This window comes from Poecilia reticulata, chromosome 16 (assembly GCF_904066995.2).
Source record: "Poecilia reticulata chromosome 16, P_reticulata-male-v2, whole genome shotgun sequence".
Taxonomy (NCBI): Eukaryota; Metazoa; Chordata; class Actinopteri; order Cyprinodontiformes; family Poeciliidae; genus Poecilia; species Poecilia reticulata.
The window spans coordinates 15,427,517-15,490,470 of NC_088845.1; the positions used below are offsets into that span (position 1 = coordinate 15,427,517).

Sequence of the window (62,954 nt, forward strand, 5' to 3'; positions counted from 1 at the left end):
TGTTTATGGCTGACTGGTTTTAGACCGCTGAGTGTTGCATCACTGCCTGCATCTCGGCTAAGTGACCTCGTTGAATCCTTGCCCTGTTCATTCACCAATTTGAGAGGACACTGACGACAGACTGTGGTCAAATGTGGCTGAATTACTGCTTTATAAAGAAGGCAACCAAAGGGTAAAAAGCGTATTTGGTGTACGTTTCCAATCTCTCATCCAGGTGAAAATTTAGGTAAAACTGTCTCTCCCCAAATCTACAATAATCTGCTTTACTTTTTATATATATATTCAGGATGAAATGAGTGGTTCTTGTGGTCTTTTGACCATTTTTGACACACATGACAACTGCAGAACCATCAGAGTATTTGTGGCTTGGTGTCGGTTTTAAATATGGACCTTATATACACACACAGTTGCCCATTAAGAAAGACAAACAAACAAGCACCAGATTAAAAACTCTAGGAGTTGTAATATGATCACATTTTTTATTGTTTTTGTCCACAGTGAGTTGTCACTGCTTGTCGAGTATCCACCCCCGTGAACCAGCCAACACCACTCCAGAATAAAATGTTTTAATTCTAATTGGAGTAGAAATAGAAGCTTTTTCATTAGAGAACCACTGTGGTTTATGCTAGAAGTCTTGAGGTTCAAAGTGAAAATGACAGGTGAGAGTACGGTACCCTGTGGCGCTCCTGCACTGCTGACTGACCTGTCAGACACAAAACCCTTCAGTAATCCAAGCCGTAATCTGTAAGAGATGAGGACTTAAGTTTGAGACTCCAACTCCAAACAAATTTAATTTGCAAAAATAAAAGACTTCAGACTTATTTCAAGACATCACTGCAGAAACACAAAATCTTCCCAGATATTTTGGTTTAGTTTCCAGTGAAAATATATTGTTACACTTGAAATACTAAAGGTTACAAGTAACATATAAGGGCTTGTTGTAAGTGAATAATTTCTTTATATAACTTTATATAACTATATATTATATAACTACTACCTCCTTTGGCAGATTATTTCACTTATGACAATATATTTTCTCCATGTAACAAGTGAAATAATCTGCCAGTGGAACTAGGGTTTTTCCATCAATATTAAGGAATTATTTACTTAAAGCAAGCTCCTATATCTTACTGCCAAGTTACTTGTAAGTTAGATTTGTCTTATTTCTAGTGTACCAACATATTTTCACTATAAACTAGACAAAAATAATACTTGGTAAGACTTTATGTTTTTGCAGTGATTACATTAGTAAAGATGTTTATTAATAATGTTAAACTGCAGCATTGCCTTAAATGTGTAATTTGTTTTAAATCATTTTTTAATAGACTTTTCAGTGTTTCCACAGACCAACGGGTTTGTTTTTTTTAGAAAGCACAAATAAATCCAGTCTTCAGCTGCTCTGCAGTCCAGGGTCATTGTTGCCTGATTCTCCACTTACATGTCTAATTGGAGACAGATCAGGGCTGCTGGCAGACTGGTCCAGGTCTCCTTCTCATCTATGAAGCAGAATAAAGTCTGGCATTTTACCTCATGAGATAACCAGAGATATATCCCTCTGGTGGTAGCCCACACCGCATTAAAATTCCAGAATTGCACTTTCACGCAAACGCTATGGAAATCAGAGATATCAGGCTCCGACTTCAACTGATAATCACTTGGATGTTCGTTCTTGTCTTTGGCATGTTGGGTCTGACATCTGGTTTTCCTCAAAGAGAGCTGACATGTGGATCTATCTGTCCACCCGATCAACTAGCAGTGTGCAGTCAGGGGTGGGTTTAGATGTGGGCAGCATGGGCGGGCGCCCAGGGCGGCATAAGAAGGGGACGTTTATGGAGATGCTCACTCATGCAAGCTGAAGGAAAGATAAAATCACCTATGTTGGCAATAATCTTAACCAGTTATCAGGAGAGTGGTTGGTTTAGTGGAAGCAAATCTTCCTTTTCCTGACTGAAGGAAGAGGACACACCAGCATGAACACGAAACCTCAGGAGATCTGATTTCAACACATCCACAACACCTCCTTTATACCTGTGTGAGAACATTGTTTTCATGTAATAGCTGTGTGGAGGACATTGTTTCTTGCATTGAATTTAATATGTAATCACAATTTGACTCAAGAAACGGCACATTTTTGCAGCCAGACTACAATAAACCATGAGTTAAAGTCTCCACCTTCAAACAACAGATTTAATCTCTACGGATAATTTCCTTGTTCCTGACAAGTGGAGAGAAAAACACAAGTTATTTAGGAGCGGCCGCGGCTCAGGGGGACGGAGCAAGTTGACCTCTTTCCGAAAGGTTTGTGGTTTGATTCTTGGCGACAGGTCAGAGGGGTCAGAAAGCTCACTCGGTATTGGACGGAAAACGTCCAAAACGGTCAAAGGGAATAATTGAGAGCTTTAAGAAAGCTGTGAAAGACCCGGGCAGAAATGTGCAGAACTCCAACCTGCTGTGGCGTCGAGGGGCCCGTATCACCACACAACAGAAACGCGGGTTAACGCTGGACTGACAGAGAGGCCCCCGTCATCGCACCGCAAGCTGAATAATGCATATTCCCACACAAATTAGCATTTAATTGAATTAACAAACAATCCCAGGTGAAGTTTGGAATTTGGGGCCCGAAGCAGCTGACAGCCGTCTTTTAGAGGAGCTCTAGACACAATGTGAAGCTCGCTTTTGTGCTGGGCGTCTCTGAAGATTGGAGATGAGATGTGAGTGAAACACTTTTTGTTGAGGAATGCATTCGTTTTCCAACTTGTCAGTTTGACGGCTCAGTTTTTTGCTCATTGTTAATTTGCAAATTGTAAAGAGGCCTTGAGGAGATCAAACTGAGTGTACAAACTCTCTTTTACTCGCGGAGCCTCACATAAACACACAAGCCGGTGTAAACTGGAAGAAGAAAAGCTGTGCAGACTTTGGACTTGACAAAACACAGTGGACCAACACCAGCAGATAAAATGGCTCCACAAATCTCTCTCTCTTATATGGATTTTATTTCAAGATCCTCTTCCCTTTTTATTGTTCCTTTTGCTTCTTCCACCAGTTTTTCCTTCCACACAACTCTTCATTTATATGCTTGTGACTGTGGAGGCACTAATATATTTGTGCTAAAATCCTTTTTTGATAGACTGATGTTTGAATCTTCATTAGTTTTAAAAAACTGAAACAAACACTTGAAATAGAGAAATACGTTAACTTTTTAGATTATATTCTAGTTTATCGATGAGTCTTCATTAAAAAAACTGCTCATTTAAATCGATTTTACACAATATGATCTCAACTAACGGGAGCTTTTCTTCAGGATATGAATGCATAAAGAATACACTCGCACCCAAACGAATAAACCAGCTCTGAAACAACCAGGAATAATGATGAGCATCTTTTTTTAAATATGCTCTGAAGTCTCATCTTTCATGACTTAAACTGCCATCCTGTGCAGGTTAAAGTTACGCCAGAAAATCAAATCCCAAAGGTAAAGTAAGGTCAGCGTCAAAGGTCTTCTCCTCCTCTCACTCCTAAAATTCATCCAGTTTCTTCATGGCAAGCTGAACTCAAACATGCACTATAATCTATGAAAAGCCTTGAGTCTTTGCAAGAATGCTCACACTAGATGCATTAACTTTAATCAGTATGGATTATATTGAGGAAACAAGATGATCGTGTTTGATTTTAGTTAGAAAAGCCAAAATATTTCTCCTCGGGTGGCTTTTCTTACATGCTGGACATGTTTCAGTCCAACCCACAGGTCTCCTGGCAGCTTTTCTCTGACTGCTCCTAGAGTTCTGAAGATCTGACCAAAACAAGCAACGCTAAGATGTCTTCCACGTGGGCTAGAACAAAGTCTTAAGCAAAAAACCTGCTGCAGAAACATTTCTTGTCCTCGTTCCTCTTTGAAATAAAGATTTACAGTGATTTCACTGCGAAAAACACAAATCTTAGCAACTATTTTTTTGGTCTAGTTTCTAGTGGAAATGTCTTGAAGTAAGACAAAACTAACTTACAAGTAGCTTTTCAGAAAGATATAGGGCGAGTTTAAGTAAATAACTCCGTAATATTAATGAAAAAGTTCAAGTTCTACTAGAGATTACTTCACTTATAACATTAGGCATAATCTGACAATGGAAGTAGTAGTTTATCATCAATAATAAGGGTTTAAAAGCTCCTACATCTTGCTGAAAAGTGACTTGTAAGTTAGAACCAAAACTACTTGCTAAGCTTTGCTTTTTTTTTTAGCTGTGTTGCAGCTGCATGATGGATGATAATAGTAAATATTTGCAGATCTGGAGTGAGCACGACTTTATTCTTCTCGCTTACAAAAGTGACCCGAGAGTCAACACGGCCCTTGACCTCCTCCTGAAACCATAGACCCCCCCTCCCTCCCAGGAGCGTTTCAACAGGTTTGCAGAAACAATAAACCGAAAGCCTCTTTCACACAGAGGCTGCTCGTCGGAGTCCCGCTCCGATGCGAGCGGGACGGGGAGCGGGGTCATTGCGGTGCTGAGCATAGCAGACATACCTCGGACGAATCCGATGCCAGGAGGAGGACTGTACACCAGTGTGCTGAGCTGGGAGCCATCTGAGTGTCTCTGCGAGTGTGACTTTCCCGGCTCAGCGTGAGTTTGCAGAAACATCCATTGCTAATGTAAACCTAAGTGGAAAGCACGCAGAGCCAGAATGTTCCCCCCAGTGTAAAGATGGGAGTTGGTTCTGAGCTGGGCAGAGATACTGGGCCCAGATACGTTCCTGGAAAAGAGGGGCCGTGTGGGTGGCCTGAGGTTTTTGGTGTATCCAGTCAAAGAAGAAAGTCGATCTGACAGTTCTCCTGGGGCTGACTTACATTTACAACTAAATATCTCTGACTGATAGCTGCTCGACTCTGGAAACACTCAAAAAAAAAAATCCCCGTCCAAATCCTTCCAGTACTTCTGTGTGTGGCATCGAAGCAATGATGAATGAAGAGCATTTACCTCTAGGACACTTGTTAGGAAACATGCAGAACAAGCAAACATGGAGGCACAAATTCAAACCCAGGAACAACCGGCTGCATTCACACCAGCTCTGCTTGAACTCCTGTCCGCCTAAAATGAACCGGAAACCGCTCCAAAAGAGGACAGCGAAACTATACCGCAGGGCATTCTGGGTAAATACAAAAAACCAAAAGCGCAAGTCTGCCACTATTGGGAGAATTGACTCATCTTATTTTGCCTAAGACAAAAGGGAAATCCTAAACCGCTAAGCCACTCCATTTTATTTCACATTTCATGAAAAAGGAAGCCGCGCTCATGTCTTTTGAGGTTCTAGTGTAATTCCCTTCGGTGGTTCTTGGTGCAGCGCCACCACAGGCGAGGAGTGGAACAGGTTTATCAGAGGATTTGCTTTGTCTGATGCAGTGTGGCGTGAAAACGAACTAAACCAGCTGAAAATGTGACAAATACTGCAACTTTGGTCCCAGTCGAAGCGAGTCTAACGGATCATCAGGTGTGAAAACATCCTCACCCTTATTAGCTGTAGGCCTACTCGTATACACTGCAAAAAACGCAAAATATGACCATGTATGTTTTACAGAGTTTCTAGTGGGAATATCTTAGAAATAAGACAAAAATAAGTTACAAATAACTTTTCTGAAGGTTATATGGTCAACTCTCGCTTACCTGGCTTGCATTTGAAGACATTTATGAACCTAATGGAGTTTTTTTTTTCACTGTCTTGACTGAGACACTATCATTGGAAAAAAAGTAACTGTACACCCAAAATCTTAAGTATTTTTATTCTAGTTTCTAGTGCTAATATCTTAGAAATCTTGAAATAAGACAACTAAATGTATTTTTTTCCAAGATATAGGAGCTCATTTTATGTCAATAATTTGTTAATATTGATGGAAAAAGTGCTAGTTCCATTGACAGATTATTTCACTTGTTACAACTGAAAAAAACTGCACTTTAAAAAAAAAAATCCAAATGAAGGAATTATTAGCTTAAAACAAGCTCCTATATCTTGCCGAAAAGTTACTTTTGAAGTAATTTTTCCATATTTAAAGTTTTCTAAGACATTTACAGTAGAAACTTGACAAAAAATACTTGGTAAGATTTTGACTTTTTGCCCTATGTTGTAATGAGCCCATTACAACATAGATTGGTTAGAAATTCAGCAAGATGGAGTGTATTGCAGACCCCTACAGTCTGATCAGAGTGTGTGTGTGTGTCTGTGTGTGCGTGTGTGTGTGTGTGTGTGTGTGTGTGTGTGTGTGTGTGTGTGTGTGTGTGTGTGAAGAGGTCAGTGGGGGGTTGTGTGCTCTGTCTCTCTGTCCCTGTTTGACTCTCAGCTTTAAAAACCTCCTGTTATTGTTTTCAGTGGCTTCGCTCTCTAAGGCCACCCGGACAGTGATCAAATCTCTCTCTGCCTCCGCTCACACACTCTCCTTTTTTTTCTCTCTCTTTTTTGCCTTGTCCCTTGATTTGCACACAGTTATAAAATGCAAACAAACACACAACCAGGTTATTTATAACAGGGTGGGTGGGAGAGAGGAGCCCGGCCTTGGAGCTCCTATTTTGGGAAGTCCAACCTTCAATCACTCAGGCTGACAGCTTCTCTGTGATACCGGGGAGAACAATACAGAGCAGCCTGTTTATCTTCCTGACCGACCCACTGGGCTCTGCCTCCTGCCTGGGTCGCCATCACCCTGCCTCCCACCAGGAAGAAGGGACTTCCAGGACTGCAGCGATATCAAAGAAACCCCAAAGAGATTTTACAGGATTAAATTCTCCCTCCAGCCAAATGTTTGCAGCCTTGATCAGTCACCTTTGCAAAAAAAAAAAAAAAGACCCAAAATCTTTCAGCCACATTGTTCACATGAAAAAAAAAGAACATTCTCTATGCTGTTTTTATGCATGCTTAATAAATTGATTAAATTCATTAAAAGCAGATTTTGGTGTGGTTATTAATGGGAGAGTGCTCGGTATTGTATGCAACACGTTTCAACGTATGAAGATTTCAAATGATCAGTTATAATTTTGCCTTAATTAAAACAAAAACAAAAAAAGTCTCAATTTGTGTAAACCACATTTGCTGCAGGGGGATCATTTGTATTATTCTTGACATCAGTCCAGAGGCCACACTTTAGACATACCTGATCTTAAGCATCAAGGTGTTGGTGTCTAAAGAGAAAGGATTTAAAAACTTATTGCAAGAGTTTTCAGTAAACAAACAGCCAGTTTTGATTCATAAATCATAAAACTCTTTACTTTCTTCAACTGCAAATGTGCAATATTTCAAAGTTGAAACAAAAATCCACTCCTGAACCACAGCTTCAACAATCAATCAAGTCTTGATGTTTAAATTATTGTTTTTGTCAAAATCAATGCAAGAAGACCCCAGGAAAAAACACATCAAGATGATTAGTTTTCACGTTGGTTTTAAAGGAGCACATCCATCTGTCCAGCCTTGCCAAGTTCTTTTAATCCCGTCAATCTGTTCATCCATACTTCCTTAAATCCTTCCTTCTTTCTTATAGTCTTCAGTGTTTGCAGGTTCTGCATTTAAAGCCTGATAGCTGCAGAAATATCCACATTTAGAGTGACCGGTTGAATTTGGGTTCTAAGACCTGACGGAGAAATCTGGAAATCAGTTTGGAAACTAAATGAAAAAGTGTAGCGATCCTGCAGCTTAAACCACAGACTTTTACTAAAAAAAAAATTATTTTCTCATCTGGGTAATAAAATGGTAAAAAATAAATAAATCAACATTAGGTTTGGATGGAATATTAAACATTTAGTCAGATTCTCCTTAATAAAAAAAGACATCAAATGTGACGATTTGAAGCTTTCACAGGCTCTGTTTAAAATCTGCCGCTTTGTGAAAAAATTAAATAAAATAAGAAAAATAGCCATTTCTTTAATTCATTGTGAATAAAGTCGCTCCTCTGACCTTTACATGCGGCTAACATAATTTTCCCCCTTTTATTTCCAGCCTGACATCATGCAGTTTATGGTAAGCCCCTTCGGCTAAAAATAATTTTCTATGAACTCTGAGTGACTCCTCTAAATGAATGAAAGACTGCCTTGTATGTGTATATGCTTCACATACACATGACAGATTATATGGGTGGAGGACGGACACAGCAGAGAGGCGGGGGGAGAAAAAAGGCCGGCTGCAATTGTTTTCTCGAGTAAAGCTTTGAGGAGTTTTTACTGGAGTTAAATGGTCCGTGTCATCACTACGCAACTACTGTGCAATGTTGGCTGGCGGGTGAACTGACTGGCCCGTGTTTTATCATGACGATTTGGACAAACCACAGCAAACTGAGAGACTCGCAGCTGTTAAACATGACGACAAACTGCTGAGATCTGGAGCAAAAACTAACTTTTATTACTCTGCGTGCTGACTTTTTTGTAGAAAAATCACTGTTTTATGTTTGAAATGCCTGAAACTATTTTTCTGTCATACGTAACTGTTAGGATTGTCTTTGAGACTTCACCCCTCCAGCCGTTATCTTCCACTTAAACCGTGTTTGGGTCATGATAGAAGCAGCCGAAGCAGAGAAACCCACATTTCCAGTTTCCCAGTCACTTTGGGGCCTTCTCGCGTCACCGTCGGTCTGGGCTTTTACCAGGCTAGGAAAAAACCCAAGGCACAAAAACTCCAAAACCTTGGGTAGAACCTCATCTCCGGCCCAGAGAAGGAACTCTGCCCTTCTTACGGCTCTTTTGCAGAGATTCTCGTTGTTTCACTTTGGGCTGTGAACCTCTGGTGAAAGCTGGAGATCATGATCTGATGAAGCCAACGGAACCACATCATCAAGAGCAAAAACCCGATCCTGTGGCCACCAAAACGGATCCCCTCAACACCTTGGCTAAAATATGAAATGAATGAACAGAATCAGGAACAAAGAGCAACTCTGGGTCCAGCAAAAGGGAATTTCTTGCAAAAAAACCAAACAAAAAAGTAAAGATATAAGGTTCAATCAAAAATAATTCAGTAGGATTGACAAAAACAGCTTTAGAGTAAAAAAAAATACTCCATACTTTTAAGTATTTCATACATAAATAATAAAATACTTTAATGTTTTTCCCCTTTTAAACTGCGTCACTTTTTGAGAATCGTTGAGCTTCTGCTACAGTAGAGTAGCCCTGAGAGACATCAACATATTTTATGCAAAAAGATGGAAAACAAGACATTTCTGACTGACTACAGTCATCTTCAGTAAATTAGAATATCTTTAAAGAGAAACTTTCTCTAGATTAAATGTCCACAGACTGATGCTTTCAAGCCTTTATGTCAATCATAATTTTCTGCTCACTGCTAATGAAAACATGACCTTTATGATTGGATCATATCCATCATTTGGTCAAAAGTTTCTTCTCGAATCTCGACTCAAACCCTGTAAAATTATTAAAAACTCTATAGATGACTGCTTTTAAACTTTTCATTCAATGTTAATAGGAAACAATCATGTTTTTGATAAGCAGAAATAAGACGCCCAACATGTCTGGTTATTAAATATCAGGAAGTTTGCAAAGCAGCACTGCTGTTGACTTCAGCAGTGCATTATTGACATTATTTGAATGAGCCAGTCTTGGTGTAAGAATGAAAATGCCTTATTATTGTAGCACGAACAAATATTGTTTTGTAGGATTAAAAACATGTTGACCGACGATAACCACTTTTTATTGTTTTAATCTGATTTATTTAGAAACAAATACTTTTTTTAGTGATCATTTCCCTACATTTCCCTTTGCCTCAGTGTCACTGTTGTGACTCATGTCTTTTCCATCCTGTTGCCCTCTCTCAATTAAAACAGGAGGAAAAGCGTCCAATCCCTTTGACCTTTACCTTGACTTATCCGTTTCCACCAAACACACATAAAAACACGCAGGCCTGACACCACGTCCACCTTTTCCTATTTTAGTCAGATTGTTCTCTCTCTCTTCCTAACTCTCTTAAAGGTATGTCTGGTTTTCTGCTCTCATGATAAACTTACACAAGCGGAACGTTTGCATATTTAATGGCTTTTAGGGAACAAATTGCATCCGCAGCCGAGTGATGCAGATGTTGGACCGATAATCTTTAAATAGCCTTAAAACTCTACTCTGTACTTTTTTGGGCACAGATTTATCATCAAATTCCAGTAAAGGACAACGCTAAGAGCATAAACAGTAATGTTAATGTACTTTTATTAGGACTGATAGCGTTCACATTCATAAAAAAAAGAAGAGTAAAGTAACAAAACAGAGAAAGAAGCCATGATTTATTCCAGGAAATGAGCCGCTGTTAAAGCTCCTCTCGGTTGCTCCTGGTGTCTCGTAGACGTATGAGGGACCTCAGCACCTCCTCCGTTTGTCTGCTGCCCAACTGTTTGCCCCCTCTGCTCCTTACGTTCACTGCTCCACTCTCACGCTCCTTATCACCCACCACTTCAAAAAAACAAGGGAGGAAAAAAATAAAGCCGCTGAAATATGTTAACATTGATATAACGGAGGAAGAAGCAGGAGATGGAGCGTCGGGGGGGGGGGAAAACATTTATATAGGCAGCTCCAAGTTGCTGCTTTCATTATTCATCTTTACCAAATATGTAGTTGTACTGGGCCAGCTGAGCGGAGCGAATCTTCTTATTTAAGGTGGCTCCTGGATCGTCATTGAAATCCACCATGAAGCCGGAGTTGCAGAACGTCGTGACCACCTTCAGACAACCGAGAAGTTTTCTTCTAAAGATTTTATCTCTTAAAAGCTTCACATATTTACTGATTTATCACACAGAAATAAAAAAAGATTAGACAAAGAGGACTTTGTTGGCAGTTGTCCACCAAAGACTGACCTGTCTAGCGTATGACTCACTGTTGCCCCCTACAGGAATCACCATGATCTGAGACGGAGACAACCACAGCGGCCTAGTTTGGACACAGAGAAACGTGAGAAGATCTCAGATTAGAAGATCATTTTTTCATGTTTTTTTGTGCCTGAATCTTGTCATTCTAATATTTCTTTCATGTCTAATGTTTTTGTGACACTTTTTAAATGTTTTTAATTGGTTAATTTTTTTCAGTGAAGCACATTGAATTAAGTGTGATACAAATAAACTTACCTTACCTGCAACATAATGGTAATTTATCAATTTAATTTCAAAAATGAAACTCAGATAGATGCAAAGTATCCACAGGGTAAACTATTTATTACTTTTTCATTTGGATGATTACAACATAAAAATAACCAAAATTCAGTTTCTAGGAAAATCAAGATATTTCAAAACCAATTAGAAAAGGATTTAGGTGGTTTTCACAGCTGATAGTCCAGCAGACTCTGTTTGACTGGGACCAAAACTGCAACATTTGTTACATTCTCAACTGGTTCAGTTTCACTTTGCGTCAAACGAACCAAACCTTTAAAAAACTGTTTTCCCCCTCGCCTGTGGTGGCGCTGCACCAAGAACCACTGAAGGAAACAAAACAAAAACTTCTGAAGACGACGTGAGCGCAACTTCCCTCCTCACGAAATGTAAACAAAAACAGAGTAGCATCACAATTTAGCAGCTGTACAATTTGTCTTTGGCAAAAGGCCACCAGCCATTTCTGCCACTAATACTAGAGACAAACAATTGTTTTGGTTACCCACAATGCCCTACGCTATGGTCTTGCTTTTAAAGAGCTCTCTGGTGCGTCTGGCATTCATTTAAGCATTCGAACTGCACCAGAGTTCACTTCCACCAAACCGAGACCTGGCTTTGCAGGCGAACCAGAGTTTGCTTTATTGGTCGGCATCAGAGTTCGGTTGTGCATTTACACTCAAACGAACCAAACTGTCGAGGCAAACAACCTAGAGTTTGATAAAAGAGGATTAAACAGGGCTGGTGTGAATGAACCCCAAAATAAGAAACTGTTATGGCCAAGTCACATCTGTAGATTTAAGTCCTAATCATCAAAATAAAACAGAGACCGTGTTTTGTTATCGTGACCTCACCATTTGCCTCCAAAGTTTTCAGCCAGTATGGCGATCATTCTCTCCAGTGACCCCAGTACAGCCCTGTGGATCATCACTGGTCTGTGCAGCTGTCCGTCTCGTCTGAGGAACGTTAAACAATGATTAGGTCACAGTGCAAATCAACGGGGAGGGCAATTTTATTGATTTTTTTTAAAAAAGAGTCAATATCTGCTGAAGCAACCACAACAAATCTCTCAGCTTTTATGTTTTTACTCTTTTCTTCCTTGCAGAAAATCAAATAAATCGAGACAAATATCTGTGCTGCCGTTGGATTCCTCTTTGCTGGATGATTTGAAACACTTTGATAGAAGCAGATTAACATGAAGCAAAGCGAGATCAGAAGCAGTATCCTCTGAAATTTAATCAACACCCAATTATTCACAACTAAATTAGGCTCTTCTTAGCTTCGGTCATTTTAACCTGGACATCACAGGACTTTAAGCACAAAAATGCAAGTTTATAAAAATGACAAGTAGAAGGCAGAACCCTGGAGGTTTAAAGCAGCACAGATGTAGGAATGTTTTGGAAACCGAGGGCCAAAGGCAGCAGATCTGAACCGACTCACCCGACGTACTGAAGGTTAAATCTGATGGGCAGCTGGAAGTCGAGCTGGATGGTGGCACACTGGTGTTGTCGGCCAATCGCATCTTTAATCTGGATGTCGATCTGAGATGAAACAGAGCAGCGTTTCCTAGTGTCTGGACTTCGCTTCTGCTTTTCAACAAATCTGATTTTAGAGCTCTTAGGACACCAGCGGCAGCCCAAGCACATTTTTGTGGACTGAACTGGTTACAAACTGGTTTCTGGGAGAAGCTGCAGTACCCAATTGTGGCCAATGTGGCCCAGCTTCACAGCTGTGAGGAATGTGAGTTAGAAAAGCACAGGACACTGTGTGCATGTACCTCACACATGACCTGACCTTCCTCCTGCTCTTAGCCTGCTCATGTCTGCCTAAAGCCAACATCCTCCTGCGACTTGTTCATCAGATGCACAAAAATAAACAGTCCCAAAAGAAAACAGAGCACATTCCATTTTAACAATTTCTAAATTTATACATAAAACTCAGAAGCCAATAAAAAGAGAATCAATTTAGATTTTACTGCTGTGACTTGCATCATTTAGATCTCACATTTTCTCTGCACAACTCCAATCTGTGGAGTTGTAAAGGGAAAGGCAGCTCCACACTGAACAGAAAATGGTGAAAATGTATCAATAAAGCAGTAATACAAGGCTTAAGGCAAAAGTAATTTAAAATCTGTCACAGACAGTTAAAGTTAACAGAAAAGAACAACTATGTATATGTTTAAAAGCCCACAAAACTCTTACCCGCGAGATTTAGGGGTATACTTACAGATAAAAACATTCGTCTCTAAGTAATAGTTGGTTCTCAACTCAGTAAACCTGAAATTAACCCTAACTTGGAATAAAATGCTTAATTTCAGGTGCTGTGTATGCTTTCTGCGAAGTGGCATCTTCCATTTAGATTTTTTTTTTTCTCTAATTGAGTCTGGAAAGTTTTTGCATGTTTCATCGATGCACCTCTAAGTTGGAAAACTGCACAACCAGTTATACTTGTTAAATCTGTATTGGCTAAGACAGATCCTGATCAGTGGATCGATAGCTGTAGCTGCCGTCAGTAAATGTTTGCACCTTTCTCACCGCCCCTCCCTGCTGACCTTTGGTCCGTAGAAAGCTCCGTCTCCAGGGTTCAGCTCCCAACGTTCGGCAAACTGCTGCAGACTCTTCTCCAGCTGCTGCTCAGACAGAAACACACGAGACGACTGGAGATGAGGCGGCGCAGGAGAACATGCAGGCGATTAATTCACATTATTATCAGCATTTTGGGCTTTGAGTATGAACTGTGGGAGCACAAAAACTGATGTAAAGTTACAGTGAACAAAATTTCCTCTTTAAGACAGTAGAGGACACTCAGGTCAGCTATGAACTGGTTCTGCACTAGTTCTTGGTTTTTCCATGGATGAAAGCTCTTGCTCTTTTTTTGGGACCAACTTTGAGTTGGAGCAGAAGAAAGAAACACAGCAGCTGCAGGTGGGCTCATGCAGACCCGACAGCCAATCAAAACGTCTTGAGCAGGAAGTTTTATGCTTCCTTGAACAGATTGAGATAGATCTTTGGGCAACATAAAACATGTTCTCATTACATTTTAGCTCCTCTTGTCACTTTAAATCCAAATAAGCTGCTGCTGGCCACGCCCCCTAATTCAACATTTACACTCGCACATGAAAATGGCAGCAAACAGATGCGCAGTTATATGACTGTACATCTTTAAAAAGCAGAAATGGAGCCTCCTGCACAATCAACTAGAATTCATAAAGTGGTTTATGTATGGTCGGTTACAAAAAAACACTTGTCTGTTTTCAGCAGCCGTTGCACATAACATACAGCGGTAAAACCAGCTGACCAAATGTGCTGCAGCTCCGTTTGGGTTTCTAGATGACGACTGGGTTAAGCTGGGGTTGCTAGGTAACGGGGCGATGCCCATGGGTTATCTCTTAGCAATCGGGAAGTTTTTGAAACTGCTTATTTTCCAGACAGCAAAAAATATTAAAGTATTGTCAAAAACATCTCAGTCTTAGAAACAGCAAAGACACAAATGGAAGAAGAAAACCATGCAAATTATCTATGTGAATTATCTATAACAGGTCTCCTTTAAACTCTAAAGTCGGTTTTGTTGTGAGCTACCTAATTCAGAACCATAAAGTTGTTAGAACAGATCCAGTGGCAAGAACAAGTCAAGTTAGCACAGGTGTAACATGAGCTCTCCTTCCATCTTCCATTTCTTTGTTTGAGGAGTTTCAGGCGGTTGTCACCAAAGCTGAACTTACGTCTGCTGTTGTTCACCGAATTTATAAACAACCATTTCCAACAAGGGTTTTAAACCCACTGCCTATTCTCTTTCATGTAATCAAACACTGCTAGTAAATCCTTCTCCAAGCGCTGTGTTTGGCTTCTTCCAGCACTTTTAGAATCACATTGCATTAATAAGTGAAGTTGTTAATATTAGGGTATCTGTTTGCATGAAAACTGTGATTAATGATGTGATCTGTGTGGTGAACTGAATGCTTGAACCGTAATCCTGAGGAGAAATTAAAAACTAGCTGCATAAAACATTAAAAATAAAACAAGGACATGGCTCAGAGTTAAGAACTGGTGAAGCACTTGAACCAGTTTGGTGGAAACACCCTATCAGGGTCTTCTTTAGGGCTACGTTGTGATCAGCAGTGTGTGAAAGTGTGTGCTTGCCTGTTCGGCGTGGTCCCACTGTTCAGGCTCCCCCAGGCACGGAGTGGGACGTGTGGACAGCAAGCAGTGGAAGGAAAACCCAAACACTTGATAGACGCTCCGAACAAAGTCCAAACAAGCCACAATCTCCTGTTCCAGCTGCGGAGAAAGAGTGAAACGGCGGGGTGAGAGAGGGGGCGACAAGAGGACAAGGAAGTATGCAACAATCAACAGAGCTGAGGTAAGACAGAGGAGTTCAAAGGGTTAAATTCCTGCCCAGGTAGGAAGAGTGAATCTAAGATTGAATTAGCATTTCAGAGGCCAGTGATTATCATGTGATCTCTGAATTACCGGGGCGCAACCAGAGACCTGGAGAGCGGATATGATGGGAGAGATCCAGGTCTGGATGCAGCAGATCAGGATGACTGTACAGCTGCAGCGACACACATGTGGAGGTATCATGTTTGAACGGGACAAAGGGTCACATTCATCCAGCTGGAGGCCTCCTGGAATGCCTCAGGAGTTATTTGTACAGCCCATCTAATTACCGTGCAACATGTATCTCCTTTACAGTTTCGATTTAATTGAAGCACCTCCAGAGATATAATGTGACTTAAATAGATTAAAAAAAAAACATGTTCTACCTGCTCCGGTGTGCAAAAAATGTGTGCGTCGTCCTGGCAGAACCTCCGGACGCGAGTCAGCCCTCCCAGAGCTCCAGACAGCTCATTACGATGCAGAGCCCCGAAGTCGGCCCAGCGCAGAGGAAGCTCCCGCCACGAGCGAACCCGATGCTCAAACATGAGACTAGACGAAACAGAGCAGAGTCGGTTACCATGGAGTCGTCCAAATGTAGAAATAAGTCTGATATACACAGCTTTTACTGTCCCGCAAAGCAGAAATTCAGGTGTAAAAGCAGCAACTGATGTAAAGGCTCACAAAAAAGTTTTTAAAGTGTTAAAAGCAATATAAAAAATAAGATTAACATCAACGAAAATAACACTATATATTAGGAAATGACACTAAAGCAATATATATTGCAATACACTCGTGTTCAATAAACAGATAATACTTTAATAGAATGCTCAATAATTCCACTGATCTCCAATCCAGAAACACACAGCATTCTGGGAGATGTAGGCAGAGGAAAGCAACTCAACCTCTCACAGCAAGGTTAGTGGAATCAACTTACTCGCTCTTTGGTTACCTAGCAACTCACTCATTCTTTGGTTACTTAGCAACAACCCGCTTGAGTAAGCAGCAGTTTTAAGTTTTGCCACTGTGGCTCATAACTGCTAATAAATAAACAATAACGATGTGGATAAAACAGGAAATATCACATCACAAGTTTGGAAGTAAATCAGGTAAATAAAGCAAAAAAACTAATCAATAATTATCAATATCATTTGGTATGAAACACTAATATTGTGATCAAAATATCGTGTATCTGTGCAGAAAAACAGATGTGGAATAACAGCGGAAATGGTATTTAAAAGTGAGCAAACAGCAGCATGGATGTAAACACTTATGAATTTTGTTCGGAGCAGTGATGGTTCTAAAGTCCGAGAGCTGCTGGGAGGAAGGATCTGCGGTAGCGCTCTTTTGTGCATTTAGGATGCAGCAGTCTGCCGCTGAAGAAATGCTGTGTGTTATGCATGTGTGTGTTTTTGCTTTTACCAGTGTGCAGGGCAGTTCATGGGCTTCAGAGCGAAGGTCTGAGCGCCCTCCGAGGTTACGGTGAACATGTTCTCGCTGTAGTGCTCCCAGTGGCCCGAGCGCTCCCATAAAGCGGTGCTGTAAAGAGTCGGGGTCACGACCTCGGTGAAGCCTCGCCTTCGGTACTCGCTCTGTGAGGGGTCGGAGAGGGAAGGATATGTGCAACAATGAGCGAAGGAGCGGGTCAAGCTGTCACAACAGCGTCATTATTAAACCAAGACTAACATCCTGACCACGGACACACACTCATAAATCTTCAGGGTCATAAACTGAGCACATTAACGGGAGAATTCAGTTCGCAGAAGAAACAGTCATTACCAAGAGGAACGAATGAAAAACCTTCAGCTGCTGATTCTCATCCAACTTGTCTCTTATTTGGAGTTACAGCAATCACACTGAGGCATGTTTTGTATTTGGATTCAGCTAAACTGCATTAAAAGGTCATTTTTATTAGCAGTCTAAATATGGAGCTCAGCTACAGTATTGTGACTAAGTATTGCTGCAGCTTCAGATCTAATTTCTAATGTTTCTAGAAAAGAAATTAACGCTTCAATCCGTCTTGGAGATGGACAAACATTTTCTCAGACAATGTGCCAGAATATTGAGCCAGATGTTACAAATCTATGTATGTGTAAAAAGTTTTTATGTACAGAGATCTAGTCTTTTAAGACTTCTTTAGTTTATTAAACTTCAAGAAAACAGTAAACTTCCTGCATTTCTGGGTTTTCTTCAAGTTTCAAAAGGTTAAATTTAAGGTTTTAAAGACCTTTTTAAGACCATTATGTTTTAAATGTAAAATCTGCACAAATGACAAAAAAAAAAACAAGTTAACATGGTCATGTAATAACTTTAAATTTCTGACTTTTTTGTATTTTTGAAAAATTATTATTGCTTAACTTTGTGTTTATGCAAAATGCATACAATTTGTCCACTTGATGTATTTTAAGCCTGAAGTCTCAAAACTAAATTAAGAAATTTGTAATATTTTATCTCTACTTACTAAAAATCTACCAACTTGGATCTAGATTTTTTAAAGTCTAAAGATTAGATTATTACATTTGAAACTAAAGTCCTGGATTTTTAAAATAAATGATCTTGACAATTACAAAATTACAAACCTCAATTAAAAAAAGACATAGTCTACATTACTCCAAAAGCTTTAAATTAAAAATTAAGACAATCTGTTGATTCTGTATATTCATCATATTTGATTCCAGTCATTCATGTTAATTTGAAAAGTTGTTCAAAAATATTTAGCTTAAAAATATAATTTATTTAAAACATCACAGATGTGATGATTTTATTTACTGGCTGTTACTCCAGTAATTCCATATATGAAACTTATTTGTCGTCTGTCGACTCTAAATGTTAGGCATAAAATTAACTCCACCTGAAATAAACTACAATAAAGAACCAGCCTTTTTCTCCAACTATCTGAAGCATAAAATTATAAATGTTTGACTCTGCCAAACATAATGAGTCAATTTGGTTATAAAGGGGGTATAAGTAGTTTATAAAAAGTAGAGTACCTTAATAAAGTCAGTGAGTGTGTTGTAGATGTGGGCTCCTTTAGGCAGGAAGAAGCAGCTGCCAGGGCTCACGTCGTTGAAGAAGAACAACTCCTGGTCCTGAACGAAAACATAAAATCTATTTACCGATGAGAGGGTAAGGGGTAGGGTTGGGGTTACCATTAACCTAACCCTACCCTGATTTTACCACTTAGTTTCACTTCTGTAATGCATCTCTCATCTCACTGTTCCTATCCGCCGGTGGTCTCTCCTCCGCGCCTCTTCCTGCTCCCTCTCCCACTCCTCCCTGTCCTTCTCTCCTGGAAACGCAACACCTAGCAGACGCGTTAAGCCGCTAGGCTCCGTCTGGTTGGACAGCGTGATGGAGGACAGCTGGGATGAGAGAAAATAATGAGCGAACAAACAGATGGCAACAAAGGAAAGGAAAGTGACAGGTTGGCAAAAAAAAAAAAAGGAAGAATGTGATATTTATCTGATGGAAAGCATTGTGTTAGCGCTTGGAACAGGAATACGGCCTCTGGCAAACACAACATCCTGTCACCAATATTTCCAGCCTCATGCTGTTGTGGAATTCCAGTCTGCCCAGTGACAGACCGGTACAGAACCAGAGCCACAGATCAGAAGAATGAGGGAAAAATGTCTGATTTATTCGGGGGAAAAAGGCCACATGAGACTAGGATGGAGTATTCTGATTATAGTGTGATCAAAAATTCTCAATCATCTTGTTTGAAGCATAAAGAAAAGACCAGAGCTATAAAAGATAAAACAGTGTTTGGCTTTCTGGAGACTAGTTATCCATCCTGAAGCTAGAATTATAAAAAGGCAAACGCGTGAAATTACAGAGAAGCTGAGCAAAGAAAAATCAAGAAAACAAGCAGAAGACAAACAGCCACGTACCTGCAGCATCTTAAAGACTTTGAGGAAACCTGTGTGTGGGAGGAGAGGCCCGTCACACACCGCTAACCTGTCCCCACATCTGAATCACACACAGGATAACAGCAGGTCACATTTCTGTTGTCACGAAATAAACAACTAGAAAGCAAGTCGATATGAACACGTGCCTGTAGACTGTGACTGTGGGGCCATTAATCTGCTCCTCCACAAGCTGCATCCGCAGTTTACTGTCCTATAACACACACACACTGCACTATTACAAAACACAGATGCATAATAAGGCAAGTGTCAAAGTTATTAAACTCAGAAATAAACTATTAGAACTAAATATGGGGCTACAAGACTGAGTATCAGCAAGACAATAACAAGAGAGTGCTTAAAAAAATTGACTTTAAGAAATGAAATATTACTGCAGGCTTCCAAATTTTTCCCAGAGTTCTTAAGTCTTGATTAAATTCAGTTTTCTGGAGTATGAAAAGCATTCCTCCTTTTAGCTGCTCAGCACAGGAACTTATAACAGCAGAGCCAAACTAAACATAACGAGCCGTTTCAAAGTATTTAATTAAACTGGATTGATGCGGATGCTCCAACATGGTTGACCTCAAGCGATTCTCTTCTTGCTTTAGTTTGTAATCTGTGCAAAATGGTCTGGAGAAAGTCTCCACTTCCTGATGAAAGAAGTGCTGCATGGACGGAACTTACATCTGAGCTGAAACCTGATGTTCATTAAAGCACCAGGTTTGTATCAATTTAAACAAACCTGTGAATTCTCCGTCAAGCATTTTTGTCCGTTTCCGTTGCCTTTAGTGGCACCTGGTGATTTGAACTTTTTCTGTGATTGCACTGCAACAGATTTTCTTTAAACCAAACAATGAATGAACTACTATTACTGCTTTCTCTACTCCTTTAATTTGTAACCAGCAATTCATCGGATACCCAACAATTTCCACTGCAGATTCCCCTGACAAGGCAGAAACAGCAAAGGTAATTGCGTACCTACCTGCAAAAAACTATTAATCAGTAAGAGAGTTCCTACAGAGCAGCTTGAAGTGCTGCATCACTCAACTCCTCAAAACATGGAAAAAAGTGAATTTAAAAGTGAATTTAAGACGTATCTATATGTATTTTAGGCTCTGGTATGAAACAATCGATTAGTAATTTGGACTTCCCACGGTCTAAAAATTTAAATTATTAAGTTTTGTACTTTTTAAGATGCAGCAGAAATCCATTTTTGCAGGTTGTGTGCAGCTATTTAAAAGATTTACAGTGTTAGACGGCAGGACGATAAATTAAAACAAGGGAGGACCTAACTGTTTGTGCCTGATGTACAACATATTTAACTGCAGCATAAATGATAAGGTCCAACATAAGAACATTATGAGACATACAGCAATAATTACTGACCTGAAACAGTTCATGTAGCTCTGCTGTGTTCAGGTCCAGTCCGACTAAAGGACGTTTGAGGGCTGCAGCCTCCTTACATTTTGCTTCCACATCACTCAGTGACAAGGAACTGAGGAAGAAATTAACAAATTAAAACAGACTCATTCTGTTTTAGATTTTTTCAATACTTTATGACCTTGAGTACTAAAATATTAATCTAGGTCAGCTTCTCCATCTTTTTTCTCAAAGAAATCATGAAACACAATTGTGAAACTAAAGGAAAATAAAGGGTCATTTCAGTTTTTTGGCATCTAGATATAGTTGGATTTTATGAAATCTCTACATAGGACTTTGATACATATCCTTCATCTCAAAGTTTGCTAACATAAATAAATTCACTTCAGATGTGCAAAAACAAAAAACTGAAGTATCTGATTTTTAAGGGTTGTGAATTTATTGGTTAGTAACTAAGAAACTAAAATGAGCATTAAGTTTAATAGAAGGTCACGTTTTTTTTGGGACGTACAAAAAACCCCCTCAAAAAGTTTATCCTCTTCTTAGAAATCAACTGTTTTCCATAATAGTTTTACCTTCGAGATAATAGAATTACAGTCTAGAAATTAAAGCTTTTCCCCCCCATACATTTTATTTCTTCTACATTTAGTTTTCAAGACTACGCAAGAACGCTGAGTGTGTAATGACATATTCAACATTGCAGCAAATACAGATGAAATAGACATAATGCACAGGAAAAATGAAAGTAAAAATACCTTCCAACTTGGCGAGCTCAGCGACTAGAGCTGAAAAAAAAGCTCCTGTTAACGAAGGACAAGTCTCACCTGCTGCTTGGGACTTGGTCGCAAAAAAGTCCGAGCTCCGACGCTCCTTCTCTGCAGACCTCTGCACCAAACACCCCCTCCAACACACCACCAAGGACACACGCTCCTGTCCTCCATGCTGCCTGTAAATTAGAGTTTATTCGGCTCAAAGACCCAGAGGATTTAAAAAAAATAGAAGGTGTCCATGAAGTTTACATAAAAGTTGACATCTACAGCAATATCAGATTTTTTTCTTTACTTGTAAGGAGTTCAAAGTTCACAGAAAAAAATACTTCTTTGAAACCAAACCAGTCAGTAAAAAAGGGTAAGAAAAATTAATGAGCTATAGATTAAATATTGATCTCACAGATAATCAAGGAAACATCTATGTTTCCTTGATTTTCCCCATTTGATGTCAAATTTCAGGTTAAATTAAGAAAACAGACAAACAGAAAAACAAACACACCTAAGGCCAGAATTAAATTATGAGAATGAAGAAGTACGACAGTAATTTCAAATAATGAGAATAGAGTTATAATACTATGAGAATAAAGTCAGTGTCACAAGAATAAATTGGTACCGTATTTTCCGCACTATAAGGCGCACCTTCAATGAAATGGCCTATTTTAAAACTTTTTTCATATATAAGGCTCATAGAATAGACGCTTCAGTTTGGGTTGCCAATTTGTTCCATACTCTATTATTACACATCCACATTTGTAAAGAAGTGGTCCCCGAGTACTTTATATAGTAGTCTGCCCCAGTCGTTGTTTCACTCATGGTGTTGGTGTTGCGATATTGTGCCCAACTGCATTCTGGGCAACACAGACCAACCGACACCCTGCCGCCGCAGTCTCTGTCTTTCTTTTGGGAATACTGCACCTTTGTTCTACCAGTATAATGACTTTATTGTGGTAGTATTGACTCTACTCTTTGTCTGTCTCTAATACCGTCGTACATACCTGTCTCCCTTCAGCCGAGTCAAATCCCAGAAGCTGCAGTTCACAGTCTGCCTCTAGAGGTCGCCCCAGCTCCCACAGCGCCCCATTCACCTTGCACACCAGGGCTCCTTTCACCCTGAAATAAAACATGGATTTACACCTGCAATCATGCGATGCCTCAGAAACATTTCTGCCTATCTTGTGTATTTACCTCAGACTCTGTGCAACGTAACGCGGTGTGGTTACTCCAGCTGTTCCCTTTACCGTCTGTCCATTAGTGAGGCGGACGGAGAGAGGGCTTTCTCTAACTTCATGTCTCCTGTTCTCGTCTCTTTGTTCTCTGAGAGACTCGAAGACACGCAGGCGCTCAGACAGGGCTGGAGACAACTGGAGCTGCAGAGGAAAAATGGAAATATTAAAAAGGGTAAGCAGGCACATCGTGAAACATGACGAAAGTCAGGAAATGAGTAAGTCATTAAAATTAACAGCATTTCATCATTTCAGTTGTAAATCTTGTCCTAAAGCAATGTTTTTGTAACAGAAACCCATATTTTCACCTTCCTGAAGTAATGGCCTAAATCACTTTTTTTTTTTGGAAAAAGTGACTTTTTTGTGCTTAAAGCATATTTTGGAACAAAAGAGGTGGCGATTGTTTTGCCAAAACCACTTTTAGTAAAAAGCTATTTTTATCGTTATAGTAGGAAGGTGACGATATGTTAGAATTACTGTTCAACTCTAAGATGACTATTTTATAAGGGCCAATGGTTTGGAGAATAAGTTATGTTATTTCATTTGTTACTCCCTGCCAAACAAAATGAACATCCAGTCAAAATGATGACTCAAAACTGTGGTTCTCATACATCTGGTGGTCCTCAGGCTTCCTCTAGTGGCAACAATGTGAATTTAAAACTTTATGTCTAACCAATAAGGTAAGGCCATCGCAGGGATGCAACAATTTTTTTATTTCAAGGTTCTAGAATCAAAACTTTCATTACTTTAATAAATTTTTTTAAAATATACAAAAGAATGTTCTGAATATTTGGCAGATATTTCCAGAGAGGTTGGGTTTTAAACATTGGACATCCATCAAAAGTCAAAGGAATGAAAGTGGTGAAAAAAAGGAACAAAAGGGAAGAATGGTTAAAATAGGAGAGAAAAATATTCAACCTAAAGAGGAAGCGAGACAGAAAGAAAGAAAATAATAGAAGATAATTCATAAGGAAACAAATGGAGGACAGAAATAACCAGAAGATGGAATGAAATCACAGGAGAACAGAAGTAAGGAGGAAACATTGGGAATAATAAAAAGAAGAAGGAATGAACAAAGGAACAATAAAACGACAGAAAGCAATAACTGGAGGACAAAAGGAAAAAAAACTGTTGAACAGGAAGGAAGGAAGATAGGAACAAAGAAATAAATGAATGGAATAATGAACAAAGTGAGATGGATGGAAGTAAGAAATGTTTTTTAAATACAATAATCTTTTTTCCTGTATTGCCCTAAAGCAAAAAAAAAAAACACAAATCAATTTACACACTCATCCAGTCTGTGTAGGAACTCTGTACTCAAAAAGGTTTGTTGTTCAAGCAAACTACAAGATCCTGGAATATAAATTTTAAAAAAGATGTGCGGAGAAGAATATCCAGAACAATTTCAGAAACTGGAGAGAATGACAGTGAACCAGAGAAAACTCATGTTTTAAGCAAAATCATGTTTGCTTTCTCCAATGCTTTTAACACAACTCAGTCTGATTTGCTTCGTCAGAAACTCCAAAAGACAAGTGGAGACCTCAACAATCATATTGAAGGAGTATGTGTCTAGCCTGGTGATCAGCAGCACCACAGGGAACTGTACTCTCACCATTTAGATTCACTCTGCACACTTCAGACTTCCAGGACAAAACAGACTCCTGTCATCTGCAGAAATACTCGGATTACTCTGCAGTCGTCAGGTGCATCAGAAATGGACAAGAAGCAGAGTACAGAGATCTGGTGTCATGATGTGGAAACAATCAACTCATCTATGACATGAACAAAGATGGCTGTAGATCTCAAGAGAAACAGGGTTAGAGCAAACTCCATTTCCATCATGGGGGGAAAAAGTAGAAGTGGTTGAGGAATATAAATACCTCAATGTCCACCTGGACAACAGACTGAACTAGAAGAGAAGCATCTACAAGAAAGGGCTGAGCAAGCTATGTTTCTTGAGGAAGTTTAAGTTCTTTGGTGTTTGGAGCAAAATGCTGCAGATCTTCTGCAAATCTGTTCTAGACTCCTCTAGAACATCTGGAGAATATAGTACAAATGAGATTTCTTTATAAAACGAAGATTACTACAGACAACTCGGTGCATCCTCTTCATGCTTTACAACAACAGACTGTCTTCAGCCAGAGGCTTTCTCAGACGTGAAAAAGTAATACTGACTCCTACAGGAGATCCTTCCTGCCATCAGCATCTAGTATTCTTTGAAGAAATTTCAATAATATGAGTTGTAACATTTAATTTCCCTTTGGGATTACTAAGGTATTTTTGAACTGACTTTTGAAAACAGTACTGGTGGCTATTTCAGCAGAATCACCACCATTTGCATTAGTCCAGCTAGAAAACTTTAATTTAGTTGTTGTGGGACATTAAAGCCACACTCTTTGCAACAAATGCTCAACTCCATTCCACTGACAACGTTAATGTCTGTTCTTATGCTACAACTATTATCAATAGAAGTAACTGACAATGACAATTTGTTTTATTTGTAGATTAAATGAATGTCAATACATTGTCTGCCTGATACATTTGGCAGATATTTATCATTTGGTATTGAGTAAGTAAACCAAAGACAGACATATCTGCAAGACGAAAAGCATTTCTGTGGCTATGCTGACAGTAAACATGTAAAACAAGTGAGGTTGGGTCCGTTTATCATTTAAACACATTCAGGCAGACCTCAGAGGACAATCAGTCAGTCTCTGTGTGCTGATTTATTAATAGTAACCCTCCTTTAGACACCATTTGCACGGCAGAGAAGATCTGTAAGCACAATGGATCAGTCACATGAAACGTCCCAAGTCCCATAAAAAAAGCAACAGCTTTGGTTAGATCATTTAGGTTTACAAATGCAAAACTGTTATGCCAAAAAAAGTGTCAAAATTCAAATCCTAAAACAAAAACATTATCATCATAAACATAAAAATGTTGACCTTGAGAAATGATCTCAAGCATAGAATGCCAAGCTAAAAAATAAAGTGATGTATCATTGGAATAACTAGCACTGGCATAACATTATGACCAGTATGGGCGCCCTGACTTTGCAGATCCACATGCAAAACAGTGAAGAACTGTGTATTCTGCCACCTATCTATACAATCCAGCATTAACGTCTACAGCAATCTGAAAAAGAGCAACTCATCTGTTGCATTTTATCAGATGGTGGTTTAAAAACGTTCCTTTCTTGGGTTGCTTTTGATTAATATTGACCACTGCAGACATGATCACCCCAGAATAGCTACAGTTTTGGAGATGCTCTGACCTACTTTAGAAATCACAGACTAATCCTTATGAAGCCCAATATTCCTGCTGGTAACATTCAATCTGAGGTGAGAGTTATCTTGCTGCTTAATATTGTTAACTAATGAAAATCCTAATGCTAATTATTGGAAATGCAAATATTCTGCTGGGGACAATGTAGCTAAATTAGAACACCCTCAATCCCAGAAAAGTCAAAAGTATTATGCAAACATTTTGTAACTAATGACAATATTGACACATGGTACGGTTTTAATTTTGGGGTAGCTGAAAAAGGGGGAATATTTAAAAAAAATAGAGAAAAATTTGGTTGCATTAAACATATTCCTATTAAATTGCTCCTTTTCCCAAAGGACATTTATTTTAATATAATTATCAGCTAATGCAACCGTTTAGTCAATAATAAAAGGTTTAAATGCGTAATTACACTTGATAATAAATGTACAAAACAGAATTTGTCTACACACGTATTAAATGGATTTCAGCTTCAGCTCATGACATGACACACAGTAAACACACTGCCCTGTATGCTAACGTTAGCATCAGTTAGCTTCCAGTTGCTACCACAAGTTTCCGCACCTTGCTGTACCTCCTTCGTGCGTGGAGTGTCGACCTACTCACGAGCAGCTTAAGCAGCTGCGTCACCGCCATCCTGAACGCACCTGCCTAAAAGTTTATTTACAAACATGCCTCATCTGTCTTTCTCCCTATGCAAGCCGCCATAACACAGGAAACACGAAAGTAGGCAGAGCAGCGGTGACGTTCGTTGAGGTCAGACTCAGTGACGCAGATTCGGGAGCAGCGTGCGCGCTCGCGGCTAAAAGCCAGAGCGCGCTTACACTCAAGAGATGCGCCAAACGGACACAGAGAAAAAGGAAGGATGCAGAGGATGCAGGGCGCGATGCACTGAAAAACGAATAATTAGTGGCTCAAATTGAAGTTATTAGTAATTAATTTAAGTCAGAAACTTAAGATTTCGCAGTAGACATTCTGCTGCATTCGGGCGATAAACAAGGTGGAAAAGGGCAATGTTTGTGGCCTCTCTAGTTTTAAAATACATTTATCCATCTAGTTAACATCGATAGATTTTTTCATTTTCCCCTTAACGTTAGCATTCCTTCAGTAATCATACATTCGCAACATTTTAATCCTCCAGTTACAAAAATAATCACATTTAATATTTAATTTCGAGAATGTGCGAGCAGCGATCTTATTTACAGACGCACTCAAATGCAATGCTCTTCTAAACTGAAAAACTAATTTCAATGATTGTAGATGCTGTACTTTGAATTTAGCATTTTGATTGATCTCATTAAAACCTTACTGATCAAGATGAAGCTTCAAGATGGAGTACAACCAATCTGCCACACGAGGGCGCTGGGGCATTATAAGAGTAGAGTCGATCGTGATGTCACACTTTTCAGCATATTATAAATTTGAAATTATTTCGGTGTCTAACAATTCTCATCATTAATCCACTGACATACTACAGTCTAACTCAGTAGGGGTAATGTATGTGTTTAGCATCTTCATGAGCTTCCAGCTGGAAATTCAAAATAATTAAAAACCAATTCTTACAAAGGCCAAAAAAGGCAGATTAAAATATGGCACGTTTTAACTATAGGTAATTGCCAACAAATTTGGAGATGAAAAATTTCTTTACTGCTTAACATTAGGTTGATGGTGTTTTGTAAATGAGTAAAATTCCAACTGGGTCATGAAACATTGCAATAGGTAATGCAAGGTTTGTGACTAAATTGGCAAACTTTGGGGCAACTAAAGGTAAAAATAGTTTTGGATATCATATTTGTGTTTTTAAAGGCAGATGAGATAAAAGCAATAGGAGCTTATGAAAATAAAACAGTTGCTACACTTGTCCAGCAAAATGTGCTGACATTAAGTGAAACCATTACAACTGGACTTAAAATAGGGACAGATTTGCTGGATCTTAAGGCTATAATCTTCTATAAAAAAAAGTGCCTGTTTTCCTTGAGAGGTAGACTTGTATTCTCGTTAACAGCTGCTGCAGAATGTGTGCATGTTCATCACAAGAGAAAGGACTGGACACTCAAAGACCAGTGATATAGCATCATTGATGAGAACAGCAGTGAAACGTGTCAAATATATACAGACCATCAGCTTCGGTACATCTTCAGTCATTTTCAAACTCAACTTTTTAAATCAATATTTCTTGTGAAAGAAAAATACATTTACAAACACAAAAAAAGAAAAAAGTTCAACATGTTTGGTGTTTGCTTGCAGATGCCCAATAACTCCACGTAGTGTAATCACTGCAAACTAACGTCATCGCTAGCGTCGACTGCAGAGGCGACAACACAGGCAGATTTGTGAAAACTGTGATAACACTTACATTTTAAAACTCGATTATCACCAACGTCATGCAGAATGTGAAGCATTATTTAAACTTAATCTTCTAGCAGAGGAAACAACAGATTTGACAAAGGAGTTATGAGGGCTTGGAGGGAAACAATCTGCACCTTTCAGGTGAGCGAAAGAATGATCACATCTTGAAAACAATCGCTGGCCCCCTTTCGCACTAGCTGAGCTGAGAGGTGCAGAAATGCTCTGGGGGAAACAAAAAAAAACAGGAGCTTGAAGCAGGAAGATGAAATGAAAATGTTTAGATGCCGATTATTTCAAATATTTCTTCCTTCCCATCCCCAACTCCACTTTTATACTGATAACCAGAAAAATCCTTGCAAATGTATATTCTGGAGCATTGCAAAAAAATAAAAAATAAAAATGAAAGAGCAAAAAGCTTTAAAATACGTTCAGCTTTTGCTGCTGTAGCATAATCTTATACTGAAACATTAAGAATAACCCAGCCTTTATTTTTTTTTTAAGTTATTCTTTGAGACGTTTAAACAGTTGTTCTTTTAATTGATACTTTTGCCAAAATGCTGGTATACGTAATAATTTTTTATTAAACGTAACCGAAGCACTTTATTTGTTCTTAACATTTTTTTTTTTACTAAATCAGAGTGTATATGAATTCAATACCATACGTTTCTGTATTATGGGACATAATTAAGATGCAAGGGGTTCATTTGTTTTAGTAGCTGGACCTGGATCCATGTTTGTCTTGTACGGCAAGCCGGGTGGTACCAGCGATAACAGACAAGTAACCCCAAAGCTCACTGTAAGGAAACTTACAGTGAGCTTTGTAACACACCAGAATGAATATTTCATTCTGGTGTGTTGAACCTGGGACAGCATTGAAACATGCAGGATAGAGGATCGGGTAAGATCCCTCTCTCTGTAAACTCCATTGTTTTTAAATTGCTAACATAAATCTCTGTCTCATTAGAAAGTATTGACCGCATGGTTACAAGTATGTGTGCCCCTTTATTGTTTGCATATTTTGGTGTGAAAATAGTGTTAAATGTTATACTGAATAAATGTACTCAAATTAAATTTATATATATATATTTTGTTAAACTGACAGTATAGGATTAGGCTACAAAAAGATGCGTTCATTTAAAAATATTTTTAAATATCTTTTCTTGGGCTGCCCAAAACGTTGCATGCATCTGTATGCAGTTTATACAAAGCAATGCTTCCTGAAAAGCGGGAGGAAATGCAGCCCAACAGATAAAATGATTTAATTCAAAGAATAGGTTGCAACCAATTAAAAATACCCCCCTTTTCAATTTAAACTCTTGATTTTATTCAAGTAAAAACTAACGTCCCCATCCCTTTCTGCTACTCATAAATGAAACTTGAACAAAACACATGTTATGTCTGTGAAAGAAAATGCTAAATTATCCCAACACTTCTTCAGAGCAGTGATTTCAAAAGGAGAGGGCAAGAAAGTTATGCAAAACATTGCAGGAAAAAAAAATTCAAGGTTAAAGCTTATCCAAAGGCCTTGATCACAGTGAAGACGGGAAATAAAACAATCACTTGAGACATTTTTAGAAATAAAAGTTTGAAGAAAAAAAAAAAAGGTATATCAACTCAGTCACTCTTTATATTTACAAGCTTAGAAATGTACAGTAGGGAGGAATAGATAGATGCAAAAAGGTTTAGCAAGAGAAGAAGAATATTTACAGTAGATACTCTGGAAATCAGAACAAGCGTTAAATTCACCTGCGACAACAAACACCACTTCAAATGAAAAAAACTGTTTCAAATTTTCAGCGTACAGCTCTCACCACAACTATCGGTACTGCTGCTCAAGATGTGTAGAAAGCCTTGAAATGAGTTGCCATGGAGACGCCGTGACACTATTGCTGCAGTTTCCAAACAGCAAGCCATCTCCCTTACCATGCTCCTTACTGGGTATGCTGGCAAGACTGGCTTGGGTCCTTTTCCCCATTCCAGTTTTAAAAGTTACAATTATTTTTCTGACTGCAGGCAAAAGCTTACATGCCTTACATGGGATGTTTTCTTGTGTTCCCCATTTTGAAGATTGTCAAATCATAATTATAGCTCAAGGAAACTTGAAGTCATGTATTAAAAAGCAAAACATCAGTATATTTGCTGACATATTGGTAAATTTTCTTCAAATTTCAGTGAGATTTTGCAGCTGCAGTAGCATCACGGTTAAGATTTCTACACATCTTCATCAGAGGTGCTGCTAAGTGTGGAGGAAGCTGTAACATTCTTATATTTCTAAGAGATTAGTTTGGAATCGATGTGCTTTCATATCCGGGGAACATGTCTAAACATTTTAGAAAATGTGATAAATCCCAATGAAAGACTGAGAACTTTTTAAATGAAGCCAGATATATCGGGGTATTCATTTAGCTCAGCATAAAGAGTTAAAACAGTGCCAAGCAACAAGTCTGCATAAGACGAGTAAATGCTCTAGATAGCTTATTTTCTTCTATACATTGGGGAATAATTTTCTTAATCTTCAGAGAGATTTTATCCTCATCTTTATGCTAAGCTTCAAACCAAGTTGGCTGGTATGAGAGGTAATCTTTGTGTGTAAAGCTGAGCATAAGTGAGGTAATGCACAGACATCTTAAAATGCCAAGTTATTAATTTTAGGCTCCTCTTACGTCTTTCTTCTGACATCTCAGGTGAAGTAACCCCAGAATCACAGAGAAAGAAAAGTATTGTTTAATTTCTGCTTGAACTATCCGTTTTATTCTTGTGGTTATGCCATTCCAGGTAAAGCATCTAATGTGTGGAGAAATGGAAGAAAGCAGGTTATACAACACTCTGCACTACGTCACTGACAACCTCTGAGTACAGGGTGAAGTGAGCGGCCACTAAAGCCGACGCATCAAGACTTGATCAGCTATTTACACACGACCTAAGGTAGGTTTCCTTCAAGCTAAGTAACAGAGTAAAGATATCTGGGCTCATACCAGCAGGGCTAACACACACTGCACTGTTAGACGTGTGGCTTGCTCTTCTCATTCAGCTTGTCATAGTCGACTGCTTCAGTAGCGCGGGGGAAGGTAAGGCCTCTTCTGCGCATGGAAGGGACCGCCGCCGAATGGGGGTCCAGCTCGCTTCCCTCCATGAAACCCGCCCCTGGGGTGGTCTTGAGACAGGCTGCGGCCTCGCATCGGGGGTCTCTGCTGCATGGGAGTGGCGAGGATCGGGGGTCTGGACGTGGGCAAGTTGAGGAGGGGAACGGGGTTGGAGCCTGGGTTGTGGGGCGCAGCTGGAGGGCTGGGTGGGGGTTTGGAGAGAGAGGAGTCTCCTGCGGGGGAGTTAGGCGTGGAGGGAGAGGGCGTGGAGGATGTGGGGGAGGGGTGAGGTAAAACCAAAGGCTCCTTCACTCTGCCGAGTAAAGGTGGAGGAACGCCAGGCGCACCTGGACGGTGGAGAGGGGGGGTATGGCGAGGGATTAAAGGCTCTTTAACTGTGCCGGGACGGGGTAGTTTAGGGGGGTCGCCTAGCAACGATGACATGAGTGGTGGAGGGGTCACCTTCCTTCCTCTGGGCCCCATTCTGCCATGCTCTGCACCTTTGGGTCTTAGTGATGGAGGAAGAGGCAAGCTGTGGTCCAAAGGGACCAGCATCCCCCCCACCATAACGGAGTGGGGCAAAGAAGGGTGAGGCGGCGGAGGCGAGAGGCGGTGCATGGAAGGAGGTGGAGGCAGCCGAGGGATTGGGGGAACAGTGGCGAAAAAGGCGGCGGAAGGATGGAGATGAGGTTGGAGCATCGATGGAGGAGGAGTCTGCATGTTTTCAGGGTGGTACGGCATTGGGAACGGAGGCTGAGGAGGAGGGAGAGGAAGAGACGGAGGAGGGTGAAGGTGTGGGATGTGGTGTGGTGGAGGAGGAGGAAGAGGAAGAAGAAGCATGGATGGGTTCATGTCTTCAGCGCCTCCCTGGCCCATGCTGAGAGGAGGGGGTAGAACTTGGGGTGATGGAGGCTGACCCTCCAAGTATTCTTCCTCTTCGTACCACATCGAAGCCCCTGGCCGACTCCCAGCTCCTCCCCCTCGCCGAGAGCCTCGACCAATCACACGGATGCTCTCAACTGTCTTGATGCGCTCTCCGGCTGATGGTCGGTTTGAATACCCCAGAGTTTGGATCGGCGCTCCTTCGGTGTGGGGCGACACCAGTGTCTCGATGCGATGGTACTGACCTTCCTTTGCGTCTGCTAGCATCTCTTTCCCATTGTCCTTTTTTCCACTCAGACCCGCATCATCGGACCCGGTGCTCGCCTTCCGAGAGCCAGCAGAGGGTCTCCGCTCTGCCAAGGCTCTGCTGTTCCGACCCTTCAAGTCACCGCCAGGAGAAGACGACACCTGTTTTCTCATCAGGTCTTTGTCGTTTAACTTTGTGCCGCTCCTTTTTCCTGCACTGAATCTTGAGGAGGAGGAGCCAAGAAAGTCTCCGTTGTTGCTGCTTCCGGTTGGGGTGACTGCAGCATCCCAGGGATCATTGCGGTACGCTGTGGGTGAGAGGTTATGGCTTCCAGAGGAGCCCAGAGATTCTGGCATGCCTCCAGGAGTGTCCATGATTTCGTCCTGTGTCGGCGTGCCCGCTGCCTCGTCCCTCACCGGGGTGCCGTCGACGCCATCGGGACTTGCGTCGCCCAGCGCCAGGCTGAAGCCTGGATTACCCTGCAGGAAACTGTTGATCTTCGATTCTAGGCTGGGGGGAGAGGAAGAAGGAGCTGAGGTACGAGGAGGAGGTGGAGGAGGAGGTGGAGGAGAGAGCTGGCGCTCCTTCTCCCAGTCTCTGGCTCTTCCAGGTTCGTCTTGTTTGAGACTGTTCCCCAGAGGGGGCTTTGTCTTCGGGGTGGTTGGGGTTACCGGTGTTTTGACACTGGATGAGTCCGTGGAGGTTCGGTTGGAGGGAGCGGTGGAGGTATTAGTCACACTTTGAAGGAGAGATGACAAACCTGTTTTGAGATAATTAAAATACAAAAAAAGTGACATAAACTGTGCAGTAATATTCATGACCAATTAAAGAGAGAAGTGTGTGCAACCTGGTGTATTGGTTTTAGACAGAGCGTTTAGTATCCCTTCAGGGGTGATGTCAACACGTGACAGGATGCTGGCCAAAGCAGGACTTGGAGGCGTTCCTTTGGAGGCCGCTGACTGGGCGGTGGGGGTGGTGGGGGTCCCAGGAGACGGCCGAGGAGACTGAGTAGGTGCTGGAAGAACGGCAAGGACAGGAGAAAAATCAAAACCACAGTAAATATAAACCAAAGCGGGCAGTTTCCATTTATTTAATGGTCCGAGGGCTCATACATTTTTTCCCCCAGTTAAATTCAAGCACTTTTCAAGATAAATTTTCAAACTTTCCAGGGACAGTTTCAATTCAGGACAATATGATATAATTTTCTGTTATTAATGCATAGTGCAGCCAGACACTTGTCTTCAGACAGAAGAAAAAGAAAACACCAGGAACAAATCTGGTTCATTTGTTTTGTAAAATGTGATCAGCTGACATTGATTAAATAATGTCTAATCACATCTGGTATCCTTCAGAGAAGGATAGTAGAGAAGGCAGAAGGCTTCAGAGAAGCAACACGTTTTCAAACAAGAGGGAGTAGTTAGTAAAAATTATTTACTCTCCATATGAATGACTGTGTATATACATAAAACATTTATTTTTCAGAAATGCTGAAAATACTACCATCACAGATTTGTCTCCAAATTAGAAATCCTGTAAACTGGATGAACATGAGAATTAAAACATTCACCGTTTCTGATTGTTGATGTCCTGGTGAACTGCCGGCCAAGAAAGGTAAAATGTGATTATTCGCTATTTATGATAAAACTAAGAGCTGCCACTGCTTTAGTCTGTAAATCATAAGTTTTTCCTTTAACACACAACAGCAAAAAAAGCTTTAGACTTTCGCTTTAAAGCATAAATGTCGATAATCTTGTAAGTCCTGAATTATTTGCAGGATTAAAATAATCAGATAATCATTTCAAATCTAATAAAGTGGCCAGTGAGTGTGCATCTACAACTCTACTAGGATTTTTGTTGTGCATTTTTAGCTAAAAATAGCTAACTATTAGATTTTAACACATGATGGAGTTATAAGGAAGATGGTGAGAAGTGTTCTTGTAACCGGCCTGCAGCTCTGCATGTCCAGGCAGTCAGTTTGTAAGCTTAGCTAATTAAAAGCAGGAAAACCATCACTCCTAAAAACCTGCAAATTAAAAAAATATATGAAGAACATTTCTCAGTTATCAACCGTTAATTTTGTTTTTCTCCAATCATAAAGACCATGACCAACTCCAAACCCACCTGTGTTCTTCATGGCAGACGTGAGCGAGCTGAGAATGGAGCTGATCTTCCCCAGGTCCACCTTGGCCAGGTTCACTCCCAGGGGCGTGGTCTGCGTTGTTATAGCTTTAGCAGAGGTCGGAGTCACTGGGGTTGCTGTGGTAACAACAGATGGGCTGGGCTTGGGTGGTTTTGTTGGCGTGCTTTGAGGTTTTGACGCCGCGTCCGACTTCGTCTTGGAAACGGCCGCGGATGGCTGGTCTAACTTACCATCTGGGAGAGCAAAATAAAAATTAATTAAAATGTCCCAACTTAATACAATGCTGCAGCGTAGAGGAGCTTTATGCTTTGAAAAATTATTTATTTATTTATTTTTTTCAGGCTTTGTTTTCAACAACTTCTTCTATTTACTTATTGAGCTGAATCTTTTAAAAAAACTTGAGTTCTTGACTTCTGCATGGTAATTTGAGAGTTGTTTAATTGAGAATCGTGCACCTACGACAACTCACCCTGCGCAGCACCAGCGCATGCCTCCTCATCAGACATGTCCATGTCTTCCATGTCTCTGTTGTCGTTTTGGAGCTCTCCTTCGTCCATGGCCTTGCCATCCAGCTCCGGATCCACCTTGGCCCTGGCCGTCTCCATTTCCAGAAAAGGTGAGTCGGAGCCAGTGGGTGAAGGAGCATCTTCAGAGGGAGACGGGATGGGCGAGTCCTCAGGGCCGGAGAGAGACGCCTTGAGAGAATCCAGTTTCTTTTTGAGGCCGTTTACTCGGTTGGCAAAGGCATTGTACGCCTGAAGAGAAGTGGGGGATTCAACAAATAAATGGACAATAAATTAATAACAATATATATTGTGAGAGACACATGATCAATACCAATAGATAAAACATCTGATAGAATATTCAATATTTAAGATATTGAATATTAAACCTCTCATGGCCAGCTAAGCAAGGTGAGTAACATCAACCAACTCACTCACTCGCTCTCTGGTTACCTAGCAACAGCTATTTGAGTAACCTGTGGTTACCTAGCAACAACTTAAGTAACTTGCGCAGCAGCAGTTTAAAGTCTTGCCATTGTGCTTCATAACCGCTTAAAAATAAACAATGGAGTGAGGTGAAAACTGGATGGAGCAGAAAAGGTCTTGCTGCCAGTTTGCAGTATTTAAGATATTTAGCAAAAAAACTAATAATTATCAAAATCAACTGATATGAAATGCTTACACCATGATACGTTTGTCAGGCAAATTCTTCAATCCAAATTATATTAAACTTAATTTTGCTTCTCTAACTCTGTGTTAAAGCCGTTTAAGCTAATCATTCATGAACAAAGAGTCGCTTAAACATGTAGAATATTATGGAAACATTTTCTAATCTTGTTAAAAATACTTTTTTTCTTGTCTGAATGCAGTTGTCATACTTTCCAAAAGGTTAGCATGTAAATGTATCTGTCAAAATTCTAAAAAGAGCTTAAAAATACAAATACAAGCATCTTTATCATATTTTAAACACAAAACACACTTACATTTGCCACAATCTTGACCTCCTTGTATTGCATCTCATAGAAGATGTCTGCATTTCCCAATGCTTCCAGCAGGGGAGGTCCAGTTTTCAGCTCTTTCTCCAGGAAGCTGACAAACTCCTGCAGCTTCAGACTGCCATCTTCAAAGTCCTTAGCAAAATTGTTTCCTCCTGCTTTGTCTAAAGAGAGAGAAATTGGTAAAACAGAATAAAGTTATTTGAATTTTAAAAAATCTCAAATGCAATGAATTGGTGTATTTTTGTTAAGATTGAACTGCTGAAGAGGAATTAAGTGTTTTACAAATGAAAGGATGAAAAAAATATTGTTTTTTTTTTTTTTTGCACTAATGCAAAACTGAGTTTATGGCAAATTTCCTACAAAAACAGTCAGAAACTCTGGATTTAAGTTTAAGTCACCTCCCACCTTTGGGTGGCAGTATTTCTTTCTTACGCTACACCGCTACCCCAGCCTTGCCTGATGTCAAGTTACAGTCTAGGACCAATAGGGTGAGATACAAAAACTCAAATTTACCGTCACACATAATAAGCTCAAAAGACTGAGCAAAGTAGTATATCCCTCTGTTCTCCATGAAAGTGTATGGGGGTAATTATCGCAAAAATATAGCAAAGTTTCCTACAAATATTCCTTAAGTAGCACCACAAAATTAAATAAAGTAAAATAAATAAATAAATCCAAAATCCTGGAGGGACTGATAACCTATAATCAGAATAATTTTTTTGACAATCCTGTGCTCACAGACAAGGAATCTCCTCATTGATCCCTCTTTGCTCTCAATGAAAATGTGTTAAATATAAACATAGAAGAGGAGACATAAAAATATTTGTGAATGTGTGTATATGCAGTGTTTTTACAAAGGAGGAGGACATCGTTTAACAGGAACCTCCAGGTTTATCCATTTGAACGTTTTTCTGGTCAGGATGTTGGTACAATGGTTTCTTATTCTCAGGAAGTCGCCAACAGAAACGTTAAGAAGATAAACTAGAACTGTGCATTTTGTGCTTGGATGCATCTGTAGGTCTGTTTATTGTTTTGAATAAATAAAATTAATTTAAAAAGGCACATGAGCATCTCACAGATATTCTTAGCTGTAAATGTAAATGCCCAACTCGGAGCGAGTTCATTTCTCTGTGAAACTGATGAAAATCTGTTTTCATCAGCATTATTACTTATGATTAGTATATTATGATAAGTATATCCATAATTATTCATCCACTTGCTCTCATAGCAAAGCTTCATCATGTTCACAGGTAATGACAAATAATCATGTAGGTTTTCTACATGAAGGTGCACACTTGAAAAAACAACAACTTGTGTTTATTATGAGAGCACAAGATAACAGAACCACTTCTCTTTTTGCCAGTTTATCTGAATGTGTGTTTAGGTTCCTCTCCATTTCACTCACCGCACATCCATGAAGTGCAAACAGCTTCCAAAACGACAGCCTCGATCACACAGTGCATACGTTTTATACAACAGAAGACATGGTTCAAAAATACAATGACAGGTTAGGAAAACTTGGTGATCTAACCTCTCGCTCTGCCCCAGATAGTTTTGTTTTAGTCATTATTCAGACAGTTATTAGCATATGGAAGTATTGACATTATCAATCAAGATAGTTGCTGGCGTAGGAGGCCTGGTTTTCTAAAAAATGTGTACGGTTTGTGCTCCTCCTCTGAGTGTTATCAAACTCTAAGGTCATACGCCGAGAGTTGGCTGCAGTCTCACGGCTTCGTCCTCATCCCTCCGGCGAAGGCCATTCTTTCCACCCAAAAGTTCTCACTGGAGTACTTTTTCATTTTTCTATGATATTGTGTCCAATGTTTCCCACACTCGGGCCACCAGGCTTAGCATCGTTTATTTTAGTTTTTTTTTTTAAATCATTGCTTTTTTTTAAGACTTTGTAGTTGGTGTTTAGGGTTTAATCTTCCAGTCTTCCAATAACCCTCAACTATCAAGTGATATTTTCAAATATCTTGTCAATTTTAAACATTTTTGTTTTAAATTGGTGGCCTGGTGGCAGTCATCCAACCACCAGGAGGTTTTCTGAGGGAAACCCTGAGTGTCAAGCTTATGGTGTCTCATTATTTCCTTCTCATGTCTTCCATTATACAAAAATGATAGAGAGTGGCATACCGTCTGCTCTGCAAGATTTTACCTTACAGTTTTTGTTGAGTCACAAAACAAACCTAATTTCATATCTGTCTGGAATATATTTGACAGTTAAATACAATGAAATCAATCCTACTGATAAACTTTTAAATCATCTTCACATGTTGTTAATAAACTAATGTCTTCAAAGTTTTATGATGTCAACTTTCCAGGCTGAGGATGACACTAGAAAAAGGAGGTTTGTGTTTTTAGGGAAATTATCAGACTCGACCTTTCAGCCTTTTGAAGGCCTCGGTGCTGAGGACATCCACCCTGAGCGTCTCCAGCTGCTTCTCTCTGACCTGCTCTTCAGCAGCAGCTTGCTTGTGTCTCGACAGCTGCTCGATAAGGGAGTGGGGCTTGAAAAGAGCACGAGAGAGAGCAAAGATGAAAGGAGACAAGAGTTAATTTTGTTTTAGGCAAATTTTAGCAGCGCCATTTCAAAAGAGCAACAATGAAAGGAGGCTTACTGTAAACTCTGCAACAATCTTGGACTTCAGCGCAGCTTTATTGGGTGGAGTTTTAGTGCTGACGGCTTTGGTGGTGGTGCTGGTGGGAGCTGAAGAACAGAGACAACGTTAATGGAAAAAAATGCAACCATTTTAATTAACAGTGGTGCTGGAGCATTTGTGAACCTCTATGTTTATTTTTCTGCATAAATGTGATTCAGAGGCGACGGCAAGAAAAAAAAATTAAAAGACAAAACCTTTTCTGAGTAAAATGATCCAATTTATCCTCAACACCCCTTTGCAATAAATACTAACTCAAGTCTTTGTAAACTTTATATCTCATATCACTGGGGTTACGGATCACCAGCGTTAGAATAGCTAAAATCCACAAATACTTGGGATCTTCGCTAAAAACGCTAATCACTGTCCATTTTAATATTCTAAGCCCCAAATATACCCTTAATATGCATGTATACATTAATATTTGCAGCTAAAACCATCTTTTCACTACTGTAGAAGCCAAAAAACTACTGGATTTGATCGACATTAAAGATTTAAAATAAAAGCTGACCATTATTTGATGGAGTCTCCTTTTCTTTCTGCTTTTCTTTCTCTTTTTCCTTCTGCTTTTCTCGCTCTTTTTCCTTCTTGTGCAGGCTGGCTTTGAACTGTGCAATCACTTCCTCGGGATACACATTCCTCTCCTCCCAAATGGAAAAGATCCTTTCGACCGATTTGCGGACTTTTCCATCTCTAACAGAGAAAAACACACACATTGTCTCGGTAAACATCAGGGTTGATGCACTTTTTTTGGTCACAGATCAAACTACTAAAACAATACGCAGGTTTAGCTGTGACAAAGCGCCGAGTAAACACAATGAAGCTACTCACTTGATGAGGAGGGCAGCATTGGGAAGTACATCGGAGAACGCCGAACGAAACACAATGGCGTTCTTTCTTTTGCAGTTTTGGATTACATCATTGGCAAGGTAGAAAAGATTCAAGCGATGATTGTGGTCGGCTACAACAGAAATGAATAGAGAGGTTGAAAGAGAGAAGGACAAAAAATAGCTGCAGTTTTATCCAGCTATGTTTTATATTTATTATTTTTTAATTTTGTTTAGCTCTATGATGCATCCTCATCCATGGAACTACACAACTAATTGCTCATTTTCCCAGTCTGGTGTATTTTTCAGCTGCCTCTTCAACTCCCTTGGAAAAAAAGAGATTTTTAATCTCAGTGGGGTTTTATCCTGGTAAAATAAAGGTTAAATAACTAAAAATAAAAGAGAATCGCTATTTAGAAGCAAAGCATTCTTGGAATTCATGGTTTACCCCAGTTTTCAATGAACACACATGCATAGTTTAGAAAATATCCAAGACTGAAAAGAATTACAAAAATATAGGGAGGTAACATCGTCATCTTTAATGTAACAAATTTATTTGCTTTTAAACTACATTAAATCAATTCCAGATGCACAGTAAAATATTTGGTTGCTGCTTTTGTGACAAAAATTGCAGGAAATATATGTTTCAACATAAATACACATACAGTTCAGACAAGAAAACTCTGTTGGTTATTCAGCAACGCAGCGCACACATTTTAACAAATTATTTTACCCAACACCTCACACATTTTTTGCACGATTCACCCAACGTCCTTGCCATGCAGGTGCATGATGTGCTGTTTTTCGAGGTGGCCAAGTTTACCATGTCTAGTGGATTTATGCTTTTTTTTCTTTATCTTGTCTCTCTTTTTTTAAAACTGCTAAGTAAATTAATCCAACACCAAATAAAAATATCCAGTAACCCACCAAAGACTTATACTCATAACAATGCCCATTCATCTTCTAATTGGCAGAGATGGTGGACATCTTTGATCTCAACTCCTCAGATCACAGGTTACGTTCGCAAATTATTTATTTATTTTTGCATGGCTCTTCTTACTACTAATCAAAGGAAGTCGACAGTATTGTAACAAAATTATAAGACAAAGAAAGCTAAGGATTAAGGTATTGGATGCTTGCTTCAGACGTTTTCTACGTCTGGTTTCTTCTGGTGCAGAATTATGATGCATGCCTCACGTCACACACGAGACTTGACCATTCTGACTGCAGATGCTTTACAAACTATCGGACATGCATCAGGTTTTAGGGGGGAAAACTTCAGAATTGACTGCCATGATAAAATTGATTATGGAAAAACAAACACAATTTGAATGTGTCACATTTGTCTGGTGTGTGAGCAAAGCCAAACATGAACAAGACAAAGTGACAGAAAATCCAAGGATCCCCAGTGAGAACATGATAATTTCACAAGCGAGGGTTTGCAGAGTCAAAGTAGACTCCAGTCCCTGAACATCGTTTGATTTCAAGTAAAAAAAAACAAATCCATTTAAATCCACGGCTACACTGAAACACATGAACAATATTCTAAGACTCAGAGTCATGTTTATCTTGAAATTATGAAAATCCATCAATTTAAATTCTATACACACTGGAATTTAAGTGCTTTGAATAAGAAATTTATTACTTTTGGGATTTTGACATGTATTAGATGTACATGAGTTCTCTCCATGAATGTGATGTTTGTGAATAAATAATTAAAGGGGTCCGATTCCTCCGTGAATTTATCAGATTTACATAAAGCTGCACAAACAATCAACCGTCAATATCCATTTGTGCAACATGCTCCAATTGTAAAAGAGTGCAGGAATGCAATACCTGGAAACGAGTTGTACTTTAATGGCATGCGTATAATTACTGCAAGGAAATAAGACTTTTAGCCTGTTAAATGTACTTCCAATGGAAGAAAAAGAAAATATGGAACAACTGTAATCAATGGCAGCACAAAAATATTCAGCAACAGAGCAGCAATAACTTGTTTTGCTGATATTATGCAGCCCTAGCTGCTGTTGTGAAGATTTGCATCATTTAATGTTAAACTTTCAAACCGTGGACAGGTTAAACTTTTTCTAAAAGCTTAATCAAGGGGATTAAGTTAATTAATGCAGTCATGTGTACAGCAAAGATACTTCAACATCAAATTAGGATGTGCACCACAAGACCACATAATCTTAAATAATGCTCCATATCTTTCATGTGCACGTCCAGGTATAAAAACTGTAGTGACAAGCAAACTGAAAAGACTAGAGGTGTGCCGATCGATCGGTCACCGATCATAATCGGCCGATTTTCGTGAAAAAGTGCATGATCGGTGATCATTGGCTCTTGTTGCCGATACCGATCACCTGCATCTCATTTTGCAGCCTGCCTGTGCAGCTGGTCTCCTCTTTCCTTCACACTGCGCAAACGCGCAGCAACAAATCCTAAGCGATGTGGAACTATAACGCACTGAGTGAATGGGGAAGTTTGCGTGTTGCGGCGGAAAATTGAAGCACGTCAAAATGCATCAACACAACGAAGCTAATACGACATAAAAACAATGCCATACTTGACGGAGTTTGGCTACATCGAGGCTCAATGCAGTAAAAAAGACATATGGAGGATCAGATAGCAGGTAAAGCAGCGCACAGCTACAAACACTCACCCGGATTAGCATGACGGTCAGAAAGCTAAACAAATAACCTGCAAAATTATTTAAGTCTTCGAGCTGCGATGTAAGACGCTGGTTCTGCTCTCGCTGTTGAACCGCTGCTATGCGCTACAGGTAGTAATATTTGACAGACGGAGCGCCGCTTCTGCTCCACCTGGTAGTGACTCTCACACCAAACCTCTGCTTAAAGCTGTAGCATCTAACCTAAAAAAATACATTTTACATACGTATTCAAACTTTCGCTGTCCTAACATGAGACAGATAATCTCTGAAAAAATAATTGATCTCCTCCCTGCTCTGCATAATTACTCCGCTCAGTCAGAAACAGCCACTCAGAACTAGCAGTAATCAGCTAGCCGCCATGCTATCAGGAAGTTTTCATTCAGTAACTCTGGATTGTTTATTGTAATGGGACCTATATTTGTCTTTGAATGTTAAGTTTTATACTTGAATTTTTTTGGCAATGTTGAGAGGTTTTATTTTGGCTCTTTGCATTATTTAGCCTCTTCAGAGCCTTCATGTGTTATCAGTCTGTTAAAGATAGTATTACCAATAGCAGTACAATTTGCACAATGCCTGTTTCGTTTAGTTTTCTTCTTGGAAAAAGTTATTAAAAATAGGTTTTTGTCTAAATTAAGGTGAATTCATGGTTCCTTTTTCCACATAATGTAACCAGTAGTGTTTATGATAAAAAAAATTTTAAAAAATTATTATGTGATCGGTATCGGTGATCGGCCCTCATGGGTGATCGGTATTGGCAGAAAAAAACCTGATCTGCACCTCTCTAGAAAAGACCCAAAGAATCCAATGCAGCCGAATGACGCTGAAGCAGAAAAGCTCTTTTACTGTTGTGTTAAAGACGCCAAGACTGAATTTTATGCTCTACAACACAAAAAACGGGTCAAACCTCAACCACATCATTCTGCAGCCAACAAAATTTACTGAAAAGTATTTTACTGAAAAGTAAATTTTGAAAAGTATGGTCATATATTGTATGTATAAATGCATGTATATACATCATGCAATTTATGAAACCTTTAAGCGTTAGAACTGCTTTAAGTTTAAATAAATGTCAACACTGGAATATGGACTGAATTAATCAGCACCAATTACTGTTGATTACCTATTATACTTATTATACTTATTAATCTGTAAATTTTTTGTGAAAACAAACATGATCCTTAGCCATTTTTAAAACAGTTTAACAGTTTAAAACTTAAACAATTTTTATCAGCCACTTTAAATGGCAACGTTTATAAAATTCTTACCATTAGGGCTGAAACAATCAGTAAATTGTGACGAATCAATTATTGAAATAATTGTCAACTAATTTAGTAATTAACTGCAGGATATGATTTGCTGAAAGAACACAGTCAGAGCGTAAAAAAACAAAATAGTCCAGCTTGTGATTACATCTAATGAAGCAGGTTGAAGCATCATCATGATTAATTATCAGATATTAAGACAAATATTTAAAGATTGGCAAATTTTTTAGATCCATAATTGAGACCCGTGTTTAAGAATAAAGTTCCTGTGTTGCCTCATTGTACTGATAATGTCGACTCGTACACCTGGCTGAAAACACTTTGTTACAAAACCACTGAAGAAGTCAAGTCTCCTCTGTACTCAAATCAGGTATTATGCAGCACTTTGACCTTCCACAGAAAAAAGTAGTTGCTGTAAAGACACAATCTGAAGAACAGAAAACACTGCAACCACAAAACAATTAACCACCAAGGATCCTAAAACAAATTAACATAACGAAATTGTTTTATTTTTAACGTTTCATCCCCTCTGGTTCAAAATACTCAAAACTGATTAAAAATAAACCTGATAATTTCACATGAACAGATTCTTCAAAAACATAAAAATAAATTAATTAAACTTTTAGTTTCTATGCTTTTTGGGATCTTAGAATTTGAGAATATTTCATGTCAATATATACACTCCAGTCAACTTTGAATATTGTCGCAGATTCTGAAAAATAAAATTTGTTTAAGCTTTAATCTGTTTATGTGAACAAAAATTAAGTTTGTTTTACAAATTTTGCTAAAATCATGTCTGATTTCCCTTTATCCCAGTATCACACCACACTCCTACTCCTGATTTTTTCATTGAAGATTACTGTAAATATGCCCGGATGGTCTTTCAAAGGCCCCCACTTTAATCAAGCTTTTAGAAAATGTGCCTAAAAAACATTACAATGCCAATATTTTCAAGCAAAACATTTAAGAAATGAGGAAAATTGAGGTTTCCGCCACACAAACTGCCAATATTTAGTATCAAAATGTATCATCTTTACTTAAGATTCAAAAACTCAACCTGTTGTAAACTTGGATCAACTAATATCAAGAGTCAGACTCAATACAATGATCCTACAAGTTCACAAAGATACAGTTAATATAAATAACCTTTTCATATTTATATTAGGGCTGTATAATAATATCGATTTTTGCGCTATATATATATATCGATATTTTCTTTCCTAGAAAAAAATTGATATTCATCCTCAAGTATCGTAACATCCAACACTCACTGCTTGCTTCGCCGGGAGAGTGATTCGGTCATCAGGCTTAGAGTGATTCCTTCAGATGTTAAGTGTCAAGGTTAAAAAGGTATCAAACTATTCAGAACAGGGTACTTGGTGCATTTTATTTACTTTACAAATGCATGTAAGCTACAGTTTGTACTGTTTCAATTAAAAGAAACATGTTTTCTCACCACTTCTTTGATTCATTTTGTCCAGCTGTCGACTTTTAAGTCTGTGTCCATGTCCAACCAGAGCCAGGTAGTGTGTAGTTGGTGCTTTTAATCAGTTTTCAGTTAAATTAATTCAATTCAACTCTATAACAGCCACAAAATGTCACCAAAATCACTCTGTCCCTCTAAAATCTTTCAGAAAATCGCAAAGGTGTATTGAATTGTATCGTTTGCTAAATATCGCAATATGCATCGTATCGTGAGCAGAATATTGCGTACCGTATCATGAGATTATTGTATCACTACTGCCCTAATTAACATAATAAACATTTTTATCTGGGAAACTCCAGTCAGTCTTACAGAAAATATTAATATTTTGATGGTCATCTATTGTTATGCTTTTATCTGAATACTTGTGAACTTTTACCTGAGCTAAAACCCAACTCCAGCTGTCCTGGAGATGTTTTCTGCAGACTGTTTCTGCAGTTTATGGTTCTCTGTCCTCGGTATAAAAACGACATTTTGACTCTCTCAGAAATTTTACTCTCACCTAAACAGAGCTTGGATTCATTTTTCTCCTCCACAACTCCAAAATACCACGACAAAATCTTAAATACAACACTTCCATCCCTTGTTTTTACAAGCTTAAATTAAGCATAGTTAACACCACATATTTAAAAAATTACATTTTATTAACAATTTATTTAAAAATATACTGCTTAATATTTTAATATTTAACTGGTTATCTTCCCCAGAAAATTTTAAACAATTCATGTTTCTACTCAGATTCTTAGCCTTTACCATTTCCATCTAAAGCCGAGTTTACAATAAAATGCACAAATATTTAACATATTCAAAATAAAATGGAAAACTTCCAACAAAGGAGCAAAAGCACAGCAACTTCAAGCAAGATCACAAAGTTTTATAGTCACTAGTTCTAACTAATCAGATAGTTATTCAGTTCTGGATTTCTTCTAAACATTTTTGCCTCAAAATATTATCTACTGTGATATGGTTTTAAGAATATGATGAAATAAACATTTTCCGTTTTAAAAGCCTTAGTCAATGTTTTAGCCATCTTTATAGTCGCACTGTATTATTTAACTTCTCTTTTTAGCTTTGATTAAATCATTTTTGTGAATTTTATATTTGTTGCATTTTAGTTTACAAAGCATTTTGTGCAGCACGAGTTGCAGTAATAAGCCTGACATTTACTGTTCTTTGACAGACTGCATTTCTAAATTTAGGAGTTCGTTTCCATAAAAGACCTGGAAGACTGGCCTCAAAAGCATAAATAAATGTTAAAAATAAAGACCAAAAGTTGCTTTACCACCTGAAGACAGACTGCATGTTCAACACAAACAACAATCAAGGATACTTAAGAGAAAATATAAATATAAATCAAATGACATTGCCACCAACCTCTAGCTTTTGGACTAAATACAAGACTATTTCTGAGGGAATTAAAATCAACAGGCTTCAACAACTTGGGTTTTTCTGTCCCACATTTATTTTAGAAGCAACCTAAAGACTTAAGCTCAGTAATGATAAAGAAAAAGATCTGCAAAACCCAATACACTTGATTTGGCTTTTACTAACATCAGTACCACTAAGATTAAAACTCATATTCAAGAGTTTACAATTTATTACCAGCAAAAAAAATTTTCATCCAGCATGAAATAAACCAATTTCTTCAGTTTTACAGAATGACTCCCAACATCTAAAAAGAACACTGGCACCAAAATAATAAAACGTGGGAACCCAGTGTTATATACACACACGTCTTAAAAAAATAAAAAATAAAAAAGACAGGAAAACACATTCTGGACAGAACTGGGTCTGCGTCAGAGTGAGATTACAGCAGCAAAATTGTCTGGTGTTAAATATCACAAAAATTCCTACATTTTGTTCCAGGTAATTCAGAGAACAAAACCATGTAATCAATAAATATTATTGTTAAATCCCACTTTAACTCAGTCTCTGTTTTACTGAGCATAAACAAGAAATTTGACTTTGGTTTTCAAGCACTCGGCCTCTGAACACAAAGTAGAGATATAAAACTAGAGAAAATAAAATAATAAAGTAACAACATGCACATGTATTTGCAGCCATTTTGGATTTAGATTGTAGAAGTACAAAAAAAAGAGAGATTGCTGCAGCTCTGCAAATATATTTTGCTTCATAGTAGTCAACTCCTAAAGTTAAGTCAGATCAAACTTCTACTTATTTAGGTGAGAACGACCAAAATGATTTCTATCTGCTGAATGCCACAAAATAAAAGTCAAAGTCAGAGTTTTACATATTGAGAAAACAGAAAGAAAAGAAAGTGTTACAAAAATAGGTTACACAATATATCATCGCAATCAGTGCGATATTTGTATCGCAAAGGACAGTTTGGAGCAAAATATTTGTAAGCTAAAATGTTCCAACAAATGTTTTGAACTTGTAAATGTTATGCTGATGTAATATTTAACAAGTTACAGAGTCTCACTGTAGCAGATGCTCACACCAAACACAAATAACAGAAGAAAACGCTGTCAGAGTGCAAGAAGTACAGATAAGAAGAAAATAGACAAGCATCACACCACCTCATATAGCAATGTCAACATTTTCTGATACTGTGAAAAACCCTAGTGCATCTTTTTCTTTTTGCACATGTAAACTTCTGATTTCAGATTTAAATGCATATTTATGCACTTAAACATAAATGAGTTACATTATTCTAAAACCACGAACACCAAATTTTGCTGAAAAATTATTACTTCAGATCAGCTGGAGTGTTTTTTTTTTTTTTTAAATGAGGCACCAAACCTCAGTTTGTTGAATTTTCTTGGCTAGTTTGCTTAGAACATTTGAAGAATCAATAATTTTAAAAAATATGCAAGACGTGTCTCTTGAGGGACCGCTTTATACTTTTTAGTATCTGGAGGAACTCTTAGTGAAGTGAAGCAACAGTGCAGCTGTGCACAGGCAGAGACAGAGCAAACTGTACTTCTTGAAGAAGCTTAGATCCTTCAGTGTTTGCAGCAAAAGGCTGCAGATCTTCTAGAACTCTGCTGTGAAGAAGCTTCAGAGATGGACATAATCTGGCTCAACAACCTGATAAAGACGGCTGGTAAGGTTCTGAAGAACTGAAGATGATTATGCAATGAAGTACTTGCTCATAAAAATCAAGAAAATTATTAACTTTAAACATCTTCATGAGACTGTCTTCAGTCAGAGGCTGCTTCAGATTTGCTGTATTACAGACTGCTACAAGACCTTACACAGCCATTATTAAGTCATGCATTCATCAAATCAATCGCATTACAAGGCAGACGCACTTGCTCGACTAACGCGCTGTGCAACAGTTAAATATACTCTGCACACTATACCTGTAAACTAAAGAGCTACGATCTTGTCAATGTGCTAAAAACAAGTTCATTCAATTGTGCTCATAAAATAAACATATCATCAAAACACGCCACACGAACAGCTATTAAGGTGCAACCAAAACTGTCTAAAAAGTGACCCAGTTCAAGAAACCAGCTACGAGTGAATCAAGAGCAACACATCCCAACTTAATTTATTTTGCACAACCAGCCCGTGTTTCCCAGAGAGGCCCATCTGTAAACACTGCTATCAGCGACACGTTAGCTTTGCCACCATTAGCAGCTAATTTTAAGTAGGATCACCTGCGAATACTTCTGAAATTAATTGCTCGTTCAAAAGTAAAGAAACTGAGTAAGTAACAACTTTTGCGATACAACATAAAGCACTGCATAAATTAGCCAAATATCTTGGCGAGTTTTGCACACTACATGTAGAAATGCCAAAAATCAAGCTTTTGAATTAGCTTGAGGTATGCTAGCTAGCGGCGCAGCTACTCACATTTCTTGAGCCACTTCATCCAGTAGCGAACAATGAGGCTGTGGTGTTTCTTGTTTTCAATGCACCACGTCGAGAGGCTCTGTATCGACTCCATAGTATTGGAAACTCCTTGAAAGCGGCGGTCCAGTGAGGCTTCCAGAGAACCAGTGGAGCTGCGGGCTCCCTGCCCGCTTGCAGCGCCTGAACCGGCCGCCATCTTCCCCGATCTGTCTGCTGATGTTGGGGGCAGTGGCGGTGCTAGACCAAATTTACCAGAGGGGCAGAGGGAAGGTGGGGGCTGTGTTTTTTCCATGGGCGCTCCATCCATCCATCCATTTTCTTTACACCCTTGTCCCTTAGTGGGGTCGGGAGGGTTGCTGGTGCCTATCTCCAGCTAACGTTTCATGGGCGCTCAAAATAACAAAATAATAAAAAGCTGTATTTTTTGTGTGTAATATATTAAGTGAAGCACAGAGCTTAGGAGTCAATTGCTTTTCCAAGGGCTACAGGTTGCAGACCACTGATAAAAACTGGTACCATCTCAAAACATTCTACAAAACATTGTAGAATTTGCAACACCTTACTTTTTAATGCTGTACATAAGAAATTAATTTATCATCTCATCAGGACTAGAACTGCCCATAGTTGGGGGATGAAGCAAATTGGGGTAGAGGAGAAAACTTTAAAATGGGACTAGTAAATGCAAAGTTAGCATAGAGAGTTCTAGTTAGAAAACAATGTTTAATAATAATAATAATAATAAAACAAATAAGTGTTTGTATTTTGTTTATTTAAGGCAGGGACTGCACTGTTAGAGATAAGTGTAGCTACAACAGAGCCAAAAATGCATTCTTCAAACAAAACTTGCATAAATGCATTTAGACACCTGCCTTTCAGTGAAAAGTTTGTGAACCTTATGTGGTAAAGATATTTATCTAGTGTATTTTTTGAGAGTTAGCACAAAATTGTGCAAATTGTTTCTAATGGAGGGGGGGCGTCACTCAAATGTTTCCAATCAAACCGATTTTTACAGTGGGCATCTTGATTTCATCACAAAATTATCAGTCGTGATAAACGGATCTCACCACATTATGCCTGTGGAGAGTTATTACACCAAACTGCGCAATCTGTCTACAAAAACTACAATTTAGACAGAAAAGCCTAAGTCATCAAAGAAATCAACACTGATGCAGATCTATACACACACACACTTCTCTATACACATCTGGATCTGCTCCATTCTCTCTCTCTTAAAAAAAAAAACAACAAAAGTAACCACACTCGCACAGGTTTGTTGTTGCTCCTTTTCGATATTCAAGTCTCTTAATAAAGCCGATGTCTGTCCAGGCGCCAGCAGAGGGGGGGCGGCTGGCTGTGAGGGATCCGCAGGCTTATTGATGGTTGGAGTCACTGACGGAATCAAAGCGCTCCGCAGGTTTGCTTCAGTCGTCAGAGCCTTCCAACACACTCTGGCTCAGCGCTAAGTCCCAGTAGTGTTCTGTGCCGTGTTTCTTGAAGTGCTCTCGGGCCATGTTCTCAGTGGGGCACTGCTTGAACTTCATCTCACCGAAACTCCGCTCCTTAGCCGTTCCCTGTGGAGCCAGGAGAAACAGATACTTTCACGAGACCAACAAAAAATAATAATAATAATAAAAAATAAAACAATAAAGAAGCAATGTAATTGAACGTGAGGATGCTAGATGTAGAACACTGACCTCCCAAATCAGCCAACATTTGTTGTTTCTTCTTGTATCGTCATCGCCATCTGGATCTAATAAATAAAGGGCCGGGTGGAAAGAGTTAAATATTAAAATAAGGTATCACAGGTAGAACTTAAAAAAAACAAGCCTAAAACTAGTCTTACCGTCTCTTTTGCTGTTGTGTTCCTCCCATTTGATTCTGTGCATCATCAGTTTCTTAAACTTTTTCTGGGCTTTGGGGCCTAAAATGGAAAGAAAAAAAAAACATTTTAAGTGCAACATCAAAATCTAATAGTTTAAAGGCCAACAGATTATTTACACAATTATACAAGAAAATCATTGGATGGTTTACAAAGTAACGGAATAAGTTCAAACAGAAAGCAGAGTTTATGCTGTACTCTCGTTGTTTGGGTAAATCTAACTGTATTTAACTGTAAACATAAAAAAATATTTCCAGAAGGTAAAATGTTAAAACCACAAAATTCTAAATATTCACATTTTATGTGAAAGTTCAGCTTGAACATAAAAATATACAATGTTTTCAACATTTCTTACAAATAACTATTTAAAAATGTTAAATACTTTTTTTTTCATCCTGCCCCACTGTGTCAGTACTTCCTATGGAACCATTTACTCCAATTATAACTACAAATCTAGATGTGCAATCTCTCCTAGCTTTGCAGATCTAGAGACTGCCCATTCTGTGCAAAACGGCTAAAATTAAAATCTTTTTACAATAGAAAATGTTGGGCACACAGTATTTACCTTTAAAAAAATAATGCTTTTTTTTTGCTTTCTATTGGATGAGCCACATCCAACCAGAGACTATTACTCAAAAGAAAACTTTGCTGCTCCGACATCCGCTTTTAATTAATTTATTACACTTGGCTAAATACGGCAAGTTTTTTCAAAGAAAGAATTTTGTAATTTGGTGAGAAATTACAACATTTTGTTCCATTTTCATCCAATTGAAAATGGAAGACGTTTGCTAAATTTCTTATAAAAATATATTCATAATTATTAGGGTCAATTTTATAAAATAAAAAAAGGAAATGTCTCAACTTGATTTTAAAAGAATATATTTTACATATATGGCTAAAAATAAATACAAAAATGTCGTGAATTTAAACTAGTTACCCGTGAAACAAAAAAATAAATACAAATATTTTATGCATGTTGAAATAAATAAGAGTTGGGCAAAGAGCCAGCAACTAATATGTCAATTTCGTCAATGTCAATCTTCCTGATCCCCAAGCAGAATCAACCCATTTTGGCCAACCACATTGACATAAACCATTAAAATAAAACTTTAAATGCACTAGTTTTATAAATTTTATAAAAGCCCACCAACCCTTACTAGCATTTTGATTCTGTATCATTTCTTACCTCCCTCCACCACAACTATATTAACGTCTCTGTGCAGAACCACTGTGCCCGTCAGGTATAGCTGGTTTGCATTGGCCTCCACCTTAAATTTCTTTGCCGGATTTTGCAAGTTACGGATCCTAAATGAGAAAAATGCAATAATTATAAGAAGTATTCCCGTATATCTCGAGCGACTCATGTCCTGTTTGCTTACCTGTATACTGTAACGTGAACGCCATTAGTTAGATCTTCTTTTAACTTCTTCACCTTCTTTTCTTTTCTCTGCTCTGCTGTCAGCTTGCGAGCTGCATTGGCCTCCTCATGAGCTCTATAATTAGACGACAAATTAAAACTTGATTTATAAGAAAGTCCTTCAGTTTTAAATGTCAAAGAAATGCCAGGATATTAATAACGGTGCTACAAACTTTTGTCTCTTGGCCATCTGCGCTCTCACATGGGCTTCTACTTTTGTAGGATCCTGAACGGCCTCCGTCCCCAACACTCTCATCAGGTTGGAGATGCGTACTAAATCAAGAGAAACAAACATTAGTGACGATATTCTGCTTGGTCCAGCCCAGCAACTATTTCTGACCATATTTGTGTTTGTGTACCTTTTGGTTCTGGTGGAGGCATCAGTCCCAGACGGACCTTTTCCTGCACTTCTTTCTGTGCTTCCCTCCGTGTTTGTCTTCTCAGTTTCTTCTGCTCTCTCTTTGTTAGGTACACACCTAAAGTTACTGGCTTGTCTGTGTCAACTAGAAGAAAAACATAAATAAAATGTAAAAACTACTAATGATGGAACTGAACTGAATTATGTCCAATGAGAAGAGGAGTGTCGACTGAAACCTGATCTTATATTACTTGAAACAGTTGAATGGAGAGCTATTGTAGGGTATCAAGAAATTATCAAATACATTTAACCCACAGCTTACCTGGAGGACTAATTTGGGCAGGATGTTCTACTAGGTTTGTCACACAAAAAAGATCAATCTCTTCAAATTTTGATTCCGGATTTCTTTTCAACAGAGAAAGAAAAAGAAAGCATGATAAAGGTCAGTCACTTTTAAACATTATTATTTTTTCTGCAAATGTCATACAGAATTATTAAATAACTGAGCTTTAGCCAAACAGCCTTATTCATTTCCTTACATGGGCAAGTGGGTGCTTAATATATACGAGTCCCACCACTCAATATTAGGCACATCTCCTTCTCCAATCTCTTTCTTCGGAGCAATCAGTGCCAATTTGGTGGAAGCTTGGATTCCTGTTTTCTTTGCAGCCTGGGCGATCTCATTCTGCAGCCTCTCCAGCTGGGCCTGAGTGGGTTAGACAATCACACACACACACACACACACACACACACACACACACACACACACACACACACACACACACACACACACACACACACACACACACACACACACACACACACACACACACACACACACACACACACACACAAAAGAACAGCGAGCATGAAAACTGCCAAACCTTCAAACAGAAAATGCATCTACATTTGAAGAGCTTTCTTCTACCTTGGTTCTAACTCTCTGAGCAATCTTCTCAAAGCGACCCGGTTCGTGGAATTTGAAGCCCTTGCGAGTCCGCTGGGCTGGAGTTATGAGAACCCGCTGGTCAAAGTAGGACGTGGACTCTATGTCGTCCCCAGGCTTCTCCTTCAGCTGCTGGCGAAACTGCTCCCTCTTTACAGCTCGTATGTTGGCTGCACACAAAAAAATAAGTAAACCAGATTAATTAGCGTTATGAGTGGAAGATGAATAAATATATCAGAAAAAAAAATCTCCCCTGGACAGAAGAATTTTATTTCACTTCAGAGTTACCAGTGTGAACTTAAGAGAACAAAAATGAGCTTCAACCTATTTAGTTCACATAGTGCAAATGGCTCAAGCGGTTTAATTCAGATTTTTAATGTATATTTTCTTACTTTGATATTTGTATTTCTGGTTACTTCCATTATGTAGAACAAAGATTACATATATGGAAATGTTTTTAAATAATTTATCAATATTTAATTTCTTTATGCAACAGTGGCGTGTAAACTTTTGAGAGCTGCTGTATTTCAGACAATATTCAAAATATGGACAGTAAAATTATGTTGCTGCTTAATGGATTTTTATACTTCCAAATATTTACCATCTTGATTCCATTACAACAAAAATTTTAGGAAACAAACTAAATAAAGACTGCATATGTTTTCCTTCAATTAGAGTTAAATGTTGTTTTCTTAGAGAAAGACATTTTTAAGTAGAATTATATTTTTTAATGTTGATATTTTTGACATCTAGCAGTGTTAATGGTACATAAAAAAAGTATTTTCAGTTCCCTTTAGCAAAGACCAACACAAAGTGGCCACTATGGAACCAAATGGAGTTTCGGACTGAGTTTTTCGCTATTAATGAAAGACAAAAATAAAACCACTTGAACACAGTCAATGTTGTTTATAATTTTTTTAAATAAGTCTGTGCAGACGTTCGAGAATTAGGAAAAAAAGGTTTACATGATCTTGTTTTTTTTTTATGTTAGGAACTCCAGGGAATGACACATAAACTTTCTGCATTTGTTCAGGTATGTGCAGCGCAGTACATTTGGTACATGTCTGTACCAAACCAACAAAACTAATCAGTATGAAAACAGGTACTGTTGCACCCTAATCACACCTGTACTTACAGATAAAATTACACAGCAGCTCTTCCTTGGCTATGTTGACTAACAAATATCTACAGTGTCTCCCAGCAGAGAGTAATCCAAAAATATATAATCCATTTGAATTTTAAATATTTTTGGTTTTAAAGTTGAAGACAACCTGAAAGAAATGTGATACCTTTGAGTGTGGGCATACGATGTGTGAGTTCAATCTCTTTTCCTGTAGCGTCAACAGTTCTGCCCTTGTCATCCAGGATCAGAGGCGTTGGTTTGTTCACTTCTTTAATATCAACTTTCCTGTAATTTCACACGTATAAAAATACATTTTTAGCTGTAACCACGTTAACCCCAGATTTTTTTGTGTAAAAAAAATACAATTTTTCCAAGTTGTTACTAACGGTGGTGCGATTCCCATGGCGTGCAGATTAGCAAGAGCGACTAAGTTTGGAGGCCCCGTGTTCACAAAAGTGTTGAGGATACCAGGCTTCTGAGCTAACTGGGACTGGATCCGGGCCTGAAGCTCGGCTGCTTTGCGGGCTTTCTCTATTGCATCATTCATAAAGCTGGCAGCCTGAGAGGGGGCAATAGACGAGGCCCCACCAGTAGCAGCACCAAGAAGCCGTGATCCATCACCCTGTGATTGTGAGAAAAGACAACAAGTGATGTCAGAAAATGGGCCAATAGTTCAGTGTGATGAATGGCTGGGTATGTTAAAAATGTCAAATGTTTATGTGTTTTTGGTTTAGTCTCTGAGGGTTTCAATAAATGATTACTGTTGCAGGCGACGTAAAGCTCAGCTGTTTCTTCCTTTCTTCTATCTGCTTAGTGGCTGCTTCCATCATCTGCTTGATCTGTTTGAGAAGCCGAAGGTAGGACAGTTCTTAAAACTTGACTAACTAAAGACATACAGTACATGTGAGATGCACAATAATTTATTTTACCTGCATTTTGGTGAGCATGCCCGGGCTTTCGGATGGAGGTCCGGGTATCACCTCAGGCTCCTCCACCTCCTGAAAGCGTGGGACTCGCTTCCTCTTGACTGTTGTCCCATCTCCTGCATCTGGAGCAACTTGCACTGCTCCTGTGTCTGCCTCCTCTCCAAAAACCTCCTTAGTCCAAACAGCCAAATCACAAGCAAACACAATTTTTTTTCAGTTGTACTTTGTCACTAAGTGATACTGTATAGATTTAACGCAGTCTGTTTAAATCCTCGTGATAAGGTCAGAGCAGTGGTCTCTTGTTACCTTAAGTTCTCTCTTGCGGTGTTTTTCACTCGATCCTTTGCTGCCACGGCTGTTGCGGCTTTCCTCGAGAGCTTCAAACAGACGTTCTACAAAACCTCCTGCAGAATCATCGAGGATCGGACGCAGCTGGTCTGAGGGCAAACGAGTGTTTAAATAATTAACACACATTTAAGGGCCATTTAATAGTCACAGTAACATGTTATCGCAAACACTGTAATTATTTGAACCTACTGCTCTTATTTATGTCATGTTTAGGTTTGAGTGATAGCTTGACCTAAAGCTATACGTCAAGCTACAGTATGTAACTTTTAAATATTTTTTTACACATTTGTTAAAACTGCCACCGTGTCCGATGCCACCGACAGATAAAAAAAAAAAAAATCAAGCACTCCCACCGCCTCCCTGAGCTACTATCTGAAGAAATACAGCGCTCCCTGTAAAAAACAACCAGTCAGAGACAGGAGGAATGTCTTAGTGCTGTCAATCAAACTTGTGTATGCTGCCAGTTTATCTGCTGCCACTGGTGGCTATGCTAACTACCCTTAGCATTCATGTCAGTTTTTGTTGTGGTGAACCAACAAAAACTGACATGAATTTTTGTTGTCAATTAAAGTGCTGATTGACAGCACTAAGACCCTCCTCCTGGCTCTGATTGGTTGTTTCTAACAAAGCAGTGTATTTGTTCAGGTGACAGCAGACCCATAGGGAGAAGGCAGAGGGGGATTATCCGTCTCTTACCGTATTGTTACAACATAGTTACAGTTTTAATATGTAATAATGTTTTTTTTAATAAAAGTTACACAGTGCTGTTTTAAATATCCCGCAAATAGCAAAAAAAAAAAAAAAAAAACAACTGGAAAGAAAGGGAGAAGAAATCGCACAATTAAAAAAAAAAAAAAAACAGTGAGTATAACTGCACCAAAACATGACGGAGGAGCCCAGTGATAAACACCCACTGTATGTTAGTTACCTGTAGTCTTCTTCTTATCCAGCCCCTTGCCAACGCAGTGTAAAGCTGCGGTGACCACAGTGGGCTCTGAGAAGCCCAGCACCTTCTTCACGGTGCGCTCCACCCAGGGTCTCAGCTCCTCCACCTCCCGCTTTGGCAGAGACATCCTCCAATACTGCAAGACATAACAATTCGGAAATGTTTCAAAGCTGCCTTCAGCTCAATAGCCAGCTTTTACTTTGTAGCAAGCTTATATTTAATTGATTTTTTTTTTTTCTTAGGATCTGAATGTGCCTAACAGGACGTTGCATAAGCTCAAGCACTCTTTGAGAGTCGCACAAGTGTTACCTAAAAACAACACATATGTTGAGCAAAGTCTACGTCTTTCAGTTTCTTATTAAATATTATGGTTCAATACGTGGCTAGCTTTGCTAACACGGAGTAACAAAATAGCTAAGATCAATCACATCCAAAACTCCCCGGTAATATGCTAAGAAGCGTTAGCTCACTGCTGTATATGGGCCACCAACATAGATGTACTTTGCCTTAATAAAGCTTTCAAACCTCTTGAATTTGAAGATCAATCCCTGAGTACACGTTAGCTGTACAATTCCGGCAAAGACGAGCAGGTTTTAGACGCTGAAAAAAGCTCAAATCTTCAAGTTTTCCTCCAAAACTTTCTGTTTAGCCGCGCCGTTCACGCGACGTTTCTGTTAGAGGACCCGGAACAGGAAATTCAAACTTCTTCTTCTTTGATGTTTTGTGGCGGTTGGGAAACAATGAAATTGGTGCATTACCGCCACCGACTGGTATGGAGTGTGGAGCAGATTGTCACTGAAGGAGATTGATTATTTTCTAAGATAACGAAATATTATTTGATAATCTTTACTTTTCGAGTTATTTCTAATTAAACTAAATCTAGTTTTAGTTCAACTCAAGTTAAATTTTATTTTGAATCAATGTTTGTCTTTCTTCATCATAATTTTGACAATGTAATATAACATGTTGTACATCCAAACTTGTGCTTCCGTGCTACTTTCTACAATATCTTGGTTGCACCGCTTGTCCACTGTACGAGAAACTGTCGACTTGTTGTTAAGCGTGCAGTTTGCAAAAAATTTAAAAAGAGACACATATCGTACAAATGCCCAGTTGCGCATTTATAAAGGTAAACATTGTTATTTATCTTTTAAAATACAATTTTAACATGCAAAAAATCATTAAAAGTATGCAGAGAAATTAAATTGGAGTATAATTTTCTCCTATTATTTTATTTATTTATTTATGCATTAATTAAAGACTAAAACATCAAATGAAAAATAATTTTATCAGGTTTAACCAGAGCTTTGGTTAAACCTGATTGTACAAGTATTGGTCAAAGTTCGTCCTCTCTGTCTCTGCCTTGTCTCATTGGTATATTTTGAGTGAGCTCAAATGTTAGGTGAAAGAAATTAAACATTTATTTAATGACACTGACGGTTTTTCTGCTTTCAGAGGTTTTTTTGTTGTTGTTGCTGTGCGTTCTATTTGATGAGTTAGATTGAGTTTTATTAGCTAAAACTAGACATTTCCATAGTTGCAAGTGCAGTTAGTCTCAGGTTAAATACTGCCTGACTGGTGCACCCAGCAAACTGGTTTGAAAAACATGGGATTATCATGTGATCTCCCTTCACTGAGAACCCACCCCTTCCTTTTGGCTTTCTTTGCGTGATGTGGGTCAGCTCTCTGCACTTGTAGTAGCGTGAGTATGAATCAGTGGTGGTAAGCCTGAGGCTACACCCATCTACCCCCTCCTCCTACAACGGACCGTGTGGCAGTCCGGACAAAACTGCACAGAGACACAAACCATATTCAAGTTTGGCCTTGTTTTAGTTGTTGAGATGACAAATGTCTGTTTACACTGTAAAACTCCATGATCCTTACACACTTCTCTAAATGCTCCTTCATTGGGGCAACACCCTCCCGAGTTCACCGCATACCTGCTTACCTGCCTCGCCCATGCATCCACAAATAAACAACCAGACTATAGCATATTCTAAATTTAGCTATGCTTCCATATGGATCACACTTATCTACACAAGATCTCAGTTTTAACAGTGATTATCAGACCAGACACCAAGAAATGACACCAACACCATATAGCACAAATCTTGGGAGGATTACAAAACAAATCTGGAAGCACTGTCTTAAAAGGCAGTGGGGTCTCCATTAATTGGAAATGCGAGAAGCTTGGAACAATTAGGGCCATCCTTAAAATCTGGTTGCTTGTTAAAACTGAGTAGTTATGGGAGAAGGGTCTTGGTAAGAGAAGGGAACAAGAATCTGTTGATCGCAATAACTTGGAGGAGCCTTTTCTTTAGAGGCTGAAAAGGGTAACAAAAAAAGAAAACCTTTCAGAAAATCATAATCTTTCAGTAGCTGTTTGTCTACCTATTTACCTTCAACCTATTAAAACAACCACATACTTTGCAAAGCAATATTGTGATCAGTTGTAATCAAATGATTAGTGAGTCAGTAAATACGGCAAACCGACTCCCTCACCGCCACCCGTGATCCACCTGAGCCGTTCTGTGGCTCATCACATGTGCTGAACCCCCTTAAGCCCCTGACTCTCCTGCCAACTCTATTATGTAATGACCCCTCAGCACATAATATGACAATACCACAGATATTTCTGTGCAACAGGAAAACAAAAACACACAGGCTCCTTTCCAAACTGGCAAGCACAGCGCGACAACTGAACTGCAGCATCATGCAGTTCATGTGATGGGGACGGCGTAAATACATCCCGCTGGATAACACGGCAGTGATTTTCACATTTTTTGTGGTTCATTAATTATGAGACGATAAATGATTTTTATTGTAATTATCTGTTAAGCTTCCTCCCCTGTGAATAATTTTCTTTAATGCACATTAAAGAGCAGAGGTTCTTTATAATTATGGCAACTAAAAGACTTACAATAAAAAAAATACACCTCACCAAGTGTTACAGTTGTTGCTCTTCACAAACTAATTACAGTAAAAAGAAAATGGAACAAATTTCACAAAAAGAGACATCTACTACATGCAGGCAGACGGAGGCTTTCTGAAAAAGGACAGAAAACTGAACAAAGTGAAATATTTTAGAAGCTGATTCAATGTTTCAGTGTCACCAGAAGTGCACTGCTCTCTCAGGAGTTTGAGAAAGGGTTTTTGCAGACTGATATTCTGAGTTCTAACTCCTCGCAAAAGATTTGACGGAAAATGATAGGGAGAAGACAAAGGAAAGATTTAAAGTTTCCAAGCCAGCTGGCCACATCCCTTTTCCTCAAAGGGGAATAAAATGTTTACTGTCAGGGATCAGATGAGCTAATAGTTTTTTTCAGAACCAACTTCAATTTCTGCTCTGGTGTTCCCTCACTTCTGTCGGCCTCAAGCTCAAACTGCGGTTCTTTCTCAGTCAGTAAATACTCGGTAGGCTGCTTTTATGGGACGGTTTTATTAGAACAGTTCTGTTTGTTAGATTGCTTTGGTGACTGCTCACTTGAATCATTTCGGAACAATCCTGGATGCAAATGTAAACAAAACACTTAAAGAAAGTCAGTCAGTGCTTTGGAGGCGTGGAGAAAAAAAAGGACATAAACCTTACAGGGTCTTCTTCTGAAAATTTGGCAAACGTGGCAAAGAATATGTTGCGCAAAACAAACTTTTTATCACAGCTAATTTGGGTTTGGAAAACCTTTATTTTTATCTACGGCTTCCAGAGAAGGAACCATTTCAAAGTGCTGATCAGCCGATCACATGCAAAGTTTGGGAAACGTGTGGCCACGCAAATGAAAAAATGTAACATCCTCCAATATAATTCTCCTACTCTTCAAGTCAAATAATTTTAGCGAGTTTTAGTCTTTGAATCTAAATGTGTGAGTTTGTGAAAGATAAACTTACAGTTGTGTTAACTTTTTATTATTTTTGTCAGACCTCCAAGAGTTGAATAAGCCAGAGTTTTTAGGTTAGCACTTAAAAAACTGAAAGAAGAAAAAGACACGAGTGGGAACTACTTCCCAGCATGCTTAGCGGCATGTTTTTGTATCCCATGTTGCACCGTGAGTGAGATGGAAGTGTGTTACATTTATCAGACTCTTCTGCGTTATGAAGGCAAATGTTTATATGAAAACAACAACCAGTTTGCAAAACACGAGGATAATGTTCTGTTCACACTAAATGTTTCAGAGCAGAGTTCATTGTGAAGTTTGATTAAATTAATTTTCAGTTTATGTAATTGGAAACAAGAATTTAAATTACTTTTAAGCTGCTATTTTAACTTGAGACTGTGAGTAAAAATAATGGAGAAATCAGAAGTGTGTGTTGACTTACTAGGTGAGAGCAGTTTTTTCTTGCATATCGAGAAATAATTATTTGGTTTAAATTGCAGCATTAAGTTAAAGCTCACAGGATTAATGAACTTAAAAAAAAACAGTGGTTGGACAACTTTCATCCATTTTCTATACACCCTTGTCCCTTAATGGGGGTGAGAGGGCTGCTGGTGCCTATCTCCAGCTAACGTTCCGGGCAGGAGGCAGGGCTCACCCTGGGCAGGTCACCAGTCTGTCACATGGCAACACAGAGACACACAGGACAAACAACCATGCACACACACACTCACACCTAGGGAGAATTTGGAGAGGCCAATTAACCTGACAGTCATGTTTTTGGACTGTGGGAGGAAGCCGGAGTACCCGGAGAAAACCCACCCATGCACAGGGAGAACATGCAAACTCCATGCAGAAAGACCCTGGGCCAGGAATTGAACCCAGAACCTTCTTGCTGCAAGGCAACAGCTCTACCAACTGCGCCACTGTGCAGCCCCAGTTGGACAACTTGTCTCTTGTTAAATCAACTTCATGAACTTAAATTTCTGAGTTAAAACCAAAACAATTTTCTTGTTGACTTAAATCACATTTTCAAGGCAACACCACCTTCAAATATTTTACAGTGTGACACACCAGAGTCAAAACAACCTTGATTCATTGGGGACTCAAAGAACCGTTTGGATCAGAGATTGTTTCAGCTGATCTAAAAAGTCCATCAAGGATGTCCTTGGAAAAGAGCAGCTCTTGTGGTTCAAAGGTCAGAGCTGATGACCTGGGTTTATAACACACAACCTGTTGTGTTGTTCCATAATACTCATCTGTTCTTATATGTACTCCAATGTGTGTCTGTGACTTTGTTGAGAATGTTTCTCATCTGGTATAAAGGTTTTCAGAATAATTCCTTCATACTGGCCCAGTTTTACTCCATTACAAGTGACAGGGGTTATAAATCAGCTCGGATGATTCAGTCGCAGGGGACTTTGCTGTCTGAACTCCACACCTTGGCTGGAGCGTTTCCACCCAAATCATTCACTAATGCGGTCTAGCTTTTATTGAAATCATTCCTAACACTATTTACATGCATTTGTGCATTTTATGACATCAGTGCGTCCAACCTGCTCCCCTGTCGTGCGACGCGGCGTCAACCACGAGCACGAAAACATCCCGTCCTCAAGAAACCGATGAGGATGTTGTTGCCTTTTAGCTCTTCCTTGTCCCAAATATCACACACAATGTCACGAGAAACACGTGAGTCCTTGAAAGTGAGGCCCCGACGTCTCCGTCTTTACCGAATAGGTGGCGTCACGGTGATGGAGGGCTACAGATGGTGGGTGAAAGCGCTCCCTTCAACACGGTGAGCTCTGTCAGCGATGGGGTCTCCGGAAGGGCAGAAATGACTTGGAGGTGGCTCTGATTTCCATTTCAGGGTTCACCACTGTGCACTTTAAATGTGCGTCGAGGCTGTTTTGTGACAAGTCTGGACTAAAACTCCCCTGTGGGCTTAGGGTGAATAAGAGCTTGTGTGTGTGTGTGTGTGTGTGTGTGCGTGCGCGTGTGTGTGTTTTTTCTACTGCAAAATCACTGTGTGCCTTTAGCTCAGAGGATTTTATCAGAGCACAGTGACTGACTTATGAAGGGAGGGGAGTTTGGGATAAATGATTAAGCACCTTATTGTGTCATGAAACATCCTCACGTTTGCAGCAAGCGCGGCAGCAGACACCCTCAACTTGTTCACCTCAACAACGG

At 39.1% G+C, this 62,954-nt stretch overlaps 2 protein-coding genes across 5 annotated transcripts; both read right to left on the reverse strand.

Annotated features, from left to right (window-relative positions):
- Nucleotides 1-10,152: 10,152 nt before the first annotated feature.
- Nucleotides 10,153-49,500, reverse strand: rprd2b (regulation of nuclear pre-mRNA domain containing 2b). 3 transcript variants are annotated; one of them, XM_081616911.1, is made up of 18 exons: nt 26,593-27,649; nt 22,706-22,887; nt 22,516-22,630; nt 21,575-21,696; nt 20,757-20,865; nt 19,520-19,584; nt 19,356-19,434; nt 18,684-18,830; nt 18,459-18,557; nt 16,891-17,060; nt 15,858-16,020; nt 15,235-15,372; nt 13,647-13,724; nt 12,536-12,636; nt 11,950-12,051; nt 10,811-10,883; nt 10,561-10,675; nt 10,153-10,409 (listed from the first exon to the last, which is right to left on the reverse strand). In XM_081616911.1, exons 1-18 carry the CDS (start codon nt 26,662-26,664, stop codon nt 10,267-10,269), a joined length of 2,073 nt encoding a protein of 690 aa, XP_081473037.1. In that variant the 5' UTR covers nt 26,665-27,649; the 3' UTR covers nt 10,153-10,266. The 3 variants fall into 3 exon arrangements, 2 of the variants coding, with proteins under 2 accessions (XP_081473037.1, XP_008430959.2); XR_535837.3 differs by lacking the exons at nt 10,153-10,409; nt 10,561-10,675; nt 10,811-10,883; ... (12 more) ...; nt 22,516-22,630; nt 26,593-27,649 and adding exons at nt 31,353-33,349; nt 33,437-33,604; nt 34,711-34,962; ... (5 more) ...; nt 39,722-39,851; nt 48,956-49,500 and having other exon boundaries at nt 22,748-22,887; XM_008432737.3 differs by lacking the exons at nt 10,153-10,409; nt 10,561-10,675; nt 10,811-10,883; ... (13 more) ...; nt 22,706-22,887; nt 26,593-27,649 and adding exons at nt 28,087-33,349; nt 33,437-33,604; nt 34,711-34,962; ... (5 more) ...; nt 39,722-39,851; nt 48,956-49,500.
- A 203-nt stretch (nt 49,501-49,703) lies between these two features.
- Nucleotides 49,704-57,595, reverse strand: prpf3 (PRP3 pre-mRNA processing factor 3 homolog (yeast)). Of its 2 annotated transcripts, none has more exons than XM_008432741.2 (17): nt 57,424-57,595; nt 56,881-57,034; nt 55,911-56,041; nt 55,608-55,772; nt 55,440-55,517; nt 55,065-55,300; nt 54,845-54,963; nt 53,538-53,725; nt 53,149-53,315; nt 52,932-53,014; nt 52,611-52,754; nt 52,425-52,524; nt 52,214-52,327; nt 52,021-52,139; nt 50,799-50,876; nt 50,650-50,705; nt 49,704-50,526 (listed from the first exon to the last, which is right to left on the reverse strand). In XM_008432741.2, exons 2-17 carry the CDS (start codon nt 57,023-57,025, stop codon nt 50,377-50,379), a joined length of 2,073 nt encoding a protein of 690 aa, XP_008430963.1. In that variant the 5' UTR covers nt 57,026-57,034; nt 57,424-57,595; the 3' UTR covers nt 49,704-50,376. The 2 variants fall into 2 exon arrangements, with proteins under 2 accessions (XP_008430963.1, XP_008430962.1); XM_008432740.2 differs by having other exon boundaries at nt 55,608-55,775.
- Between the last annotated feature and the right edge of the window lie 5,359 nt (nt 57,596-62,954).

Coding starts and splice junctions, on each gene's coding strand:
- rprd2b (XM_008432737.3), bottom strand. CDS start 49,262: ATGGATGGAGCGCCCATGGAAAAAACACAGCCCCCACCTTCCCTCTGC. Junction 39,584..39,721: donor AATGCTGCCCTCCTCATCAA/GTGAGTAGCTTC, acceptor TTTCTCTGTTAG/AGATGGAAAAGTCCGCAAAT. Junction 38,941..39,401: donor GGAGACTCCATCAAATAATG/GTCAGCTTTTAT, acceptor TCTGTTCTTCAG/CTCCCACCAGCACCACCACC.
- prpf3 (XM_008432740.2), bottom strand. CDS start 57,025: ATGTCTCTGCCAAAGCGGGAGGTGGAGGAGCTGAGACCCTGGGTGGAG. Junction 54,964..55,064: donor GCCATGGGAATCGCACCACC/GTTAGTAACAAC, acceptor GTGAAATTACAG/GAAAGTTGATATTAAAGAAG. Junction 52,140..52,213: donor GTTCACGTTACAGTATACAG/GTAAGCAAACAG, acceptor TTTCTCATTTAG/GATCCGTAACTTGCAAAATC.